Source organism: Oryzias latipes, chromosome 18 (assembly GCF_002234675.1).
Source record: "Oryzias latipes chromosome 18, ASM223467v1".
In the NCBI taxonomy this organism is placed as follows: domain Eukaryota; kingdom Metazoa; phylum Chordata; class Actinopteri; order Beloniformes; family Adrianichthyidae; genus Oryzias; species Oryzias latipes.
In genome coordinates this window covers 30,850,640-30,918,796 of record NC_019876.2, presented here as the reverse complement: position 1 = coordinate 30,918,796, position 68,157 = coordinate 30,850,640, and the positions used below count along the sequence as shown (strand labels likewise).

General features: G+C 41.8%; 1 protein-coding gene and 1 long non-coding RNA gene across 2 annotated transcripts in view; both read right to left on the bottom strand.

Moving 5' to 3' along the window:
• Positions 1–26,112: 26,112 nt before the first annotated feature.
• On the bottom strand, positions 26,113–37,726 carry LOC101162978 (arachidonate 15-lipoxygenase B-like). Its single transcript, XM_023948966.1, has 14 exons — positions 36,711–37,726; positions 36,387–36,588; positions 36,211–36,283; positions 34,036–34,158; positions 33,835–33,935; positions 33,506–33,660; positions 33,209–33,349; positions 32,613–32,816; positions 32,442–32,528; positions 32,198–32,367; positions 31,966–32,087; positions 31,390–31,490; positions 30,588–30,758; positions 26,113–26,668 (listed from the first exon to the last, which is right to left on the bottom strand). The coding sequence occupies exons 1-14, from the start codon at positions 36,936–36,938 to the stop codon at positions 26,489–26,491; spliced, it is 2,058 nt and encodes a 685-aa protein (XP_023804734.1). The 5' UTR covers positions 36,939–37,726; the 3' UTR covers positions 26,113–26,488.
• An 18,730-nt stretch (positions 37,727–56,456) lies between these two features.
• Positions 56,457–68,157, bottom strand: part of LOC111949318 — a 16,916-nt gene continuing 5,215 nt past the window's right edge. Inside the window, exon 3 of the long non-coding RNA XR_002875330.1 lies at positions 56,457–56,700. This is a non-coding gene — a long non-coding RNA (uncharacterized LOC111949318). The remainder of the gene's footprint in view (positions 56,701–68,157) is intronic.

Sequence of the window (68,157 nt, the reverse complement as noted above, 5' to 3'; positions counted from 1 at the left end):
GGAGCTGCTCCATCACCTTCACCAGCAGTCCAGCCCCAAACCCAAGCCACAGAGCCCAGCAGGAGCACAAACGTGCCCCCAAAAGACAAGAGGAAAAGCACAGAGGGACTGGTCACCCCTGCTCGAATCTCACAGAGATGGGAGACACAGGTGTTCATCCCCTGCATCATCATCATCTCCTCCTCCTCATCATCATTCTCCGATGACTCCTCCACCAACACGAAGGAAGATCATCCCTGCAGCAAAACCATTTCTCATCCCAGAGCTGCAGCCAGCAGATGCTCAGCGTGCATCCCAGGAGCACAGAAGCTCCTCACCCCACCCCAGCGGACATGCAGCATTCTCTGCAGCAGCTGTGCAGGTATGCACTCCAACACAACATCTCATCACTCCACGCAAATTCAGAGACTGGCATCTCCACATACACAGGAGACGGTCATTGTGGGAGATTCAATGTGGCAGACTCCATCCTTCAAGCTGACCAACACCAGTGGACAGCTTCCCTAGCGACATGGCAGAGCTGAGTTCCTGTAAAGAACGCCCCCTGCCATACTCAGCCAAAGACCATCCTTTTGTCCTTTGGCATCCATCAGAGGACACATAAGGACAAAGACATCCCAGTGATTGAGATGTTTCAAACATTTGAAGTGGCAGAAAATTATTCCCAGAAGCCATATTTTTTCCCATGATTGTTATCACGTCGCCTGCCACCAAAGAAAAAGCGGTCCTGGATCATCTGAATGAACACATCGGGGAGCTGTGTAACCACATTTGCCTTTCAGATGATCCAGTGGAGACAGACCAGGACAATGTGAACTGGACAGCAGATACGCCATGAGATGCTGAAATATTGGAGTCCTAGGTTTCTCCTCTTGGTCCGACAGAGGGAGTGATGAGTAATTCAATCAGGTCCCTCGCCCTCCGTTTGTTTCATCCAAGCAGAGGGTGGTAAAGGAGCACCTAGTCTAAGGTTTGATTTTAAAATGTCATTTCTTTTGGGTTTATTATGGTTTTCTGACTTTGATTTCAATTCATCCCCATTCAGGTAGCTCTAATCCCAATCATGCGATATATTTTTCTAACCCTAATTTGTGATTTCTGATCCCAACCAGGTGAATAATTGCCTCTAACCCTAACCGTGTGTATTTTTTGCCCACCCCCAACCTATTTGTGATTTTATGACCCCAACCAAGCTGCTTAATTGCTCTGACCCTAACCGTCGTGTATTACTTACCTGCAGCGGCCACCAGACCGATCTCTTCATGAGCGGGATGATCCTGAAACAAAATAACTATTCAAGGGGATGAGGGTGGAACCATGGTGGGGGACAGAGAAGGCCAGTGCCTCAGGGCCCCGTGCTTACAGCGTTGGGGTTCTTATTTTTCATATTCCTAACCAGCCGAGCCTTCTGCTTCCTCGCTAGGTTCTTCCTCTTCTCCTCAGATTTTCCAACTCCATTCAGGATGACATGCCTGTAAAAACGCACCACTTAATTTGAAAAAAATGATTGTGTAAGATGTTTTATTGTTCCTTATAAGGTCTGATGGTCAGCAGTAACTTTTTATTGAGGAGAACTTCATCAATCACTGCAATTCTTTATAAGTTTAAGTCTGTTTTCCAGATTATTAGTCACTAAATGCATACAAATGTATATTGTACATAGAAGATATTTTCAATTAAGATGCTTTAAGGATAATTTGCTTCATTTGTTATATTGTTTCATGTTTTACAGTTCAAATAAGCTAAATAAAAATATTGTTCTATGTGAATTTTAAAATATCGAGTGTCATTGAATGCAACCCTCCGAGTTGCATATTCCTATTCTCCACCGTGCCAGTGGAGGGGCGCATCCTGCCCGGAGACAAGGACTGATTGGTCACTGATGACCCCAGGTGCATTTTGGTGTGGATCCGCCCTGCAGACGGTCTTTTGACTCTGATCTCCAGCGGAGCGGACCTTCTCGGAGCGCAGCTGCATTGGCAGGTTTTCATTGTTTTATCATTTATTCAAAGCCGTTGCCTGATGAAGACTTTTCTTGTTCGAAACGTTGCAACTTCGGCTTGTACATATATATATTTTTTTACTTGAACGCTCCTGAAATAACCGAATTCGTCGGTGAAACACGACTCGACCTCCATTTTGTTTTTGCATGAGCATAACAGCTAAGTCTGAAAGGTGATGACATATGCCACCGAGCCGCCATGAAAACGACTGGATTCTGGTCCAATCCAGGAAGCAGCAGGAGAGCCGTGTTTTTCGAGCGAGACAGGAGCACATTTGTACGTCATCCAGAAGGGAGCCCACGACGCTCCTATGCTGAGGCCGTCAGAGAGGACCCGCTAGCTTAGGGGCCCAGCTTGCCAGCTGTTTCGGAGCGCAGCACGTAAGACACCGCAGCACTACCGCCAGCATCTGATCACTGGCCGTTTTACCCTGACGGGGAGGAGAGGCTCGTGCTCACAGACCTCAACGCTACGCCCACACCTGCAAACCAATCATGGCGCCACTGGATCACAACACGGGGAGACACAGCTGGAGCGCCCCCCACACAGAGTGCAGTCAGATGACCCGGACTTCACTCCAGAAGGTGCGTGTCATCAATAGAGTGATACAAAGCGGTGCATCACTCCATGAATGTGTCAAAGAAAGGTTACCCTCCAACCTTAAACAGAATAAGCCAATATTTGAACTACAATCAGTCAAACCTGCTTCCCCCAGCTCACAGACGCAGACTCTAATACAGGGGAATGCTGAAAACTGGGCTTTACTACCATCCTGATTTCTGCAGAGAACATTATCAGAACAATATTGAACGATGGAGCTGAACAGACTCTCTCAGCTTTCCACAGGAGATTGGAGAGGACCTTTTGAGATCGCCACCTGCTGGGCCAGAAGACACCTGGGCACGCGTCTGAAAGCAGGAAACCCTGGACCGGCTGCCACAGAATGCTCACACCAGGTTAAGAGAACCGGTCCCCCCCTCTCCTCCTGCCCTCTGTTTCAGAGACTCACAGATGAACCAGAGGAGGATTTAAGCTTGGAGCTGTCTCCATCACCTTCACCAGCAGTCCAGCCCCAAACCACAAGACCACAGAGCCCAGCAGGAGCACACGTAAACGTGCCCCCAAGAAGAGCAAGAGGAAAAGCACAGAGTGGGACTGGTCACCCCTGCTCGAATTCACACAGATGGGAGACACAGGGTGTTCATCCCCTGCAGCATCATCACTCCTCCTCCTCATCATCATTCTCCGATGACTCCTCCACCAACACGAAGGAAGATCATCCCTGCAGCAAAACCATTTTCTCATCCCAGAGCTGCAGCCAGCAGATGCTCAGCGTGCATCCCAGGAGCAAGAACATAGAAGCTCCTCACCCCACCCCAGCGGACCATGCAGCACTCTCTGCAGCAGCTGTGCAGGTATGCACCCCAACACGACATGCTCATCACTCCACGCAAATTCAGAGACTGGCATCTCCACATACATCAGGAGACGGTCATTGTGGGAGATTCGAATGTTGGCAGACTCCACCATTCAAAGCTGACACATTCAAGTGGACAGCTTCCTCTAGCGACATGGCAGGATGCTGAGTTCCTGCTAAAGAACGCCACCTGCCATACTCAGCCAAAGACCATCCTTTTGTCCTTTGGCATCCATCAGAGGACACATAAGGACAAAGACATCCCAGTCTGCTGTACGATTGAGATGTTTCAAACATTTGAAGTGGCAGAACAATTATTCCCAGAAGCCAATATTGTTGTTCCCATGATTGGTTATTCACATCGCCTGCCACCACAAGAAAAAGCGGTCCTGGATCATCTGAATGAACACATCGGGGAGCTGTGTAACCACATTTGCCTTTCAGATGATCCAGTGGAGACAGACCAGGACAATGTGAACTGGACAGCAGATACGGCCATGAGGATGCTGAAATATTGGAGTCCTAGGTTTCTCCCTCTTGGTCCGACAGAGGGAGTGAATGAGTAATTCAATCAGGTCCCTCGCCCCCCTTGTCTTCATCCAACAGAGGGTGGTAAAGAGCAACCTAGTCTTAAGGTTTGATTTTAAAATGTCATTTCTTTTGGGTTTTATTATGGTTTTCTGACTTTCATTTCAATCATCCCCATTCAGGTAGCTCTAATCCCAACCATGGAGTATATTTTCTAACCCTAATTTGTGATTTCTGATCCCCAGCCAGGTGAATTAATTGCTCTAACCCTAACCGTGTGTAATTTTTGCCCCCCCCAACCCTAATTTGTGATTTATGACCCCCAACCAAGTGACTTAATTGCTCTAACCCTAACCGTGTGTAATCTACTTACCTGCAGCGGCCACCAGACCGATCTTTTCATGAGCGGGATGATCCTGAAACACAAGGAAAACATTTTATTCAAAGGGGATGAGGGTGGAACCATGGTGGGGACAGAAATGGCCAGTGCCTCAGGGCCCCGTGCTTACAGCGTGGGGTTCTTATTTTTCATATTCCTAACCCCTAACCCTAACCCTAACCCTAACCCTAACCCTAACCCTAACCCAAACCCTAACCCTAACCCTAACCCTAACCCTAACCCTAACCCTAACCCTAACCCTAACCCTTGATGACATTTTTGGAATCTGGACCAATTCTAAAGAAGAATTTTTGACATTTATAAAAGTACTTGATACACATGATTCATCCATTCGCTTGAAATATACCTTTCATGAACATTCTATTGATTTTTTAGACACAACTATTTACAAAGGAAACTCTTTTGAACAATCCGGTAAACTGGAAGTTAAAGTTTTTTTCAAAGACACAGACACACATTCTTTATTATTCAAATCAAGCTTTCATCCACAACATACATACAGGGGGTTGGTAAAGTCACAACTACTCCGATTTAAGCGTATTTGTACCCAGGACATAGATTTTAGGGTTGCTGTGAAAGTATTATTCTCTGCCTTGAGACACAGGGGATATTCCAGATCATTTCTACGACATTGTTTCAAAACTCTCAAGGATTCTGGACAAAAACATAATGATGAAAAAGAAAAAATCCCATTGATTACAAATTTTTCAACAGGAAGTAAAACATTAAATCATAAAATAAAAAATAACTTCAAACACTTTATTACGGACCAGGGATTACTGAAAAAACATCAAGTGATCTCTGCGTATAGACGGAACAAAAGTCTAAGAGATTATTTGGTGAAGGCAAATTTACAACCCTTACAACAAAACCAAAAACATACAAACCTTAAGGACCAATTTATTAAATTACAATACATTCAAAATAAGGTAAACAAAAAAATTTTCAAAATTCCCCAAACTTTTACTTTGAAATCGAGAAATTGTGTCTATGTCATATTTTGTGCCAAATGCAAAATTCAATATATTGGAGAAACTAAAAACTCAATTGCCACAAGAACTGCACAACACAAATACAACATTATAAACAAAAAGAACACGGACACTAATTTGGTCAAACACTTTATTTTACATGGATGGCATAATGTAAAGATTGCAGGTATACAAAACAATTCCATTTGGACTGACAAAGAAAGAAAGTCAAAAGAGAGACAATGGATATATTTATTGAACACAAACGAACCAAATGGTTTAAACATGAAAAGACATTATCCATTATCATAAAGTCCCATTTTGCAGTTTCAATGATTAGTCCCCTTAATTTTGTCGAGCCCCTAATTAGTAATTTAATCACTTACCTTATAAATTACTTACCTTGAATAAATAACTTACCTTGATTGGATCTTCTTAACCTGGCCCTTTAAATTAATCCTAACCAGAGTAATTAGCCCTAACCCTAACCAAATTGAGTACATAGCCCTAACCCTAACCATATTGAGTATATGACCCTAATCCCTTAATTTAGTCGAGCCCCTCATTAGAAAATTACTTACCTTGTAAATCACTTACCTTGAATAAATTACTTACCTTGATTGGATCTTCTTAACCTGGCCCTTTAAATTAATCCTAACCAGAGTAATTAGCCCTAACCCTAACCAAATTGAGTACATAGCCCTAATCCTAACCAGATTATTGAAATATTAAAGCAAAATTATAATAAAGCCCTAACCCTAACCAAATCCTTTACGAATCAATAAATTATATAAATAATTAGTTTAAAAACATCATAATTTAAAGATGGGATTATTAAAAACATGCAATACAACATTAAGATCCTAAAAAGATGTATATATAAATATATAGGGATAAAAATTGGGTTAAGTAACAGTAAAATTGATTAAAATTTAAAATCATTACTATTTTCTTTAACAAAATCAATATAATATTTAAGTTTACAATTTAAAGGCATCAAAATTTCATTTGGTAATTGATTGGGATATTAAGTTTAAAAAGTAACTTTAAAATAAAAGGCAAAAATTAAATGAAACTGTGAAAAATAGAAGCTGGGAAAATACAAGGGGTGGAGCCCAGAGGCTATATATACAGAGAGGCTGAGCAGGGCTCATTTCTGCTCTGCTCTTCGAAGGGACAACATCTCTCTTAGTGCCAGCAAACCCAGCCAACTTGATCAGCGTGCTATATAGGCCTGAGGAAGACCTGAATACAGGTCGAAACGTCGCCGCTTAAGCACGCTATTTTCTTTTATTGAACGCCTTTCTTTTTTTCTTCTTCTTTTTCTTCTTTTTATGACATTTTTTTCTTATTTTCTTTCACAAAAAATAAAAAACACCCAAAAAAAACTTGAAAATACAAAACTAAAAAACATAAATTTCATTTACATTTGATTAAAATTAGAATAACAAAGGTGAAAATAAACTAAATATGGACGGTGAGTGGATTCTTGTCCGCCCACGGAGGGGAAGGAAACAGACCTTCCAGCAGGACCCCAGGAGACAACACAGTTATGCCCGCATTGGGATGGACCGTGCACCGCCCAACTTCCTTGGAAGGGGGGCTAAAACCTCACGACCTAACCAGCCTGCGCCTCCCTTTGCTGGGTATCGCTACCACGAACAACAGTCTCGCTCCTATGCATCAGTGGTCCGAAATGGCCCGAGGAGAAACCAAAATGCAGTACATTTTGGTAGACCTGGACAACAGGACATTCGGAGACCAGAACAAACCGACCCACGTTTCAGACAGTTGGTCCGCAAGATGCATATGGTGATAAAAACTGTTCACCACTTGCAAAATGTTGCTCCTAAGCCTGGAAAGAACGAGCCAAAGATGATCTCCCGTATGGTTGATGTTCTGTCCTCTATGATCAAACCTGCAGCTCCAACAGACGACACCATGGATTTAATCAGAGGCAATGCTAAGAACTGGGGTTATAATACCTTAGTGATCTTGGAGGATCACTACAAGACAAGTCTTAAGCACCAGATGCAGGATTTGAAAACAGACCTGGTTACAAACTGGAGGCCGGCCTTTGAAGTGGCCACAAGATGGGCCTACAGAAACCTGCCACGTATGTCATCTAGTGTAGTGGATCATGTAGAGGCACTCATTACTTCTACTATGGAGGACAGTGAACAAGAAGTAAGAGCAGTGCCCGAGCAAAGAACATTTGCTGCACAGGTGGAACCACCAAGACATGAAAGAAATAAAAACAGGACTGCAGTTACTGGAAAGAAAACCTGCACTCGAGCAGTTGCTACCATGACAGAACAAGTCATACAAGAGGAGGACTTGGAAATTCAATCCCTCCCAGAGGAAATTCCATCACCTGAGAGAGTTCGTTGGAATAGACGCCACGTGCAAGAAGACAGCAACGCAGTCATCATGGAAGTCTCCAACCTTCAGGATGTCTCTGAAAACAGCAGCAGTCCACTTGAAAAGAGACCTCCTCGAGTAAGAAGACGCAGGGAAACACCAAACATTTCTGAGGAAGAGTCAATCACTTCTGACTTCGAAGAAGTAGAAAACATACAACAGACTCTACTAAGTAGGAGCACATCTCCAAATGTGCAAAGAGTGTCGGCCATAGTCCATGCTTCTTTTGATGTCTCTCATGATGATTCCCAAGCGGGGAATTCGGAGGATCTTTTTTCCACACCCAGGCCGCACTGCTATAAAGTTAAAAGACATCCGAACTCTGATCGTAAAATGATTGACTGGGACTTGAGCATACGGAAAAAGTGGCTGATACTGGGAGATTCCAACCTATCTAGGATTCAGGAACACCAGGTCCGGGACCTACAGGTTGAGAGTTACCCCGGAGCCAATTTTCGTCATGCTCAAGCACTGATGGAAAAATCAACCAGCCATGTGATTGTGGAGAAAGTGGTCCTGTCTTTTGGTATTAACCATAGGGGACAAAAGGCCAAACAGACCACAATCAAGCAAGCACAGGCTGCATTGAGAACTGCTAAAAAACAGTTCCCATATGCAGAAGTGTGGATACCAGTCTTGAACTTTTCCGAGGACCTACGTCATGCAGAACGAAAAACTCTGCATTTGCTCAATCAACACATCAGAAGGAACTTCCCATACATTCCCCCTCTTCCGGAATCAGACTTTGAAACAGAACCAGACGATGTGCATTGGACTCGAACAACAGCTCGAGCAATGCTTAAACATTGGGCAAGTTATTTAAACTTGACATCCCCATAAGTCTTTTTGAAGAGGGGACAAAATGTTCTACACCACTTTTCCTTCAGAATGTTCTAGTTTTAGCTGAGAATTTCACTCTAACCCAGGCTCAGTGGAACCTTCTGAATAGAGGACTAACCTTTGTTCCCACTATCACAAAAAGTATATTTAACACAACCCAACTTCAATATGATATTCAAAACTATCATAGAAAACTAAAATTAGCTGCATATTTTGTGGATAAAAATGATACTAACCAACAACAACAAAAATTTATGCCCACTTCTATTTGGACCCCTGACAATGACAAATTGCCTCCAGAAATCAAAACTTTAATTAAGAAGGATGAAAAGGACTTCTACAAACACTTTAAAATGCAAGATGAAAAACCAAACTTATCATTACAGGAACAAAGGGCACTTAAACAATTAACCCAAAATAAACATATAATTATCAAACCTGCTGATAAAGGTAGTACTGTAGTAATATTAGATAGAGACCAATATATAATGGAGGCAAAAAGACAGTTAAATGACAGAAAATATTATGAACAACTGAGAAAACCTATCTATCTACACACAGTGCCCAAGGTACATAAAATTCTGGCCCAACTACATGAAAAGAAACTTATAAATGATAAACAACTAAAATATTTGAAGGGAGATGTAGAACCACGACTGAGAAGATTCTACATTCTACCCAAGATTCACAAGGATCCCAAAAATTGGACGGTACCTTTCAAAGTGCCTGCGGGACGACCAATCGTAGCAGATTGTGGGAGTGAAACTTACCAAACAGCAGAATATTTAGATCATTTTTTGAATCCCCTGTCTATCAAACATCCCTCCTACATCAAAGATACATATCATTTCATAAGCATCATTAAAACCTTGACTATCCCTAAAAACTCGTTCTTTTTTTCTATTGATATTGAGAGTCTCTATACAAACATTGACATTCAAGCAGGCATGAGATCAATCAAAAACATCTTTATTAAATATCCAGATGAGAATCGACCTGATTGGGAACTACTTCAATTATTGGAAATCAATTTGAAAAGAAACGATTTTGAATTTAATGGGGAATATTTTTTACAAATTAAAGGGACAGCAATGGGGAAACGATTTGCTCCGTCTTATGCAAACATTTTTATGGCTGATTGGGAGGAAAAAGCACTACAGAAATGTAGAGTAAAACCTTTGGTATATCTGAGATACCTTGATGACATTTTTGGAATCTGGACCAATTCTAAAGAAGAATTTTTGACATTTATAAAAGTACTTGATACACATGATTCATCCATTCGCTTGAAATATACCTTTCATGAACATTCTATTGATTTTTTAGACACAACTATTTACAAAGGAAACTCTTTTGAACAATCCGGTAAACTGGAAGTTAAAGTTTTTTTCAAAGACACAGACACACATTCTTTATTATTCAAATCAAGCTTTCATCCACAACATACATACAGGGGGTTGGTAAAGTCACAACTACTCCGATTTAAGCGTATTTGTACCCAGGACATAGATTTTAGGGTTGCTGTGAAAGTATTATTCTCTGCCTTGAGACACAGGGGATATTCCAGATCATTTCTACGACATTGTTTCAAAACTCTCAAGGATTCTGGACAAAAACATAATGATGAAAAAGAAAAAATCCCATTGATTACAAATTTTTCAACAGGAAGTAAAACATTAAATCATAAAATAAAAAATAACTTCAAACACTTTATTACGGACCAGGGATTACTGAAAAAACATCAAGTAATCTCTGCGTATAGACGGAACAAAAGTCTAAGAGATTATTTGGTGAAGGCAAATTTACAACCCTTACAACAAAACCAAAAACATACAAACCTTAAGGACCAATTTATTAAATTACAATACATTCAAAATAAGGTAAACAAAAAAATTTTCAAAATTCCCCAAACTTTTACTTTGAAATCGAGAAATTGTGTCTATGTCATATTTTGTGCCAAATGCAAAATTCAATATATTGGAGAAACTAAAAACTCAATTGCCACAAGAACTGCACAACACAAATACAACATTATAAACAAAAAGAACACGGACACTAATTTGGTCAAACACTTTATTTCACATGGATGGCATAATGTAAAGATTGCAGGTATACAAAACAATTCCATTTGGACTGACAAAGAAAGAAAGTCAAAAGAGAGACAATGGATATATTTATTGAACACAAACGAACCAAATGGTTTAAACATGAAAAGACATTATCCATTATCATAAAGTCCCATTTTGCAGTTTCAATGATTAGTCCCCTTAATTTTGTCGAGCCCCTAATTAGTAATTTAATCACTTACCTTATAAATTACTTACCTTGAATGAATAACTTACCTTGATTGGATCTTCTTAACCTGGCCCTTTAAATTAATCCTAACCAGAGTAATTAGCCCTAACCCTAACCAAATTGAGTACATAGCCCTAACCCTAACCATATTGAGTATATGACCCTAATCCCTTAATTTAGTCGAGCCCCTCATTAGAAAATTACTTACCTTGTAAATCACTTACCTTGAATAAATTACTTACCTTGATTGGATCTTCTTAACCTGGCCCTTTAAATTAATCCTAACCAGAGTAATTAGCCCTAACCCTAACCAAATTGAGTACATAGCCCTAATCCTAACCAGATTATTGAAATATTAAAGCAAAATTATAATAAAGCCCTAACCCTAACCAAATCCTTTACGAATCAATAAATTATATAAATAATTAGTTTAAAAACATCATAATTTAAAGATGGGATTATTAAAAACATGCAATACAACATTAAGATCCTAAAAAGATGTATATATAAATATATAGGGATAAAAATTGGGTTAAGTAACAGTAAAATTGATTAAAATTTAAAATCATTACTATTTTCTTTAACAAAATCAATATAATATTTAAGTTTACAATTTAAAGGCATCAAAATTTCATTTGGTAATTGATTGGGATATTAAGTTTAAAAAGTAACTTTAAAATAAAAGGCAAAAATTAAATGAAACTGTGAAAAATAGAAGCTGGGAAAATACAAGGGGTGGAGCCCAGAGGCTATATATACAGAGAGGCTGAGCAGGGCTCATTTCTGCTCTGCTCTTCGAAGGGACAACATCTCTCTTAGTGCCAGCAAACCCAGCCAACTTGATCAGCGTGCTATATAGGCCTGAGGAAGACCTGAATACAGGTCGAAACGTCGCCGCTTAAGCACGCTATTTTCTTTTATTGAACGCCTTTCTTTTTTTCTTCTTCTTTTTCTTCTTTTTATGACATTTTTGTCTTATTTTCTTTCACAAAAAATAAAAAACACCCAAAAAAACTTAAAAATACAAAACTAAAAAACATAAATTTCATTTACATTTGATTAAAATTAGAATAACAAAGGTGAAAATAAACTAAATATGGACGGTGAGTGGATTCTTGTCCGCCCACGGAGGGGAAGGAAACAGACCTTCCAGCAGGACCCCAGGAGACAACACAGTTATGCCCGCATTGGGATGGACCGTGCACCGCCCAACTTCCTTGGAAGGGGGGCTAAAACCTCACGACCTAACCCTAACCTAACCCTAACCCTAACCCTAACTCCTAACCCCTAACCCCTAACCCTAACCCTAACCCTAACCCCTAACCCTTAACCCTAACCCTAACCCTAACCCTAACCCTAACCTTTTTGTAACTTTTTTGCAGTTTCACTTGGAACTGTTTTTAACATTTTTTAAGTATTTTAAGTGGGTTACTTTCATGGTGGGGGCTCTGCCAGTAGAGCCTTATTTTTGTAAAACCATCAATCTTCTAAAAAATCAATGTCTGGACAAATACCTCTTCCATAACTCTCTTCCTGTCTGCTGAGGAAACCTCTCTAAACAGAGACGCATCCCCACTTTCAAGGACTTTATCCCATTTACAAATCAATGCTCCTGTGACAGACTGCCTAAAGACATTGGCAGTCACACTGAATCTTCACCAGCACCTGGTTTCAAATCCAAGCACAATAACGGAGTTATCAGGAGACGGTTGGCTTTTTGCTGGCAGCACCTATCACGCATGCACCTCAGGGCAAAGCCATCATCTGGACCTACACCAAGCCCCATCTGGCACCTTGAAAAACTACCAACAGCGGCAAAAAGGTAAGAGCCTCTCCACCGTGGCCCACCTTGACAGGCTTACATCTCGGAGCGGTACTGACTCTGAGCTTATTTTTAACCCAGCTCATTTCACACAGGCCCTTTCAGTGGATTTCACCCTGGTTGACTTAATTTCTAATACCAATTTTTTGTTCCCCCAGTCGCGTCCCTCGGGGTCTCCGGATGTGTGATGAGGTTCCCCTCAAAGCATAACCATGCTTGTGGAGGAGGAAACTAGCATGATGAACGGGCATGCAGAGGTCAAACCTGACCTACACAAAACCCATTCTGATTCCTCCTCTACCATTGGGGGGACCTCTCTGCGACTTACCGGGACCCCTGGCTTCCTCCTTCCCCCTTCTAGCATCCCTAAATGGGGAGCAAAAAACCCCCAACCACCCCCCCCTCTCTCTCTAGCATCCCTAAACCGGGATCTAGTTTCCCCTTTCCTTTCCCTGATCCTCCCCCTTACCATCCCGATTCAGGGAGTTAAGGACCCCATCACCCACCCAGCCATAGCCACTTTACACTAGGAACCCAAGAAGGCTAATTGCCCACTTTAAAATTTATACATTCATTCATATTCCCCCTCCTCTTTTGTATGTCTTTACTTATTTATTATTTGTTTATTTACTTCCTTTTTTGTCCCACATTCCCCCCCCTAGTCATACTTACTCCCCTGAGATGCCTACCCTACCAGATAGGCTCTCACCAGTAACCCCAGTCAGGGAATATCCAATCACTTTCCTCCCTTATTCCTAGCCCCTGTTAGCCTCCCTAGCCCGGGAACTAACAACGTAAGTTCTATCCGACCCCCCCCCTCTCCCTCCTAGCATCCCTAGACCGGGATCTAGCCCCCCCCCCCCTTTTCTTTCCCTTATCCTCCCCCTTACCAACCCTACTCAGGGAGTTAAGGACCCCCAACCCCATCCACTGTTGGCTTCCTTACTCTAGGAACCCCAGAAATGTAATTGCCCCATTTATTTTTTATTATTATTTTTTCTTTCTTTTATTACTTTTTACCCTTTTTTTTTCAACCCCCCTTTCTTTCTATTTTTTCAAAGGAATTTAATTGGATTGTAGATTAGGTTCTATGGTTTTTTAGGGACAGCAATATTTTACTAACCTTTTTAATACTTGTGTTTTCTAACTTGCCTGATTTTATGTGTATTGACTTTTTAGCACTTATTTGTAGCACTTAATTTTAGCACTTATCTTTTAACGTTTCTAACCTATTAACCTCTGTGCATGGTTTTTACCATGTTTTTTAGCACTTTTCTAAATTGCTGCTCCTAAATTCCCTATGACAATGAAAGTTTATTAGAATCCTAAGCAATATAATTTTATTCATTTTCTATTTCCCAATTATTCATTAAATCTTTTAACTCATTTTTTTTTTTTTTTTTTTTTTTTTAATTCCCTTCTTTTCTCCTCTGCTGTTTTATACCACCCAACACCAAGGGATTATGTAAGGACTGGTAGTGTAGTGGTGTTGGAAGTTACACTCCATGCAGAAAACCAGGGTTCGAATCTCGGCTGGGCTTGTTTAAAAGTCAAATTTTCGCTTTATCACATTCTTTAGTGATTTTGTTTAATTTTTTCAGTACAGCAGGCCAGTGCTAAGAAAAATACAATTGTATTTCTTCAAACCTCAACCCTAACCCAACCCTAACACCTAACCCCTAACCCTAACCCTAACCCTAACCCCTTAACAACCCCTCTGCATCACCAGACAGTCCAATATTTCTTGTCCAGCAGAGGGAGACTAAGGATGTTCATAATCCATCCTCATATAGCCCTGCCCTAAAGGTCTCTGGCCCTAATCTTAACCACTCCACTTTAGGGCCCTAACCCTAATTAGATGATGTAGACCTGGGTTCAGTGGCACATTACACGGGGGAGAGAGCTGGACCCAGTAGAGGCAGACATGGCCTGTGCATATGAGGACTCTAGGCATGCAGCGTGGAGTTCTCGCCCTCACCCTAACACCTAACCCTAACCCTAACCCTAACCCTAACCCCTAACCCTAACCCTAACCCAGAAGAAGACACCTTTTCTCAGACATGATGTTGGACTTTACATGCCTTTCCAGTCAACCTATCCTAACCCTAACCTCAGTGAAGAGCCTAAAAAAACCAATTCTGAGAGGATTTTCGGAGGAGGAATGACTGAAGAGGAAAATAAATAATATTTGTTCAGCTGGATGGCTTCCTTATCTGTTTAGACCTCATCATGGTGAGGAGGGGTGTGCTCCCACTCCTAAAAACTATAAGTGAGTCTATAAGTCAAATATCCATAAAGTTACGGACAATTTCGGAATAGCATGGATCCACCAGCCGTATAGGAGGAATACAAAGGCAAACTCCGCCCACCTGCTCTATTTAACAGGACCTGCTTCTCTCAACTCACTCACTCACCTTGCAGCCCTGTCATACGGAGGCACAATAACACAGAAGGCAATCAGACCAGGATTTATGGACAAAGGATTTTTATTCCATCCAAGCGCTCATGTACAAGGGATATACAAACAAAGATTGCTCAGTTCAGCACCTGAAGAAGGACCAGAAAGTCCGAAATATCGCGCATTATTCTGGGCAACAAGTGATTCCAGGAGGAGCCTGAAGGTCATCCTGCAAAGAAAAGACAAGGCTACTTACCTGAGGAAATAGAGGAAATGTTCCTGAAAAGAAAAAGGAAGAGGAAAAAAAATTGAAAATACAAGTTATCCAGGACGATGAGAGCCTAATTTTTGATCATGTAAGTCCATATATTCTAATTTTTGAGTGTGGGGCGGATGACTCTGGTTTTCTGGACGGAGGGAAGGCCCGAGCACTTGAGGTTCACCGCCTTTGGCGGTGAATTTCTAATCTTTAACCCCTAACCCTCAGTTAATGTTTATAAGTTCATTTAACCCTAAATATAGATAAAATAACTAATTTATTAGGAGAAGGTTGGATTCACAAGGTTTTTTCTACTCAATATAGCAGCATGCATGCAGGGGAGGGGCTTAGAACACGCAGGGTCCATGGCTTAATACGCGCAGGGCCCATGGCTTAGGACACGCGGGGCCCATGAGGCCGACGCGTGCTCCCTTGTAAGACAGTGAATAAAACAGCCACCTTTGTCTCTCTTGTCACTTTTGCGCCTTTTCAGCCAAGTGGTAGCTACGTTGGTGTGCATAGAGCCTGATGAAGGCAGAATTTTGCCGAAACGCGTAGCGAGCACACTCTATTGCAATTTTGTATTGTTTATTATTTTACGTTTTTTGTGAATAAAAACACTTCTTTAAGTGATTGTCCCGCTTTTTTCTTTTTACAATTTTTTCAAGTTTTTCTATTTTTTTGAAAACATTCTTTGGTGGAAAACCGTAACACCTGCCATGCACTTCTACGACGGAGAAGAAGATGGAGGTGCTTGGACCACAGTGCGCTACGGTAGGAGACGCTACAACACTCCCCATGCGCTCAATTTCAATTATCGGGGCCGACCGGACCAGAGGATGGACCGCGCCTTTCCCGTCTCCGGCTGGAGGAGGGCGCCAAGGTTCCCGAATTTTGGCTGGAGTAGGGCTTCACCTTCTAATCCTAACCCTAACCCCTAACCCTAACCCTATCTTAACCCTAACCCTAACCCTAACCCCTAACCCTATGACTCAGGGTTGTTGTGAACAGTGTGAGAGACATTATTATTATTTTTACTGTTCTTATGGCCATGGTTATTGTTGTTATTATTACTCTAATCTTAACCCTACCCCTGAATCTGTTTCTAACCCTAACCGTTACCCTAATTTGAATCCTAACCCTAACCCTTAATTAATGTCTATAAGTTCATTTAACCCTAAATATAGATAAAATAACTAATTTATTAGGAGAAGGTTGGATTCACAAGGTTTTTTCTACTCAATATAGCAGCATGCATGCAGGGGAGGGGCTTAGAACACGCAGGGTCCATGGCTTAATACGCGCAGGGCCCATGGCTTAGGACACGCGGGGCCCATGAGGCCGACGCGTGCTCCCTTGTAAGACAGTGAATAAAACAGCCACCTTTGTCTCTCTTGTCACTTTTGCGCCTTTTCAGCCAAGTGGTAGCTACGTTGGTGTGCATAGAGCCTGATGAAGGCAGAATTTTGCCGAAACGCGTAGCGAGCACACTCTATTGCAATTTTGTATTGTTTATTATTTTACGTTTTTTGTGAATAAAAACACTTCTTTAAGTGATTGTCCCGCTTTTTTCTTTTTACAATTTTTTCAAGTTTTTCTATTTTTTTGAAAACATTCTTTGGTGGAAAACCGTAACACCTGCCATGCACTTCTACGACGGAGAAGAAGATGGAGGTGCTTGGACCACAGTGCGCTACGGTAGGAGACGCTACAACACTCCCCATGCGCTCAATTTCAATTATCGGGGCCGACCGGACCAGAGGATGGACCGCGCCTTTCCCGTCTCCGGCTGGAGGAGGGCGCCAAGGTTCCCGAATTTTGGCTGGAGTAGGGCTTCACCTTCTAATCCTAACCCTAACCCCTAACCCTAACCCATTAACTTTTCTAAAGCTCTTCCAGAACAGGATAAGGTCACCCTCCAGACCATAAACGACTACGTCACGAGTCTGGACCACCACATCCCTCCACTCCCAGACAATCAGTTCTCCACTGATGGGGACAACATCCACTGGAGCCCTGACACAGCCAGAGCTATGCTCCAGCACTGGTTGCAGTGGGTAAACTAAATGTTCCCTTAAGCCTGCTTAGACAGGAAGGGAACAAGGGTGTCATTAACCTGTGTAAGAATTTTGTTCTGATGCACAACTCTCTCTGCTCAGCAGAGGCTTAACCTTCATCCCAACTAGAGGTCAAAGCAGATACTCCAAATTTCAGTGTAGAAATGATATCCAAGAATACCACAGACGATTAAAATTAAAACTATATTACAAAGATAAAGAAATTTCAAAATCAAAACCTTTTACTCCAAAATCAGAGTGGTCACCTGCTTTGGGGCAACTCCCAATTCAGGTGCACACGCTCATTCAAAACGACATTGAATTCTTTGAACATAATTTCAAAAAAACATATATCAAACCAAATCTAACCTGGGATGAAGAGAAAGCTTTGAAAGAGTTGTGCAGCAATGTTGACATTGTCATTAAACCTGCTGATAAGGGAAGTGCTGTTGTTATTATGGACAAAAAGGATTATTTAAAGGAGGGCTACAGACAGTTAAAGGATAAAATTTACTATTCTAAGTTGAAAAAACTCATCTACATGGAAACCATCCCTTTAATTGAAAAAATTATCAAAACATGTATGAAAAGAAATTCATTAATGCTAAACAAAGAAATTATTTAATAGGCCCCCCTCAGCCAAGAGCTAGGCTCTTTTACACGCTCCCAAAAATTCATAAAGAACCACAGTAGTGGAGCGTACCTTTTCAGATCCCTCCAGGCAGACCTATAGTTTCTGACTGTGACAGCGAAACCTACTGCACAGCAGAATTTATAGATCACTACCTCAACCCTTTGTCAATAAAAAATGAGGGGATACAGTCCATCAGAATAATTTTTCTGAAATATCCTGATCACAGAAGGCCTGACAAGGAGCTGCTGCAACTGTTAGAAAATCTCAAAAGAAATGATTTCACATTCAATGATGATTTCTACTTACAGATCAAAGGGACTGCAATGGGAAAGAAATTTGCTCCAGCATATGCGAACATTTTCATGGCAGAATGGGAAACTTCAGCCCTGCAGAAATGTTCACTTAAACCACTTTGCTATTTCAGGTATCTGGATGACATTTGGGGAGTATGGACTCATTCTGAGCGAGAGTTTGAGATGTTTCTGATGACACTCAACAGCCACAATCCATCTATAAAGTTAAAATCCACCTGCCACAAAACTTCTGTGGATTTTTTGGACACAACATTTAAAGGAAATAATTTCCACATCACTCACCAATTGGACATCAAAGTTTTTTTCAAACCCACAGACACACATGCTCTCCTACACAAAACCAATTTTCATCCAAGACACACCTTTGCTGGACTAACCAAATCACAGCTTTTAAGATTTCACAGAATCAGCAGTCAACCAGCTGACTTCAGGCAATCTACAAAAACTTGTTCGCATCCCTGGCCACTAGAGGGTATTCTCGGTCCTTTTTAAGGAAATGCTACAAATCTTTTTGTGAAACCAGACCCATTAATCTTTCACCCATCATGCCAGTCATTGTCACTTATTCTCCCTTTTCCCTGAAGCTGTTGAGGGTCATCAGAACAAACTTTCGGAATCTCACTCAGGAGACCACAGTTCCGAAAGACCACAGAATCATTTCAGCTTTCAGAAGAAACCAGAATCTCTGTGATCATTTAGTGAAGGCGAAAATTTCCTCCTCTAAGCAAACCCGTTCCAGGAGTCACTCTCAGTTTTTTATGCAAAAAAAGTGGCTCCAAAGCTTCAATAACTGCAATGTCTACCCCTCACCATCAAGGGGCTCTCCACACTCTAATAACTGTGTTTATTTGATCACTTGTCTCAAATGTGGGTTACAGTATGTGGGGGAAACAGGAAACTCCATATTGACCAGGTTCACCCAACACAGATATAACATAATCAAACACAAAAACACCCACACACATTTAGTCTCACACTTTATATCCCATGGTTGGGAATCTGTTAGTGCGTCAGTTATTGAGATTAACCCTAGATGGACAACAGCTCAGAGACGCAGAACTGAACGGATTTGGATTAAAAAACTGGAAACCACATATCCAAAAGGGCTCAATCAAAGGGGTCCTTAACCCTTGTGCTATCTTAGATGACCCCACCCTTACATTGACGTGTTCTCCCTACCATGTCAAAGGTGGATAAAGGTGGAAAGATTTCATGGAATCCATGGACACCATTGAAGATCACAAATCATTGAAGAAAAAAGGTTCAGAGCACTGTCTAGTGGGTCTAGATGACCCAACTCCCAATGTTAAAGTGCCTAGGATAGCACGAGGGTTACTAACCCCATCACTCAAATTCACACTTCCATTTTTCGAAAACATCTCCCACCCCCCCTTTTTGTTGTCTAACCCTAACCTTAGAGGCCCCTTCTTAACCCCAGCCCAGGGACTCAATTCTAACCCTAACCCTGACCCCTAACCCTAACCCTAAAAACACCCTCTGATGAAAATCAAGTTTTTAAGTCTTTAACATGTACATGTAGTGTTTTTTTGATAAAACACGACAAGTATAAAAAAGTCATTTCAGTTTTTCAAAGTATTTAGATATTTAAATCGTTCTGATAATCGTCAATAAAACTGCTGGGGAAAAAAACAGTTTACATAAAAAAATCCTTGTTGTAACGTCTACATGGCTCCACAGAGCCCTGAGTGGTGCCTGCATGCCTGCCCTAACCAAAAGTATCCTCTTGTCTATAGTCCTTTCCGGCTCGCTTCAACATCTTGTCTCAATGGCCATGGCTGGGTTTCTGCACTGGGTTTCAGTGGTGTTGAACTGAGACAGTTTTCATTGTCTAAGCTGCGTCTGAGTTTAAACTGTTTGGCTGGAACGGTCATTTTTGCTGCAGCCCTGATGTTAGGTTAGCTCCCAGTGGCTAGCAGAGCTGGGTGGAGGGCCAACAGAGAGATACTCACAATGCCCCGCCCATCAAGAGAAGTCCTCAAGGGAAACATTATAAAATACATATTAAATCTTGGTTATAACATCAAATATATTTTTTAATTATTTTGAAAAACGTCATAATTATGATTTAAACACCACTGGGAATACATTTACAAAAATAATAATAATAATCAATGGAGGACTTTAAAGGTTTAAAAACATTTTTAAAGTGATTAAATGCTCACACATCTGTAAGTGTACAAATCTATCTATTGCAGATCAATAAAATGGATTACTTTGGTTCTCCAAGAACCAAAAGACGACGTATAAAAGCCAAAGTTGCAAAGCACTTGCATACAGTGCAAGCATACAGATAATTTATCTTCAAATGATGATGAAATTGACTGTCGCATTCCTCATGACACTTTGGATGCTTGTGCCAATCAAGAATTGGATTCTGAATGGATTTGCACTGATGCCACTGAAGAATGTGACATGGATGTCAGTATTGAAGGAACCAAAACTATGAAAATACAACTGGCTGATTGGGCTGCAAATCACAATATTTCACATAGTGCACTGTCAGAGCTCTTGCAGATTTTAACCCAAAATGGTCTGGATTTACCTAAGGATCCAAGGACTCTTTTGTCAACCGTAACCACTTATGAGATCAAAGAAATTGGAGATGGCCATTACTGTCATCTTGGATTGTCAAATGCAATAATTTCACAGTTGTCATGTAACTCTCATCTTGAAACAAGTACAATTACCCTTTGCATTAATATAGATGGATTGCCACTTTTTAGAAGTTCCAAAATGGAGTTGTGGCCTATTTTGGCCAATATCAAGGAAATTCCAAGGGCTGGAGTTATTATTATTGGACTATATTCAGGACCAGCAAAGCCTAAGTCTGTTGAAAAATACCTAAAAGACTTCATTCAGGACTTGAAACAACTCATTCAAAGTGGTTTGGATTACAATGGAAAACATTATCACATTGCACTTCCAGATGCCTTCATCCGTGATGCACCTGCCCGGGCCTTCTTGAAATGTACCAAGGGTCACTCTGGATACAGTTCTTGTGAACGCTGTACAGAGCATGGGATTCGCATTTATAATAAGGTTCTGTTTCCAGATTTGAAAGCACCACTAAGAACAGGTTCCCAGTTTAGTCTCATGAGAGATGAAGACCACCATCATAGTGTTTCACCACTACAAGAACTCAGCATTGGTATGGTGTCAAGCTTTGTGCTGGACTACATGCATCTGGTGTGTCTAGGGAACGTTAAAAAACTTGTGAGCTTGTGGATCAAGGGGCCTTTAAGGTGCCGGGTCTCTGCAACCACAGTCTGCATCATCTCTAACCACTTGAAATAAATCAGAGGACATCTGCCACAGAACTTTTCGCGTAAGCCCCGATCACTTATGGAATACAGCCAGTGGAAGGCCACAGAATTCCGTCAATTTTTATTGTACACGGGGCCTTCGGTTCTGCGAGGACGCTTGCCTTAATGATTATACAAAAACGTCATGCTACTGTCAATAGCTATGAGGATCCTTCTCAATCCAAGTTTGTGTTCTGAATACAACTATGCAGACAAGCTATTGAAATGTTATGTTAATAACTTTATTAAAATATATGGATCTGAGCACCTTGTGTATAATACACACGCTTTGATACATCTGGCTGATGATGCAAAAAGTTTGGTGCCCTGGAAAATGTTTCATGTTTCCCTTTTGAAAATTATCTGGGTAAATTAAAAAGACTTCAACAAGTTGTACGGCGTCTAGGTGAAAAATCAATACCTACTGAAAGTCCAAAGGAAATGAAGAATAAGCCTCAAAAGCTGCATGTCCAACCCTTCCACACTTGCCTCCTTCTATTCAATACAAAACATATATTCATGAAGGAACAATTATTTCCTGCTCTCAAGGCAACAACTGTTTTGATGTTGGGGGCAAAGTTGCTGTTGTGAGGAATGTTATCCAAGCTTTTTCAGGAGATGTGTATGCTGTGTGCCAATTTTATGAGAAACAAAAATGCTTTTTCAATTACCCTATAAATTCATCTTGTGTGGGGATAAAAACAGTGACACAACTATCTGATGCACTCCATGGTGTGGCTTTATCAGACTTAACAAAAAAACTTGTACTTCTTCCTTTTCATGATGGTTGTGTGGCTTTTGAACAATTACATGAACAGTCCCCATGACTCTTGCAGCATGTCCGTCTTCAGCATTGTGGAGTTTAAGATGAAGAAACAAGTCAAGGACAGCGCCTTATGGATATAATCCCATATTGTTGGTTCACGGACGAGAACAACACAGATTGTTTTTAGCCTTCCGGCTTGAATATTAATGTTACTAAAGCAGTAAAGCAACAAGTCCACCCAGACACATCATGGAAGACATGCTGTGTGCGTGTACTTAGACATGCAGGTAAGAAAATATTACTTAGATTTACAGAGAGAAAGAAGCGCTGTTCAAAATCAGAAGGCGTTTTTCTTTCTTCTTAATTTTGAAGATGCGTATTCAAGTGCAAGACGCAAACTCATTCGAGCAGAGGCTGCATCTGATCTTCAAACGGACTGTGATGTTCCAAAGAAACGGCAAAAAAGGTAATGTAAAATTTGTCCGATTCCACATACTGTAATTTGCTTCGCAGCTGATAGTGTTTGCATAAATTATCAACAATAATGACAAAAAAGCAGACCTGCCAGGTACTCAAATCGACATCTAAGTACACTCAAAAAACTCGCCCCCGTTAAACTACGAAGTGGTGTGTGCGCGGTTTCCGCTTCACCTCCTGTTCACACCAGACGCGTATTATTCCTAATGGTCAACATACACTGCTGCTCAGCTGTGAATTTTTTCTTTCTTTTTGGCCGTCATGCCTCTCTTATTGATTGTTCTGTTGTGTTGTGTTTGTGCATTTATTTTTCATCCCTACAGTCTGTTCAGATACTGCAGCAGCCTCCATTCCACACCACTTCACACATCAACCTTTCTTATTTTTGACGACATATTGGTAATTAGGGTCTTACTACTGATTACTTTCACAGAAACGTAACGGCAGTGAGGCTGTGCACCAAACTGCACTTTACCCAGATGTGGCACGCGTTTGCTAAGATATGCTGTTTATTTCTTTTTCCCTATCATGCCAGCACAGTTCTCGCTTTTTCTGTTGGCCTAGTGGCAGAATTCCCCCCTTAAGTCCTTGCGCTCTTCAGACCAGTGTGTGTTACTGGTTCAGAGAACCCCGAGAAATTTCCCAAAAGTCTCAAAAAACAAGTGTGCATCAATGCTTACTAGATTGGCAAATATAGACCTCCAATGCATTGCGTTTGAACAATTTTTGCGAAAAATTGTATCTAAAAGTATTTTTTTGATAAACCATCAAGATTTTCATCTTAAGAAGACAGTGGATTCAGAAATATTCATTGCAAAACCTTCATATCAATTATAATTTCACTTTGGGATATCGGTGACGTCATATTCGCAGTTAAAAAAAAGTATTGGGCATGGTGTCTGAATTGCTTTTACAATCCAGGGCACTAGGTAGTCCTGCACTATATAGTTTTTTAGTAGAGATTAGGATGGGAATTCAGACATAAACATTCTCTTTTTTTCAAGGGGCCTTGAAGCCACTTTTCATAACACCATGTTTTGTATGACTTTTGTTTACTAAAGATGTGATGTAGATACATTTTTCTTTGTTTTTTTTTTCTTTAGGCCATTCAGAAAGTCCCAGTTTCTTTCTAGCAATGATGATACGGATGTAAGTGACAAGGACGAATTGCCACCTTCTCCTCCACCTGGTTTGGATAGACAAAAACAGCAAGTCTATAAACCCCAACTCACCGCAAGATATAGGGGCTCAGGTGAGATCTTGAATGACCAAAGCCCCAGGATGACTCCCAGTGTCCGAAGCCCCAGTTTGAGCTTGAGCATTCAAGGCCCCAATGCTACTCCAAGTGTAAGCTACACTTCATCCTTCACTAGCAGCAATGAACATGGTGCTATGTTTGTAAAGTTGTTAACTTTGCTAGAAGTTAAGGACACTCAAAGACAACATGGGAAAATGCTGAACGCATTGTTACAGCAAAAAACCTCTGTGCCCATCTAACAACCCCCCGAAGGAGCAGTTTTTCCAATGATAACAAATCAAGACGTCGAGGCCATGAATGACAAACTTGCCGATGTGGATTTCATGTCCACAGTCGTAAGTTCATTCTCAAACAAAAATGCTTCTGTTTATATGTGTAATTAAGCTGTTACATTTTAACTACATCTTTCTATCTTGTGATATATTCTCTCTTTACAAAGGTTGCTATGGTTGTAGAAATTGGGGGGTCTTCTCTGGACGATGCAACAAGACGAATGATGGGGTTCCTCATGTCGAATGAATTGGCTCTTCAATACAACTTATTTGGACGTCATGGCAAGAACAAGTTCCACCAGCTGCATCTTTTTGATGTATTTATGGTAATCAGAGTTGAATTTATTAATCTATATTCATCACTGACAAATTATTTAGTAAATTTAATCCCAGGTTAAAATGAAAACTTTGGTTTTTGTGATTTACTTTTAGAAAAACGAAAAAAAACGAAAAACAAGCGGACGGACCTTGTTCTCAGGGACCATCTGGAATGCAATGAATATTTTGTTTTAGAGCTGTTGCATTGTTTTTTTTCACATAATTGGCACACATTTAGGTTGTTTTAATTTGTTCTGTGCAAAGTGAAGTACAGTACAGACCAAAAGTTTGGACACACCTTCTCATTCAAATGAATGGGAAGGTGTGTCTAAACCTTTGGTCTGTACTGTAGATATGTTATAAAGTGATTTTAGAATGTTAGTATGTTATCTGTTAAAACATATTTCCAGTTATTGTTTATCCTGTTGACCTTGCCATGGTATTTTATGTAATTTTTATAATGGAGGAGCAGAATATTTTGTTTTCTTTAATTAAATTAAAGCATATTAAAAAGCATTTTGTTGAAGTTTTTCGGAAAATCCTGTTGTGAAATAGTGGGATTTTACAGAATCTTCTATTTGGGTTTTAGGAAAGCCAGATGGCAAATAGCCCTGTAGAAACACAGGTGGGACCTTCATGGGAACACTGTACAAACCCACTTATGGTCCACATGGTTGCTTACTTAGGTCCCACATTAACCCAATATGCAATACTAATTGATTAGTCTAGTGGGACAAAAAAGGGGTCATGGCTAAATTACCTGACTGGGGCCCATTTTTGCCCTGTTTCCATCCTTCTTCCAGCCCACACAAGAAGAACAACGAGTTATGGTACGGTTCTAATGCTACTTACCCACTCGTGGCCTACAGGAAACCCACTGACCACCCACTTCAAGCCTATGCGGGCATATACAGTTGGGGCCACCATGGAAACTGCGGACAAACCCACATATAGCCCACATTATAGCTCATTTAGGTCCCACATAAAACCCATATGAGATACACCTAACCCCCCATTGGGTCTATGCTTACCAATAAATTACTGTTTTACTTAATTGCTGAAGGATAGACCCTTGTGCTATCTTAGATGACCCCCACCCCTTCCATTGACGTGTTCTCCCTACCATGACAAAGGTGGATAAAGGTGGAAAGATTTCATGTAATCCATGGACACCAGTGAAAATCACAAATCATTGAAGAAAAAAGGTTCAGCATACTGTCTAGTGGGTCTAGATGACCCAACTCCCAATGGTACACTGCCTGGGATAGCACGAGGGTTACAGAGCAATCAAAGAGTCAGGTCAAGGTTAAAAATACAAGTCAGATTTCTGGCTTCATTGTTGATGCATTCGTTATTTTTTTATTTCACACATTTATGAAGTCTGATCATTTCAATATATTACAGCTAATCATTAATATTTATGAGAAAAAGGATAAAGTGTAGATTTGTGGGCGTCAGTCACTCATGATGCATTGTCATCAATCTGAATGTTTTGGTTGTCCATCAAAGCAAGCATTTCGACATTGTATTCTTTTGAAAGTCATGAATTTTATTTCCTTCAAGAGTTACAGAAAAGAAGGGGGGGAAACTCATAATGGAACAGGCCAGCCTTGGTCTTTGATATATAAATGTCAAAAGGTTTGAAAGAAAATAAAAGATTGAACCTGATTTTCAAAGAGATGAAAGTTTTGCCCTCTCCAGTATCAATTCCCATATTAAATGCTTATACTGTTTTCCACATGCTTTGGATCCAGGTAGGGATATGTGAAGGGCAGCTTTCTGTTTGCTGTCTGGATGATGTTACTGATCTCTGCAAGATTCTGCTTGAATAATACAATCTTCTGGCGGGGTGCGTCCTCAGTGAAATCCTTCAAGTCGAAGTCAGGAAGGTATCTCTGTGGACAAGAAAAACAATTGTTTCAGTCAATCAAATGCTAGTGATAGTCAAATATTTTTGTCAAGTTTAATTTCCTATTAATTTACACCTAACCCTCTGATTTATTTTTCTATTTTGAGTTTAACCCTTGTGCTATCCTATGGAAGATGACCCCCCCATCCACCATGACAAAGGTGGATAAAGGTGGAAAGATTTCATGTAATCCATGGACACCAGTGAAGATCACAATTCATTGAATAAAAAAGGTTCAGAGCACTGTCTAGTGGGTCTAGATGACCCCACTCCCAATTTTAAAGTCTCTAGGATAGCACAAGGATTAATGACAACAGTAAAACGCTGAAACTCGTTCTCTTAAACGAGAAACCCGTAAGTTGGAAAGAGAATGGCGCCGCTCCGGTTCAGAGCAGTCTCTGGATATCTGGAAACATAGCCTATTAAATTATAAAAAAGCTCTGCGTGGAGCTAGAAGCCAGTACTATTCAACCTTAATATCAGAGAATGGAAACAATCCAAGATTTCTTTTTAGCACTATAGCTAAATTAACTCGCAGTCAGAGCTCAGTAGAACCACATGTTCCTGTTTCTCTCAGCTCTGATGATTTTCTTACATTTTTCGATAGTAAAATCTCAAATATTAGACATAAGTTAAATCAAGTTATTCCTACTATCAGCCCAGAACAGGCTGAAGCGGTAGAAATGGAGGCATCCATAGAAACCTCTGTAACATTAGACTGCTTCACTGCTGTGGATCAAGCGGAAATAACATCAATTATTACGTCCTCCAAATCCTCAACGTGTCTGTTAGACCCAATTCCCACTAGACTTTTTAAAGAAACTTTTCCCCTAATTAATGATCCCATATTAACAATGATAAATGCCTCTCTGGAAACGGGTTACGTGCCACAGTCTTTTAAATATGCAGTTGTTAAACCTCTTCTGAAAAAGCCCAGTTTGGATCCTAGCATCTTGGCCAACTATAGACCGATATCAAACCTGCCCTTTATTTCTAAAATCCTAGAAAGAGTTGTAGTTAAGCAGCTTTACTGCCACCTACAGGACAACAGCCACTTTGAAGACTTTCAGTCGGGGTTTAGACCTCACCACAGTACGGAAACTGCACTAGTTAGAGTCTCTAATGACTTGTTATTGGCCTCAGAAAAGGGACTACTTTCTATTCTGGTCCTGTTGGACCTCAGTGCTGCCTTTGACACTATCGACCACGGTATTTTACTCCATAGATTAGAGCAGGACATAGGGATCAGAGGATCTGCTCTCCAGTGGTTTAAATCCTATCTGTCTGATAGGTATCAGTTCGTTAATGTAAATGGCCATTCCTCTCAGTGCACTCGAGTCAACTATGGAGTCCCACAGGGCTCAGTCTTGGGACCGATCCTGTTTACGCTTTATATGTTACCCCTAGGAAACATAATCAGGAAACACAGCATTAATTTTCATTGTTATGCCGACGATACGCAGTTGTATTTATCCATGAAGCCTGACCAGAATGACCAGATAGAGAAACTGAACGCCTGCATCAGTGACATCAAGACCTGGATGACAATTAATTACCTCCTCTTGAACCCAGAAAAAACTGAGGTCATTATACTTGGTCCTAAAAACCTCAGAGATGCTCTGTCTGCTCAGATAGTCTCCCTGGATGGTATAAGTATAGCCCCCAATTCCACAGTTAGAAACCTTGGGGTTTTACTTGACCAGGATTTATCATTTAAGGCTCATATATCTCAGGCGTGTAGAACTGCCTTTTTTCACCTGCGGAATATTGCTAAGATCAGAAATATACTTTCTAAGAGTGATGCTGAAAAACTCATCCATGCATTTGTTACGTCGAGGCTGGATTACTGTAACTCCTTGTTAGCAGCGTGTCCTAAGAGTTCCTTAAGAAGTCTCCAGCTTGTTCAGAACGCAGCTGCTAGATTGTTAGCTGGAACCAGCAGAAGAGATCACATCACTCCTGTGTTAGTTTCGCTCCATTGGCTCCCAGTTGATTCTAGAATTAAGTTCAAGATCCTCCTGTTAACCTATAAGGCCTTACATGGAATGGCCCCGTCCTATATTAAGGACCTCATAGTCCCTTACCAACCAATCAGAACACTTCGCTCGCAAAATGCAGGACTGCTTGTGGTTCCTAGAATTGGTAAAAGTACGGTTGGAGGTAGAGCGTTTAGCCACCAAGCCCCTGTCTTATGGAATAAACTCCCAGCTCATATAAGAGAGGCCGACTCAGTTTCTACATTCAAAGTTAGACTGAAAACATTCCTCTTTGGACAGGCTTATTGTCAGACTAGTTAGTATTCAGAGATTATTTAACTTAATGTTAGTTTGTTTAAATTAAACTTAATAATAACTATTTCTTTTAAAAGGCTGCTAGAAGTTGAAGCTGGGGTAACTATGGTACACTGGGGTTCTGTCCTCTTTCCTTTTTTACTTCTACCCTTCCTCTCCTCTATTCTTGATCATAATTTATCATTTAGTTCTCCATGCCTCTGTTTGGTGCAGTGCGATTCATGTATTGTCCCTCTTTTCCTCTCCCCTCCTGGGGAGTGGGAGTGCTTCCAGACTCCAGTTGGCTCATCCGTGCTCCAGTTCCTGACCGTTTACCTCGCCTTTGCTCCTGCTCCTACACCTGGCTGTGGATCCTGCCTCTGGCTCATCTCTGGCTCGTCTCTGCTCTGTACCTGACCGAGTACCTCGTCTCTGCTCCTGCTCCTACACCTGGCTGTGGTTCCTGTCTCCGGCTCGACTCGCGCCTTTGACTGTCCCGATAACCACGGCTGGATGAAGCTCGTCTGCTGGACTTTTATATATGTAGTTGTAGATTTAGATAAGTTAATTCTTCTCTAAGATTTCTGGTAAATCGCCTGTCCGTCCTGGGGGAGGATCCCTCCTTCATGTGGGCACCCCTGAGGTTTCTTCGTTTTTTCCGGAATCCGGTTTTTTTGGGAGTTTTTCCTTACCGCGAAGGGGGGTCTAAGGGCAGGGATGCCAGTATAGCTTAGTCAGTTTGTTAGTTCATTTTAGTACTTTTCTATTGAACTCTTTGTATTCGTGATCCTTTTGATTTCATGTTTTACTTCGAAGCCCATCGAGACGACTGTTGTTGTGATTTTGGGCTATACAAATAAAATTGAATTGAATTGAAAATTGAATTGAATTGAATTGAATTGAATTAAAAATGCAGATGTACATTTTTAATTAACAAAGCACGCACTCAAACTTAATTTGTGACTACATCTTTGTTCATAAATTATCTTAGGATGATTTGTTTCTTCGTCAAGCCTGACGAGCAGATAAGCAGCAGGTATAGAAATATAAATACATATCTTCTGGCTATTTATGTCTGTTGTGCATTGATGCTTGTTTGGTCAGAGGTGGTTAGAATGTGAAAACTAAAATCTCCTATTCCTCCACTCTTTTGTGTTGACTGAATTTTTGAAAGATGCAAAAATAGATGTATACAAATAGATGTCTACACAACTACACAACTTTAACATTAGAATTATTCTGCAAACAAAAATATTGCTCTTTGAATGACTCAGATGAGGGGAAAAAAAGATATTTCACCCTTAACGAGAGAGAGAGCAAACCTTCAAAGGGTTGACCCCAAACCAAAACCTCCTCTTGATCAAATGGATGCCTCTCTTAATTTATAAAATCACAACATTTCAATCTTAAAGCAATGTCACTTCCTTATGGGATTTAATGTCTAATCGGTTTTCTCTTTTGGTCCCACAACATGCGGCTTGAAATCTCAGGGTTGTGTCAGGAAGGGCATCCGGCATTTAAATCTCGGCCCAACCCTCTGTGTGAATCATCGAAACCTGATTCGGTGTGGCGACCCCTGAAGGGATATGCCAAGAGGTAAACAACATAGTGTCAAAGGCAGTTTGGATCACTCACCTCATCAGGTGTTGGTGCGCTGAGCACCAAAACGGTTTCCATGCTTTGGACTGCTGTTTTATAATCAGGTAAGGCATTCAAGAATTGAGCCTCTGTGATCTTCCCCTTTTCTATGGGAGGGGCCACCTGCATTGTGGCGGGGCAATTTGGCATCCATCCATAAAAGTCATACTAGAGAAAAGAAATATAGTATAATGTTAAAAAAACGTTTTTAGCAGATAATTGTTGTTTATTGATGAAGAGGAAAAATAGATTTTGAAATTTTACAACTTACTGAAAACTGATAAGAACACTGGTTTTGTCACTGTTGTGTTTTGTTTAGGAAACAATAATTTGTGTTCCTGTGTTATCGTCAGACAAAAAGCACAGAAAGATCTGGACTTTTTAAATTGGCCTTGGCTTCATTTTATACCTTATTTATTGGAAAATAGTTTTTAAAAGCAGATAAGTCCATGTGTATTTTGCATTCATCCGGAAAAATAACCTTAATCACGCTCAACTCAGAAGCCGGGAGCGTCTTTATCTTGACCCAATGAGTTTGTTCACATTAAACTAATTTCAGGGATTTTGGTGTAACAGAAAGACAAAGCCTAAGTCTGAAGTGTAAATCCTGGTTTTGATGCTTGTACAGGAGAAATATCGAACAGAAAGTTTGGCCACCTCTCTCCATGTTAGGGATTTAAAGGATCTCAACAGCTCGTGTCTGTTTTAGAAATTTCAATTTTCCTGCGGATGTTTACAAGTGTGAAGACGTAAAACTTTCACATAAAAAAATGACAAGCTTAAAGTGACAAAGACTCACCTGACCAAAGTTCACAGCTGCATGCTGTGCAGAGCAAGTGAACATCACCATAGTGACAAACTTGACCAGGTCAACCAGCGAGATGATTTCTTTTGGGATTCCTGAGGATTTCAGAAGAATAACTTTATCAGTTAGGTAATCAGAGAAGAGGCCTTAATTGTTTGTGTATTAGCCAAATCACATTTAGAGAACTTAGAAAACTCTTTTTTGGCTTAGTTAGGGCAAAAGGCAATTTAAAATTATCTGTCATTCACACACTCGTAGTTGGGGTGCTCCCATGCAAGGCACAACCATGCTATGTATTTGCCCAAGGACACTATGGCATGTATTTTGAGAAGCCAGGAACCAAACCCACATCCCCTTGGATGAGGAACAACTCCTCTACAGCCTCCCATTTCTATTTCTTCCATATTTTTAAATTGTCATTTTAAAGAATTGCCATACACTCTTCTGTTTTTTTCTGTTTGTAGTGTTAGTTCTTATCAAATGTTCCCTGCTTTTTTGTCATTTGTATTTACTCGGTGTAAGAAAATTCAAGTGTAATGTTTTTTGTGTCCTATTGAAAATATTTCCCACCAGATTTTTCCTGGTCAAAACATCCATGTTGAAAGGTTTCTTTAATCCAGTTCTGCAGTTCTTTGTCGTTCTTCACCAAGTCATCATTTTTATAATAGAGCCCAAGAATGTCATTCACAAACCTTTAAGAAAAATAAAACACTCAGTAAAAGTTATCATAACTGCTGCTTGTGAAAAACAGGAAAACATCCTAAAATATCAGACATTTTAGACAAAAAGTAAAAATAATCACTGGTGCATGCAGTCCCACAGTTTGCGTCCGTCATCTCTGTAGTAGAAGTTTGGCACATCCTCCAGATCTCTCTCCTTGATGTCATCAGGAAAGCAGAGAGAAGCGTAGGTCACTGATTGGAGAGCTCTCTGAACGATGGTGTTGATACCGTCTTTACCTGCTGCTGAATTCTGCACAACAATAAAAGTAAAGTCAGAGATTTCCATCAGCCTGAACTTTTTGTCCTGTGTTTTTCTGTACAGACCTTCGTCAGAACTCCATTATCTGATACAAGAAGAGTTCGAGCCGCATTGTTGATCTGCAGAGTGTCAAATGTGTGGCGGACGAGAAGCTGAAAGAGACAAATGTTTTCTTGTCCTTTGTTCATATCTTACTCACAGTTATTGGTGCACAGTGATGCATCAGCTTTAGGTACCTTGTAAATGGGGTGAACACCGGGGAGGTTCCTGTTCAGGGAAACAATAAAAACTTCAGCCAGCAGGTGAGTGCGCAGCAGGTGATAGTCGATCTCATGCAGGTTGAACTCTGCACTTCTCACAAACGCCTTTGCCAGCAGCCAGTCAAATTCAAAGTCAGTGGGGAGAAAGATGGGATTGTCTTCTCCTGGTTTCTGCTTGAGCTGCAGGAAAAGTTGAATATATAGATGTGCCTTTAAAACAATAAAGTGTCTACATTTTAATGACCAACATTTGGTCATAAAAACAGTTTTTCAACGAGACTATCCAGCTTTCTTAGTTGTGCTATTCACAGGGAAGATAATTGGAAACTTTTTGAACCAAAGCTTTTTTTTTTCACTCTTATTCAGTTAATTTTTGTATTTCTTGTTGAGGATTAAAATTACATTTTAGGTAAAACAAAACAAGTCCTAATCCAGACAAATACTTACAAACATGTCTTCTTTTTTATTTGTCTTGTGTCATTTAAGCATGTTGATTGTTGTTGATTAGTTTATTGGGCCGGTGTTCACAATGCAACCTTGTTAAATAAAACCGCCACAGAGCTTTGGTTTACCTGGATGGCAATGGGCTTCATCTCGTTAGCATCCCTGTGGAGCAGAACCAGGGGAGCAGCCAAGTACTGCTTTTTCTCATTGATGGTGTTTGTTCTCACCCCGTCCAGGATCTTGTAGTCACACAGGAATATGTTTCCCTTCTGTTTGGAAACGGTGAATGAATGGAGAGGACACAGGTGAAAGCTCAACAGGTGTATGGAACAATTCTGCTCTGCTCTGTTTGGGACAGTTTATATGGAGATTTACAATCAGTCTTTCAGTGGCAGCTTTTATCCAAAGCAACTTAAAGAACAAACCTGCATCTCAGAGCTCAGCTTTAATGAGACCATTTCATCAGTGACAGGAAAGTTTCCAGGCAGAGCTTTGATGCGTTTGATCACCATGGGGTTGACCCCGTTCAGAAACTGACGGCCAAAGAAGTCGTCCTCCTTCCAGTGGTTCATGATGTACTCTGGAAAACGAGGCACCTTTACTTTGGTGTGGAGAAACTGTTGGACTACAAGTACTCCTTTACACAATCTGAACTTTATATTATCTTTTGACCCAGAGCAATACAAACTAAACCTTCAATTGTGTACACTAATTTAATCAAAAATAGTTTCAACAGGCAGATACATGACATTACCAGATGTTGGAGTCATGTGATGCTTGTGGAGATCTTTAATTTGACTCATATCCGTGAAGTTGTCGATGTTTCTACTTTTGGTTAATTCCAGCCAGCCCACCCTACATGGCCAACAAGAAATTCCTCAGTCACTTTTTGAGCTAGAAAACATGTCCACATGCTGGGGGATCAAGAAGCAGCTAGATGAAATGAGGACCTTACGTGAGAAGCACTTTGAGTTCACGCTTGAGAATTCTTGTTATGAGGTACCCCTGGCCAAGGTGTAGAGATGCTGCTGAGTCTGCATCTATGCAATCTGGCCATTTGCTTTTGTAAGTGCTCCAGCTGAAGACAAACAGAAAAAAAACCTATGTCAGTGGTTTATACACAAAGTTATAATTATGTGTGTACAAAGAAAAGTCAGACTGTAGGTCTATAATTTAAACTAATACATTTTCATTTGTTAAAAAATTTGTCCACACTTTCTTCAAAAGGAGCGCTGCTAACAGCTGCTCTGACGTTAGACTTGATCTGTCTTTGTCAAAGTAGAACTAAGGCACCTTTAATCTTCTGGTGACTGTTGTGAATATGACAATGATGCTCATACCCTTCCTTTTAGGTTTCATGCTCTGTATTTATTTGTGTTTAAATTAATAAATAAAAATGATCAAATGTAAATGATCATATTTAAATCTCAGCTAAGGCTGTCTTTTAGAGTCATGTGAGTGCTCTTTAAGCTCTTTAGGCTATTCTCTTAAATGAATTAAATGATCGCATTTCTCTCTTTTTTCATTTTTCTAACTTGTCCTGTAGCAGTTGAGCAAACAGAGCAGGGCTGAAGGCCTCTTGAGTTAAACAGTTTTTACATCTGCAACAGGGGTTATGAATCTTTTCACAAACAGGGTGTATATTTGTGTAAACCCCATTTGTGTTTGAGGCTAAACTAATACGATAAATATCTATATAGAATGGCGTATACTTCATAGCGCTTTTCTACCTTCCTCGAATGCCCACTTTACATTCACAGTCCATTCACCCACTGATGGCGTATCCGCTGTAGGTCAGTCGGCCCATCTCTACTGCCACGTAATTAATTATATTTGTTTACATTTCTTGTTGGATGGGACGGGAAAAAAAGAGGAGAGAGGGATGTTAGAGATTGGGGGGTTAAAGGCCCGTACACACCGGGACGAATATTCGCCAGGCGTTATTCGCCAGCGTTTTTCGCCAGGTTTTTTGTGTTCACACCCAGGCGATTTTCGCTGACGATGAGCCGAGCGAACATGCAATTTCATTCCCTGACATTAGATGGCGCTTAATGTAAACAGAAATACTCCTGTACACAAGGTGGCGCTGCGCAACTTTACGCTTCTTAAAGTCGCTTTTCCCTCAGAAGAAGAGAGCAAGTATTTACGCGCTTGTCAGAATAATACAAAGAAAACATGAATATTTCAAGCACCAGTAGCTCCAACTGGTGCATGGTTCGGGGATATTTTAGAATGTCCGTCATTATTTCTTCGCGGCAGTGTAGATGCAACTTGGCGTCTATCTTCTTCGCTGGTATGTGTGTTCAGCAAGGCAGTTTTGTGTTTGAGCGCCCCCAAGTTGTGTTTTACTTTAACTTCAGAAGCTCCAGACACGTTTGCAAAAGCGCCATTCTCATTGGTCGAATAAAAAAAAACGAACCCGAGGCGTTTTTTTTTTACGCTTTTTCGCGTGGCGTTTTTTCGCGTTGGTGTGCACACGCTCATTGGTGCCCTTTGTTTAGTCACGAGGCGTTAAACGTCGGCGAAAATCGCCGGCGAAATTCGTCCCGGTGTGAACAGGCCTTAAAGGTAAAAAACAAGGGGGAGGCGAAAAAAAGGGTTCAAGGCAGTTGGAGGATGATTAAAGAAGAAGGGGGCGGAAGGTAGAATAACAAAGCAACAAGTTGTTAGAGGTTTATCATCTAGTAAGTGTAGATGTTAGTCAATAGGGGTGGAGCCTGTCCACACAAATGTTACAAAGATACCTGTTGGTTTCAAAGATCTTCACACAAAAACATGTCAACACGTAAACAATAACCCTAACCCAACTACAGCTCACAGATGCTTAAGCATACAAACACGTGTTTCACAACAACACGACAACAAAACGTGTTTCACAAAGTATTTCATTCTGTCACCCACACTAATTGTGCAAAGGTGAGCCGACACCTTTGCACAGGTTTGTGTTAGAAGGTGGATGATATATATATATATATATATTATTATTATTATTATTATTATTATTATTACTGACTGTTGGTCAAGCAAATTCTGCTTAGAAAAAGTCCATTAATCCTCTCCCATTTGCTTCATAAAACCAAAAGAACAAAGATAGTAGTTTTTTATTTCAGAACCTGTCATAAGCACTTACCAATATATCTTTCGTCGTTCCTCAATTTCCTCACTGCACACTTTAAGAAGTTCAGAATTTGTGCTCAACAGAGCTGACACAAAGAGACCAAAAATTTGATCATAATCAAAAGAGAAACTTTTTAAAATATTGCTCTCTCTCCAACTAAATGAGATGATTTAAGAGGATGCACAAACCTGTTTCCTCTTTGAACAAGTACACGTTGTTGCCAGAGATCCATTGATAGCCACAGAACATGTAGACAAGCCCAGAGGGAGACTTCATCTCCACCTTTTCAGGGTGCCAAGTGTATGGAATGAGGCCGTTAGAATAGCCATCAATCTTTATCATCAACACCTCTCCAATGTCCTCAGGACAGTTCACAGTGATTTTAAACACCTGAAAAAATAGCAGAGCAGACAAAGAGCTGAGCTGCAACATCTCTAGATATGCAGATATTCTACAATGATTTTCATAAGACATGTGAAACAGCTTGGACTGAAAAAGAGTTTCACACTAACATTTTTGTTGAAAGGATAAAAAGGTGTAGAGGTTTTCGCTTTCTCACTTTCCGCCTGTTTGCCCACCAGAGTCACGTACAGTGATCTGTACATAGAGAAAGACCAACTGTCTTTCATGTGGATCGTCACTTCATACGGAAAAGCCATTTTCTGAATTACAGGTGGATGTGTCCTGAAAAAACAAAAAACATCAATGACTGACAAGCCTGCACTTTTCAGAAGAATCATTTCATACCTGGGTCTAAGACGAAGATGCTCCTGTGAGAAACTACTCACCAGATGCAGAACATCAACTTGGCTTTGCTCTTTTATCCACAACCTTGCAGGGTGTGTCTGTCACTGTGAACTGTCGCCTACGATGACGAAACTACGGACAGGTTTGAACGAGTCACTTGAAATCCTTTAGAATCTCTAAATTCCAGTAAATATTGTGGGACGGTGTGCATTCTCTGGAAAGGTAAGCCTTTTTTTTCTCTTCACATTAGGTTAAGCACACATATGTACAGTTTGGTGTTATTCAAGGATGTTATTACAAAGGGTCATTTATTTCTAATGCTTGTTGAAAACAGAAGGAAACATCTGAAAATATCTGAAAAAGACAAGTTTTAACCCCCACCTCGAATTTTAAGTTAGTCAATATGATTATTGCATATCTTCAGTTGTTAAAGTTTTCAGGTTGACTGTCCTACTAAGACATTTCCTCGAAACAAACTTAAAATCCTTAAACACATCTGTCTACATATTGACAACAAAATAAGTGGTAACATTTAGAAGGGTTGGATTGATAAAAATCAATTAATTGATTTAAATCTATCCAAGCTAATTAATCGATCCATAAAAGTAGAGATCAATCATTTATGCCTTTCCTAATGTGGTAACCTAACGCACAACAGCAGTAAACCCAAATTCTGCTTGCTAATTCATCTTAGTATGTACATCACATATATCAGACAGTTCACATACATCACAGTATCAGATTAATGAGACTGTCCTCAAAACATATAGATTATTATTGTATTTCTATACAAATACAGTGGTGGGCAAAATTGTTGGTATCCCTGAGTTAAAGAAAAAAAGTCCACAATGTTCACTGAAATGACTTGAAACGTTCAAAAGTAACAATAAATTAAAATTTATTGAAAATTAAATAATCAAAATCAGCCATTACTTTTGAATTGTTGATTAACAGAATTATTAAAAAAACAAAAACAAATTAATGAGGTGGGGCTGGACAAAAATGATGGTACCTCCATAAAAGACTGAGAACTAATTGCCCAAGGGGTCATGATGAACTCAGGTATGTCCTTTAATTGACATCACAGCTGTTTTCAAACCCATAATCAGTCAGTCTGCCTATTTAAAGGGAAACAAATAGTCATGTTGCTGTTTGGTGAAAAGGTGTGAACCACACGGAAAATGGACAACAGAAAGCCAAGGAGAGAATTGTCCCACGACATTAGGCACAAAATTATAGACAAAAATCGTAAAGGTAAAGGCTATAAAACCATCTCTAAGCATCGTGAAGTTCCTGTGACCACAGTGGCACGTATTATTCAGAAGTTTAAGACCCACGGGACAGCAGCCAACCTCCCTGGACGTGGTTGGAAGAGGAAAATCGATGACAAATTGAGGAGACGGATAGTTGGAACTGTATCCAAAGAGCAAAGAACAACCTCCAAAGACAATAAAGGTGAACTCCTAGATCAAGGTACATCAGTGTCAGATCGCACCATCCATCGTTGTTTGATCCAGAGTGGACTTCATGGGAGACGACCAAGGAGGACACCACTGTTGAAAAGAAATCAGAAAAAAGCCAGACTGGAATTTACAGAAATGCATTTTGACAAGCCACAAAGCTTCTGGGAAAATGTCCTTTGGACAGATGAGACCAAACTGCAGCTTTTTGGTAAGAAACATCAACTCCCTGTTGGTAGACTCAAAAATGAAGCATCCAACCACTGTCCTACTGTGAAACATGGAGGAGGCTCAGTTCTGTTTTGGGGCTGCTTTGCTGCATCGGCCACAGGGTGTCTTGAAGTTGTGCAAGGTCAAATGAAAGGCATTCTGGGTAGAAAATGTGCTGCCTAGTGTCAAAAAGCCTGGTCTCAGTGGCAGGTCATGGGTCTTCCAACAGGACAACCATCCAAAACACACAGACAAAAAACCCCAAGAATGGCTCAGAGAAAAGCGTTGGATTATTCTGAAGTGGCCTTCTATGAGCCCAGATCTGAATCCCATTGAACATCTGTGGAAGGAGCAGAGACATGCCATTTGGAGAAGAAACCCGTCAAACCTGAGACAACTGGAGCAGTTTGCTCATAAGGAGTGGGCCAAAATACCTGTGGACAGGTGCAGAAGGCTCATTGACAAATACAGAAACTGTTTCATTGCAGTGATTGCCTCAAAAGGTTGTGCAACAAAATATTAAGTTATGGTTACCATCATTTTTGTCCAGCCTTATTTCATTAGTTTGTTTTTTAATCATTCTGTTAATCAACAACTCAGAAGTAATGGCTGATTTTGATGATTTAATTTTCAATAAATTTTAATTTATTGTTAATTTTGAATGTTTCAAGTCATTTCAGTGAACATTGTGGACTTTCTTTCTTTAACTGAGGAATACCAACAATGTTGTCTACCACTGTATGTGTCCTTGTGTAAACTGCAAAAATTCTAAATTGAATTGAATCTGAGTGGATCGAAAGAATTGAAAAAAACGTGACACATTTCTGGAAATTATTGGTGATACCCAGCCCTAACAAGCTTCTGTTTAAACTTCTCTTATTGTCATTTGAAGTTATTTTAAAATTTATTTGTAAATTAAATCAGTGAATTCAAAATGGGCCTAATTCCAAGAAATAGATTTTTACAGGAAATTAATGTAGTTGTCTAATTTAGAGAAAGGCAACACCAAATGACTCATACCTTAACCAGATATAGCCCCAGTTCATAGGTTAGGAGTGCTATAATATGAATCACTTCACTGTGTCATTTCATTTGCAAAGTAGTTTCTAGACTTGGGCCCTTCTTGCATATATGGAAATAACATCTGGAAAGAATGAGAATACCAATTTTTTTTTTTTTTTTTTTTTTTTTTACTTGTCCTGTCCAACAAGTAAAACAGTAAAACAGAATACCAAATATCATCATCTGCATGAATCTTTGTTTTTCAGATTGTCACATTTTTAACACTTAGGATGTGTTTATACCCAAACCATTGTTCTGATTCATGATTAGTGCCAGGCAGATGTCTTTTAAATCCTGACAGGGAACTGGTCATCAGAGAAGTACATCTATAGCATATAATCGTCATTGTAAGACTCATCGTCACCTCTAACATCACTAAATGCTAACTTACTGAGGAACTTGCCGCCTTCACAGCAAGTTGCCTACAGTAGAATCCATGCAAGAGAAGCCAAGTCCAGGAGTTGGGCCTCTCTTGCACACGTTGCATTTTAAATCCTGTGAATAGTCAATACATTAAAGTGGACTAGGGAGCTTTTTTCACATGATCAGGTAGGTTAGCTCTTGAGGATCATTACACAAATGATATCTCAATTTTGAAAAATGATGGAATTGGGGCCCTTTAGAATTCACTGATTCAATTTATCTGTTCTGGCAAAACACAAGTTTATATTTTCTATAGCTCTTCGCCCTGCACATCCTCTGCCTGCATGGGTGCTCCTGGGATTTGGTGGCCCTTCAGGACTCGTGTAATTTCTGAACTGCTCTGTCAGAGTCCTGCTTAAAAAGGATGACAGGACCACATTATTTTAAACTGGTGAGTTGTTTTACAGTGTTTCTCTCTCTGTGGTAAATAAGTGGATTCCTGTCATGTTTCTGGTAATGACTTCTTAGAATATATTTATTACAATTAATCTGATTTAGTTTTTCTTTTTTTTTTTTACTTGTCCTGTCCAACAGCTGGGCAGACAGATGAGAGCTGAAGGCCTCTTGTGTTGGACATATTTTACTTTGACAAGAGGGGTTATTAATCTTCAGACAAACCAAAGGTATGTCTGAATAAACCCCTGTTGGAATCGAGGCCAAACTTTATTCATTCTAATCGTTTTTGAAAATCGTGTTGGACCGGACGGAAAAGGAAAGGAGGGGAGAAGAGAGAGGGGGATAGGAGGGTGATCAAAGGAGGGGGGGGGGGAAACCATGAAGCGACATAAAGCAACAAGCTACTGGGTGTTTATCAGTACGGTAAGGTTCAGATGTAATACAAATCTCAAAGGGGCGGGGCCTGTCCACACACACACTCAAATGTTATAAACACACCTGTTAGCTGCAAAAATGTCCACATGTCAACATGTACACAATACAGACAGTGTTCACACACGCACACCCATGTCCTAAAACCAACTAGTGTGAAACATTTCAATGAGTCACGCAAACTATTAGTGCAAAGGTGGGCCAACACCTGTGCTCAGGTGAGTGTTTATGTTCCTCTATAATGGATGATGTAATGTGAAAAGAAGGAGGGGGGAATGACCAGCCATCCCCACACCAAGACCCCAGCCGCAGCAGCCGCGGCAGCCAGACGCCCCCAATGCTACACGGCAGCAGGTAGAGACATCCGCCCCCCGGGGCGATCACATCCGCCACCCAGGCCAGGGCCAGCAGGACCGCCGCAAGGCCCCCAGAGCCAGAGAGCAGGAAGGTATGGGGGGAAAGAGAGTGCCGCCCCAGCCCAACCAGTAGACTAGCCCCCCGTAACGCCAGGAGGGCCCAACGCCGGACCCCACCCGAGAGGGCTGCCCACAGTCCCAGACGAGCACCTCATCACCACCCAGGAGTTCTGGGCATCCCCCTGCCCCAACCCCAGGTAGGAGCCAGGACTCCCCAAGGGAGACCTGTTCCGTGCTCCAGACAGCCACCCACCAGGCCCACGGTTGGTCCAGAAAGGAGCAAGACAGGGGCCAGCTGCCCCCGCCCCGGAAAGGGGGCACCCTGGGGAGAAGGGGGCCCACGAGGGTTGTTGTAAACATGGCCCGACCAGGCTCGGCCACAGTTGGAAATTTGGCCAGGCCCAGCACCCGCCCAGCACATTGTATCCTCAAGGTACAACGTAAGGGCACGCTGCAAATGTCAGTGCAGGTTGGTTGAGAATCGTCCCTAACTGTTGCTCAAGCAGTAGACCTGATTTAGTTGCAGCTGGTCCCAGTGGTGGGATGCTCAGAAGAGCTTTCCACCCCCTCTGCTCCTGAAAGGTGGCCTGACCTCACCATAAACAAATCCCAATCAGCTCAGTCATCATGGTTTGTCTGAAACAGATTTGACAGCGTATCACAAGTAGGAAGGTCATCGCTGCTCTGCAGGTGGACCATCACTGAATTCCACAGATCCTGTATTTTATAACTAGCCTATACAAGAGAACGGCCAACCTAGCAAGACCCGCCATCATCAGTAATATCTGGCAAACCCCAGGAATGACCACAACTGAGGAATATTATTTGGAGTTTGCCAGTTTGCCATCACTTGTTGGGATCAGTGGCGACGTTTGTGGTCAGAGATCACATAGCCCAGCTGGTGGTGCACCTGAGTTGCAACGGTAGCCTTCACTGAGAGAGTCTCCATCACTCCCCTCAGTAAGATAACTAAATTGGTTCAATTCAATTTTATTTGTATAGCCCAAAATCACAACAACAGTCGTCTCGATGGGCTTCAAAGTAAAACATGAACTCAAAAGGAACACGAATACAAAGAGTTCAATAGGAAAATACTAAAATGAACTGACAAACTGACTAAACTATAATGGCATCCCTGCCTTTAGACCCCCCTTTGCGGTAAGGAAAAACTCCTAAAAAAACGGATTCCGGAAAAAACGAAGAAACCTCAGGGGTGCCCGTATGAAGGAAGGATTCTGCCCCAGGACGGACAGGCGATTTACCAGAACTCTTAAGAATTAACTTATCTAACACTACAACTACATATAGTCCAGGAGACGAGCTTCATCCAGGCGTGGTTGGGGGGGACAGTCAGGGGCGTGAGTCGAGCCGGAGACAGGAACCACAGCCAGGTGTAGGAGCAGAGACGAGGTACACGGTCAGGTACAGAGCAGAGACGAGCCAAAGATGAGCCAGAGGCAGGATCCACAGCCAGGTGTAGGAGCGGGAGCAAAGGCGAGGTACACGGTCAGGAACAGGAGCACGGATGAGCCAACTGGAGTCTGGAAGCACTCCCACTCCCCAGGAGTGGAGAGGGAAAAAGGGACAATACATGAATCACACTGCACCAAACAGAGGCATGGAGAACTAAATGATGAATAATGATCAAAAATAGAGAAGAGAAGAAGGGTAGAAGTAGATGAGAAAAGAGGACAGAACACCATAGTTACCCCAGCTTCAACTTCTAGCAGCCTTTTAAAAGAAATAAGTTTAATTTAAACACATTAACATTAAGTTAAATAATCTCTGAATACCAACTACTCTGATAATAGGCCTGTCCAAAGAGGAATGTTTTCAGTCTAACTTTAAATGTAGAAACTGAGTCGGCCTCTCTTACATGAGCTGGGAGCTTTTTCCATAAAACAGGGGCTTGGTGACTAAACGCTCTACCTCCAACTGTACTTTTATTAATTCTAGGAACCACAAGCAGTCCTGCATTTTGCGAGTGAACTGTTCTTATTGGATGGTAAGGGACTATGAGGTCTTTGATATAGGATGGGGCCAGTCCATGTAAGGCCTTATAGGTTAACAGGAGGATCTTGAACTTGATTCTAGAATCAACTGGGATCCAGTGAAGTGAAACTAACACAGGAGTGATGTGATCTCTTCTGTTAGTTCCTGCTAACAATCTAGCTGCTGTGTTCTAAACAAGCTGGAGACTTCTTAAAGAACTTGTCATGACGTCGATGACTAGGCAGACCCAGTTGCTGAAACCCGGAAGACTCAGACTCAGGGAGTAAGTTGATAATTTAATAATATGAATAGAGTCCAAGAGCTGAAGTTCAGTCGCTGATTGCAGGTGAGAATGAGACATAGATTCCGGATGACGTCTTGGGAATTCACCGAGCTGCCAAGGAGCGAGGGAGGACACTGCAGCGAGCGATCCAGAAAACAGCGAGGAGAACTGCATGGCCTGAGCAGCGATAGGCGTGGAGGAACCAGCGGCACCCGTGGAGGAGTGGACCTGAAGGCGTATGACAAGAGGAGGTAAGTACGAAGCTTTGACTAGGAAAGACGTGATTTAGCTTGAGGCCAGGCATAAGCACCGGAGGGTGTAACGGACTGGCGTAGAATGCTGGAGTGGATCTCCTAATGAAGGTCTGCAGGTGACGAGGTGATGAAGGGCAGCTGGTTCCAATCAGCAGAGCAGGGAGGAGGGGGGAGGTAGGCTGACAGAGGCACCGTGACAGAACTCTTAGGACGCGCTGCTAACAAAGAGTTACAGTAATCCAGTCTAGACGTAACAAATGCATGGATGAGTTTTTCAGCATCACTCATAGAAAGCATATTTCTGATCTTAACAATATTCCGCAGGTGAAAAAAGGCGAGCCTTAAATGATGAGTCCTGGTCAAATAAAACCCCAAGGTTTCTAACTGTGGAATTGGGGGCTATACTTACACCATCCAGGGAGACTATCTGAGCAGATAGAGCATCTCTGAGGTATTTAGGACCTAGTATAATGACCTCAGTTTTTTCTCGGTTCAAGAGGAGGTAATTAATTGTCATCCAGGTCTTGATGTCTCTGATGCAGGCATTCAGTTTCTCTATATTGTCATTCTGGTCAGGTTTCATGGATAAATACAACTGCGTATCGTCGCCATATCAATGAAAATTAATGCTGTGTTTCCTGATTATGTTTCCTAGGGGTGGCATATAAAGCATGAACAGGATGGGTCCTAAAACTGAGCCCTGTGGGACTCCATAATTAACTGGAGTGCACTGAGAGGAATGTCCATTTACATTAAAGAACTGATATCTATCGGACAGATAGGATTTAAACCACTGGAGAGCAGATCCTCTGATCCCTATGTCCTGCTCTAATCTATGGAGTAAAATACTGTGGTCGATAGTGTAAAAGGCTGCACTGAGGTCCAACAGGACCAGAATAGAAAGTAGTCCCTTTTCTGAGGTCAATAACAAGTCATTAGAGACTCTAACTAGAGCAGTTTCCGCACTGTGGTGGGGTCTAAACCCCTACTGAAAGTCTTCAAAGTGGCTGTTGTCCTGTAGGTGGCAGTAAAGCTGCTTAACTACAACTCTTTCTAGGATTTTAGAAATAAAGGGCAGGTTTGATATCGGTCTATAGTTGGCCAAGATGCTAGGATCCAAACTGGGCTTTTTCAGAAGAGGTTTAACAACTGCATATTTAAAAGACTGTGGCACGTAACCCGTTTCCAGAGAGGTATTTATCATTGTTAATATGGAATAATTAATTAGGGGAAAAGTTTCTTTAAAAGGTCTAGTGGGAATTGGGTCTAACAGACAAGTTGAGGATTTGGAGGACGTAATAATTGATGCTATTTCCACTGGTTGGTTAAGCCCTTTTTTTTTGTCGTGTTGTTTTTCTTTGCTACGGGAACAGCTGTATTCTGTATTAAGAATTTTTTTTTCAAAAAAAAAAGTTTAAAAAAATAAAAAGATTGCTTGAGCCAAAGTACTAATCACTGCAGTTGGATGAAGCAGCACGCCCATAGAACCCACCATGACCACGGGGACATACGCTGTCCCTTTCTGCACCAGTACCAAAGCTAGTGAAACCAGAGTCCAGCAGGGAGCTCAGACTGATGACTGATGTCGTCCAGACCTGATCCCTGGTCAGGACATCTATCAAATGCAGAGCACAAATGTCTTTTTTTTTTTTTTTTTTTTTAAACTTGTTCTGCCCAACAGCTGAGCAAACAGATTAGAGCTGAAGGCTTTTTGTGTTGGACAGGTTTTACTATCACAAAAAGAGGTTATATAGCTTCAAGAAACTAGAGTGTAGATTTGTATAAACCCCTTTTTGTCGTATTATTTTTTATTTATTTGTTACATTTAGTGTGTGTGGGGAGGGAGAGGGGAATAATGTGAGGGGAGGGTGGAAGAGAGTAAAAGGAAGAAAGGTGAAAAGGTGGGGGATACAAGCACTGATTTGAATAAGTTATTATTTTAAGCTGTAACAATTATACCAGATCTGCTGGAAAGACGAATGTTACATAAAAGGTGAAAATCTGACACTAAGATGAGCGAAAAAAATCTGTCCATCAATACACTGTGGGTAAGGAGGAGGGATGAAGCAGACAGGGAGCAGTGTGGCAGTGTGCACGTGCACGTGGGGTTGGAGATACATGCATGCTGCCGACGTGAACCGTGTGTTCATAAAGGGAGCCAGATCCTACCCAGCCAGACCAGCCAGACCAGGAGAGGGGAGGAGAGCCCCCCAGGCCAGAAGCCCCCCCAGCATCCGGACCCAGGCAGCCCGGGAGGGGAAGAGGAGGGGACCGCCCACCCCACCAGCCAGGCACAGAGAGGGCCCCCCTACAGGGGCCCCCCCAATGTCCAGAGGCACAAGCGAACCCAGTGTCCGGCCCCCAGGCCACAAGACAGGAGCGCTTAGCCGTACCAGGCAGCAGCCATGGGGGCAACCGGGCGCCGGACACCGAGACAAAGGCCAGGGACGAAGCCAGGGCCCCCGGAACCCATGAGCCGGCCACCACCCGACCGGCGCCCCGTCTCCGCAAGCCAGCCCAGGCACGTGACCTTAGCAACCCAGGGATCGCCACACACCCACAGCCACCCCCATAACCCTAAAACCCTACGCACTACAACCCCCCCCGCCATAATATCTGAGCCCCCCTCCCCAACCCTCTCAGTGCCCTCCCCTCTCTGTGATGGGGGAGGGAAAGCCCCATAATAATAATAATGATAAAATTATAATAATAATAACAATAATAATAATAATAATAAAAAAAAAAAAATAATAATAATAATAATATAAAAATAATAATAATGAAATAAACCCACCCAAGTGAACCCATTAACCCCTGCTGTGACTGCGGCGTCGACCCCGGGGGGGCCAGGCCACGCGCCAACTACCGGCCACGGGCGAAACACCGGCCATGGGCAGACGACCCCAGGCCCCAGAGCCCCAAGCCCCCCCCCCAGCCCCCGCCACGGCGACCAGCCACCCAGCACGGCACCCGGCCACCGTCAGCCGCACCGCCTACCCTGCGCCCAGAAGGCACCCGCCCAGGAACCCCTGCCAAGTTGCCGGCAGAGTGTGCGCCCCCACCACCACCCCACCCAGGCAACCAGAGCCCCGAGCCGGGAGAACGGCAGGCCCGGCAGAGCCCACCCCCCCAAACCCACCCCGGCCCACCCAACCAGCCAGGACCCGGCTCAACCTATCACCATCCCACCCCTAATAGGTGATGTGACTAACCAGCTGGAGCCAGGGAGAGTCTGAAGCCGACAGGTTTTTTGTGGAGGACATTGTCTCTAAACTAATATGCTCTGACATGAGGTTTCTGTAGTGGTTGATGCTAAGATTATTTTTAGATTTCCAGTTTAGGAGTATAGTTTTCTTTGCGATACATACAGCGGTGAGAACCATATAAGCCTTGTTAGATTCCATGTTGATGTTATTCAGGTCACCTAATGAGCAGAATTTGGGGCAGGCAGGAATCTTATGATTAAACCAGATTGATAAATCCTCACAAACCTTACGCCAGAATGATTGGACAGGTGGACAGACCCACAGGGCATGCAAATAGTCGTCTATGTTGTTACCTATGGACTGTGTGCATATAGCAGACTGATTGAGACCCATTTTAAATAACCTCTGTCCGGTGTAGTGAGTTCTGTGGAGAATCTTGTATTGAATAAGTTGCAGATTGGGGCTTTTGGTCATATTAAAGGCATTCAAACAGATCTGTAGCCAAAATTGATCACTAAAATTCAATGATAGCTCAGACTCCCATTTTGTCATGGGTAAGTAAATTCAGCACAAATTTCACATACCTAGATGTGTTACGGCTAACGACACTTCCCCCTCCCCCCACACCCCAGCAAAGCATTTAGAAAAGCTTAAGAAGGAATATGTTGCCTAACAGAGTTTCCCGTAAGCTATTGAACTTGCAACAGAAGAACCGTTCCTACTCAATCACTACAAATGTGTTAAGAGTAAATGTCAGTGGATTACCCATTTTTCAGCAGAAACTCAGAAGCTCCAATTGCTCAAACCTTTCCACAAATCTGTCATAAGGGGCAAGCTGAAACCTGCAGGTAGTTTCTTTGCCTCTTGTGTAAGTGAGGTGCACTGTTTTCTGACAATTTTATTTCAAATTGACAGAGAAACATTGTAAAGGAGAGATTAACCTGAGAATCAAGTTTTCTTTTTATCCCCATTTTTTCTTTTCAATTCAGTCCTTTCACGGTGGCGCACATAGTTGCAGTAGCCTGGTACTTGACTGGTTGGTGCTAAGTTTTAATGCTGATGTTCATTTTGTGCACATTCGTCCTGCTGGATTACAACAAGAGCTGACAGGATCTCCCTAAAATCAGATTATGGGTGCGCTGTGGAGCGTTGAACATGTGAGACGCGTTTGCTGCAGCTCCTCAAGAATGGGACTTTATTCATATGTTACACCTTTTTTTTTAAATCATTTGCACGGCGTCATAAGTTAAAGGTGACTTCTGAGCCAGGTCTCGTTTTTTCCGCTCCGAAAGTCCGGCTGAATCATGGCATCTCGAGGGAAATCCGAGATGGGGAAATCAGGCCGCAACAAACCTCCAGCCTCACCTGAGCTGCCCACCGACCCCACCTCAGATGCTAGCGATCGTATGCTAGCACGCATGGAGGTAATGATGGAAAATATGCGGGCGGGAATAGTCAAAGAGTTTGAGCAGATTGTATCTGGTGCAGTTAAAAAAGAAATTACATCTGCCTTGGGACCGTCGGAAGCCAAAATCACGGCACAAAACGAGACTATTAAGAGCCTTGAGAAACCTGCTAATGATCTCGACAGCCAGCTAACTAGCCTACAGGCTACAGTAGCATCGCTAACAGACAGAGTCGGCAGTCTGTCACAGAAATTCGAAGATTTGGAAGGACGCTCCAGGCGGAATAACATACGGGTGGTAGGCGTGCCTGAAGGATCTGAAGGTTCACATGCTACTGACTTTGTCGCCACATTGCTTCAAGATTTGCTAAGTTTGGATATGTATATGAAGACTGTCATTCATCCAGGTTGGTTCCATTGTAGTAGGTTTAGGGGCTGTCATCTGGACTTGGTTAGAAGACGTTTCACCTCCTATCCAAGAGGCTTTGTGAATTCTGAAAAAGCTGGTCGAAGAGCTGGTATATATGCGCTCATGGGGGAGGAGTCAGACCTGAAACTGGATGGTATTGTCAACTTAGCCTACATGGTTTTGGGTCGTTAAGAGTCCTTTGAGGACAAAGTAGGGACTCTTAACGACCCGAACGACCCCTCTCCTTTACCAAGGAAAAAGGGTGATGATTTTCCCAGATTTCACGGCCACTGTGTCTAAGAAGAGGGCAGCGTTTGCTAAAGTGAAGAAGGAACTGCGCTCGTGTCCAGGTTTGAAGTTTGGACTTTCTATCCTGCTGTGCTGCGCATCACTCTCTCCAGTGGGCAACATCACAGATTTGAGGACCCAGTGCTTGCCATGGAATTTCTGGAGAAACATCTGAAAAAAGTGGTGGCTCCAGACTCGGTTTGATTTAATTCTGATTTTGATGTGATTCTGTTTGCCTAAACACTTACGGTGCTTGTTGGTACCCTTGTTTGCAACAAAAGATGATGCTTTCAATATATATCAATGTCAATACATAACTTTGGTAAATATATATATATATATGTGTGTATATAAAAATAAATAATAATAATGATTATAATAATAATGATTGACAGGAATGCATGTCATAGTATTTTTGTTTTACTTTTTCATTTCACTAATACAAATTTGTTTTTTACCACCTTTTCCCTTATGGTTTTTATTTTTGAAGATTATAATTAACAGTTAGTTTTGTTACGCTAGATCTTACTTTTTTATATAACTATGCTCACATAAGAAATAGGGGGGGTGAGAAAGGAAAAGGTTATTGCTGATGAGTCAATGATCCTTTGCACTAGTTAAGTGCTGACTTTTTTGTATATTCTGTAAATATAAAAAAGGTGTGTTTTATTCTTCAATAGTCACATTCCAAGTGGAGGGTTGGTTTTAACACCTCTACCACAGTCTAGTTCAGAAGTTGGAATATGTGGGGAGGGGGGATCTCGCGCATTCCGTTTGGGGGAATGCTTCAGCGACTTTTTGGGGGTTTTGTTTTTTACTAGCAGGTTTCATTTTGTTTTTGTTTTTTTCACTTCATGGCTGTATGTTTACTTCTCTCTGACTGCACCCCTCTTTCTTTTTTTCTTTTACCTTGTTTACAAGATGTCCAGACATGTTTGCCTTGCCAACCCTGGGTGTTAAACTAAATTGTCGATTACTATGCTGTCAACAATAGGAAAGGACCTCAGGTTCATCAGCTTTAATTGCAAAGGGCTTAATAATCCTGTGAAGCGCAGTAAAGTACTTCATCATCTACAACAATCTAAGGGCAGGGATGCCAGTATAGCTTAGTCAGTTTGTTAGTTCATTTTAGTATTTTTCTATTGAACTCTTTGTATTCGTGATCCTTTTGATTTCATGTTTTACTTCGAAGCCCATCGAGACGACTGTTGTTGTGATTTTGGGCTATACAAATAAAATTGAATTGAATTGAACAATGGGGTCTCAAGTTGCATTTCTACAAGAGACCCATTTAAGGAACCTCGATCATTTGAAGCTGAAAAAAAGCTGGGTGGGCCAAGTCTACCACTCATCCTTTTCGGGTAAAGCTAGAGGAACCGCCATTCTTGTACACAAATCTGTTCCCTTTGTCTCTGAACAGGTCATTTCGGATACAAATGGCAGGTATATCATTGTCACTGGTATACTTCAGGGTTTAAAAGTTGCACTGGTGAATGTTTACGCACCCAACAGCAACGGCGATGGCTTTTTTAAACGTTTATTTTCTATTTTGCCAGATCTATCTTCCCACCATCTAATTCTAGGGGGTGACCTCAGTTGCTGGCTTGATCCTGAGTTATATCGATCCTCTGCAAAACCATCTGCACTTTCATGGTCTGCCAAAACAATTACATCTTTCATGCAGGAATTTGCGGCTACTGATTTCTGGCGTTTTTTTTAATCCTTCAAAACGTGAGTATTCCTTTTTTTCGCCAGTGCATCGTATGTATACCCGTATTGATTTATTTTTAGTGGACAATAGATTGCTCCCGTCAATATCTAGATGTAGGTATGATGCTATTGTCTTGTCTGATCATGCCCCCATTTTAATGGACATAAAATTTAGCACCCTAAATTCAGAACGTCCACCATGGCAGCTCAATGTTCGTCTATTGGCCAATGAAAATGTTGTCAGTTATGTCTCTGGGCAGATTGACTTCTTCTTAAGTACCAACCAAACTCCGGGGGTCTCTGCCTCTTTCCTCTGGGAATCCCTCAAGGCTTTTATGAGAGGGGAGATAATCTCTTATATTCACTATGAACAAAAATTGAGGCGTGACAAAATGAATAACTTGAGACAGCAAATATTACAGCTGGATGCTATGCATGCAGTCTCGCCTTCTCCAAATATTTATAAAGAGCGTCTCTCTCTTCAAGATGAATTTGACATCCTTATGACATATCATACTACTGAGCTAATGCTTCAGTCCAGTACCCAGTTTTTTGAACATGGAGATAAAGCAGGCAAACTTTTGGCACACCAAATTAGACAGGTCTCAGCCTCGCGGCAAATTTAAAAAATTCAGACCCCTTGGGGTGTTACTACAGAGCCCTCTCAGGTTAACCAAACCTTTAAAGAATTTTATGAAACATACACGTCTGAAGCTACACCAACAGATGGGGACCTTGACTATTTTTTTTTTCAACATTGAAAATTACTACCGTCGATCAGGAAGATGCCAATACTTTGGGCAGGAACATTTCATTGTCAAAAATTAGTACTGCAATTATGTCTCTCCAAGCAGGTAAATGTCAAGGCCCTGATGGCTATCCTTCAGAGTTTTATAAAAAGTTCATAGATAAGTTAGCTCCGTTGTTATTAGACATGTATAATGAGGCATACTCTGAAGGGATGCTACCTCAGAGACTTAATCAAGCCATTATTTCTCTGAATTTGAAGAAGGAAAAAGACCCCCTCTCTTGCTCCTCCTACCGACCCATAAGTCTGCTAAATGTGGACTTCAAAATCTTATCAAAAATTCTTTCCTTCCGACTGGAAACAATCTTACCTAAAATCATCAACCCTGATCAGACTGGGTTTATCCGCAATAGACATTCTTTCTCCAACTTGAGGAGACTCTTTAATATAACGTATAATAACTCAAACAGCAATACACAGGAAGCCATAATATCGTTAGACGCCGAAAAGGCTTTTGATAGAGTAGAGTGGGCTTATCTGTTTCATACAGTTAGGAGATTTGGTTTGGGAGATAACTTCTTATGCTGGATCAAACTTTTATACGCTAATCCATTGGCTGCCGTTAGAACCAATAACACTCAGTCCACTTACTTTTCACTTCACCGTTCAACCAGACAGGGCTGTCCTCTAAGTCCACTTTTGTTTGCTCTAGCGATAGAACTCTTGGCTATTGCTATTCGCAATAACTTGAACATTAGAGTGCATCGATATGGGGTGGAGGCAAAGGTCTCATTGTATGCAGATGACCTACTTCTCTATGTCTCTGACATCAACCGGTCAATACCTGTGATATTGAGTCTGCTATCTGATTTTAGGAAGCTATCAGGATATAAACTTAATTTGAGCAAAAGTGAAATTTTCCCCCTGAACTCGCGTATTAATGCATCTTCCCTGCAAAATTTCCCTTTTAAAGTGGCAAATGACAGCTTTTTACATCTTGGAGTTCAAGTGACAAAAAAAACCACAAGACTTATTTAGAGCAAACTTTATCCCTCTTTTGTCAAAAATGAATGAAGATTTTTAACGCTGGTCTTTGCTTAAGTTGTCTTTAGTAGCTCGCATTAATTGTGTCAAGATGAACATATTGCCTCGCTTTCTGTATCTGTTTCAGTGCTTACCTATTTTTTTGACTAGCTCCTTTTTCTCCCAAGTTGATTCTCTTGTGTCTGAATTTCTTTGGAATAAAAAAAAAATCATGACTGTCAAAGCACTATTTACAGAGGCCCAAAGTGCTTGAAGGAGTGGCCCTGCCTAATTTTAGGTATTACTATTACCTAATAGTAATACCAACATATGAATTTTTAAATATTGGTTACAATCCGGAGCTTCTCCCACCTTAGACTGGTTAACCATGGAGTTGAACTCGGTAAAGCCAGTGTCTCTCAATGCGCTGTTATATTCTCCTATACACTTCCCAGTAAGAGAATATTCTAAGAATTATATAGTTAAAACATCTCTGAAGATTCTGACTATTGACGATGTTTTTGCCTATTTCCAACAATTATCAGAAAAATGTTCCCTCCCAAAGCAACATTTTTTCAGATATTTACAAGCTCGCAGTTGTGTTAATAGTCCTTTTCCTTCATTTCCTAAATTATCTGAAACCTCGACCATAGATTCTTTGCTCTTGCCTTCTTCTTCTTTGAAAGGGTCCATTTCTCTTATTTACAATCAGATATCAGCTATCTGGTCGAAAACTCTGGACACTATAAAGGCTCTTTGGGAAGATGATCTAGGACAGGGGTCGGGAACCTATGGCTCGCGAGCCATATATGGCTCTTTTGATGGTCACATGTGGCTCGCAGACAAATCTTTAATTATACTTTTTTTTTTTTCATTAGACCAGTCCTTCTCGGGCGCGATGCGATGCCAGAGGCGCGCAGTAGTAGCAGTGCTTAGAGAGAGAAATCTGCGCCAGCGCTATCAGTTACTATTATCTATTATTTCACAGAGTTTGTACCAGCCGGAAACCTGTGAATTGACGTGCCTAAAACTGCGCGCTCCCGTCTCTGAGAAAGAGCGCGCAGATGCGGAGACGGGATGTGTGAGGGAGAAAGCAGAGGGTGGGGGTGGGGGGACAGCAGGTGAATCGCGCAGGGATTATAAAAACGTAAAACCCGCTGCCCGTCACCCACTGCGGCGTGTGAGTATGTGTTTGGCTCCCCGTCTGCATGTGATCAGTCTTTGTCACATCTACAGAACATTCAGACCTACGATCACGTTTAAAGTCTCAACGCCTGCACGAAGCAGAAACTCACCACTAATCAACCAGACTAGACCATCAGCAAAACTACCACGAGAAATACTCATCATTTATTAGCAACAGAATAACAACATTAACATTAACATTAAAAAGAATCCACAGACTTATTGTACTTTAAAAATGTTGAAATTAAATCAAATGCACACATTCATTTGTATATTTAGTTTTAAACAAATTGTCGCGGACTGAGTTGGATGGCTGTCGGGCCGCGTTAAAAGTTCTGGAGTTCATTGAACGCGTCAAGCAGAGATCTGATTGGCTCTCAGTTCTGTCGCTCAGCCTGTTGTTAGGTAGTTTGGACCAATGGGGTTCAGCTATGGGCCGACTAAGGGAAATGGGAGGGCTGCAGCGGTAGCAGGGGAATATAAAGTTGGGAGAAGCGCTCTCGTCTCGGCGGGAGAGATTCAGGAGTTGCTGAATTAATTGTACGGCGTTTGTTGCAGTCTGCAGTAATCGGAATAAAGAACTTTAAAAGAGGTTAAGTCTCCGTGCCTCAGTGTGGGAAAGAGACACCACATTATTGTATGGCTCTTTCAAAATTACATTTCAAAATATGTGGCATTTATGGCTCTCTTGGCCAAAAAGGTTCCCGACCCCTGATCTAGGAGAAACTATCTCTGACAGCGTATGGTCTCAGATTCTGATGAGAGTACACAAATCTTCAATATCCGCGAGACACGGTCTTATGCAGTGCAAACTGGTCCATCGTGTTTATTTTACAAAATTCTGTTTATCTAAAATATTCCCTAATGTTTTTCCAGCATGCGATAGATGCCACCAATGTCCAGGAAACCTTATTCATACGTTCTGGCATTGCCCCAAGCTCCCGGGTTATTGGACTGAAGTTTTTTCAGTGATATCACGCGTTATTGACAGGAACGTGAGCCCAAACCCTCTGAGTGCCTTATTTGGAATTTTTACAGGGCCACCTTCTCTATCAAAATCTCAAAAGGATTCCCTCGCCTTTATGACTCTGCCTGAAAGGAGAGTAATTCCGTTAAAGTGGAAATCACCACACTCCCCATCATCTTCACAGTGGCTCAAGGATGTTCTGTACTTCCTCAAGTTGGAAGAGATAAGAATGACACTGAATGGGTTCTCTGATAAATTTGAAAAAAGGTGGCGTCCATTATTCCAAACAACACAGCAAATACAATTCTATTCTTTTCCAGACAAAGTCACTTCTTCTGGGGGCTCCCTTTTGTCTGATTCTATCTCATGGATTGGTTTACTTCTTGCTTATTTTCATTTACTCTTCTGAGAAATCTGGGCATGTGTTAAGTTACAATTGTTGGAATCTATTATATGTTTGCAGAAGATTCTCGCTGCTGTTTAGACCCTTTCTTCATGACCCCATAGGGAGGAAAAAAGCTTATTGTGGGAAAAGATCTTCACTCAAACCAATTGTATTTTTTTCTCTTTTTCAAGTCCAAAAAATACAGACAAGACAACAGATCAAGTGCTATATGTTGTCACCCCCACACCACTGTCTTTGCCTTTGTGGGCCAACTATGGCGGGTGTGCCCCTGGTTACCGACCCCGAGTCAAGCAGAAACTGCTGACTGGCCCCAGCCTAATGAGGTCTAGTCCAGTCTGATTCCAGAAAGGCACAGTGCAGGACCTTCAGGCTCCCAGAACTCTGGAAGAGGACCCGAGCTTGGAGATAAACCCACACGAGGAGGGCAGGACGACATGTTTTAGATATATATACTTCATTAGGTACACTTTTCTGCTACAGGATTGGACTACCTTTTCCCTTCAGAACTGGTGGGAATCATGTCCTGGTAGCAATGAGCTCAAAGCCAGCTAGCTCAGCAGTGAAAACATGAAAAGTCTGAATTAAAACTCTAAACTGAGAAGAGAAAGAAACAAAAATAAAAAACAGCAATTTAGTTTTTCAATTGAAGTTTGAATGTTACCATTTTGATTTCAAATTTTAAATCTTTTTCTTCTTTTCTTTTGACATCTGGTTGATCCTGATAAGTTTTCATCCACAACACTCATGAAAGACTGGATAAATAATTATTTCTATTAAACCCTGTTTGCTTCTGGCAAGAGTATTTTCAAATTTAATTAAAAATGTTGACATTGAGACATAGAGGATATTCTACACTATTTCTAAGAAAAACTCCAAGATTCAGGGCAGCAACAAAATGATCTGAAGGAAACGATTCCATTCATTACTCATTTTCCCACCGTAGGTAAAGAGTTTTTCCTCTTTTCTTTTATACTGTCCTAAATATAAACCTTTTTGAATTTTCCCTTGGGGAAGACCCAGCACACTGGAGGGGCTATGTCTCTTGGCTGGCCTGGAAACGCCTAGGGGACCCCCAGAGGACCCATGACCCAGATGGATGGATGGATAGTTGGACAGATGGATGGATGGGTGGATGGATGGATGGGCGGATGGATGGGTGGATGGATGGATTTACGCTGTGCATAGTTAGATGGTAAAATACAGAACAGATAAACTTCAGACCAATTTTACTCGTGATCCAACATTATTTGTTTTCTTTTATTTTATACGTATAAATATTCTGGTATTTACAACAGTTTAAAGACTAGTAAACAAGAATGACAGGCTGAGTCTTTTCAAAATAAAAGCTAGGGAAAGGACTTTCCTCAGGTAGTGATGGCAGTTTTATTCTGGTTGGGTTAAAGACTCAGTGGGCGGGGCCACATCCTCCGAGGTGCAGTGATGGGCAGCTGTTCGAAACAGCCGCATCAAATCCTGAAACCTCCCGAAGAGGAACCAGACAGGGTTGCCCACTCTCTCCTTCTCTTTTTGCTATATTTATTGAGCCTCTAACTGCAGCAATAAGACAGAATGGGAGCATTAAAGGAATTAAAACCAAACACAGCCATCATAAAATTAGTCTCTATGCAGATGACATATTACTGTTTTTAAGTAATTTACATTCTGTAAATGAAACGGCAACAATCATTAATGAATTCTCCTCTATATCAGACTATTCCATTAATTGGAATAAGTCTGTTTTATTACCACTGAACAATAATGCGGAGCAAAGACTCACAATACCAGTTAAATCAGGAAATATCAAATATCTAGGTATCAATTTTTCCCCCAAACTATCAGAACTGGTGCAGCTAAACTACACCCCATTACTGAAAAACAAACAGGACGATCTAAAACACTGGACCAACCTGCCTCTGTCCCTTATGGGCAAGGTAGCCACGGTAAAAATGAAAATCTTACCCAAAGTTAATTATCTCTTCTCAATGATTCCCACACAACCGCCATTAAAATGGTTCAAAACATTAGACTCATCCATGTCAAGCTTTTTATGGAACAATAAACCTGCAAGAATTAGTCTAAAAACTTAAAAATCTGCAAAAAGCTGTGGAGGATTAGAATTACCTAACTTCCACAATTACTTTCTTGCAAATAGATTACAATACATCTTAAAATGGTTAAAAAATAATCCAGAAACCAACTCATGGTTAGACTTGGAACAGGCGTTATGTGGAAAGATCAACCTATCAGATCTTCCATTTATTAGCCAAACAGTTAAAAAACAGGATTGTTTCAAAAGTATTAATATAAATGCCACTTTAACAGCCTGGTGGGAATTTCTCAAAATATCAAAATCATCAATTCAACCGTGTAAAATAACATCCATCTGGAACAACCCAGACATCCTCATAAACAAAAAAATTATCCCCTTCCCAGCTTGGCAAGCAGGGGGCATAAAACAACTAGAGCACATAATTATTGATAGAAGATTCATAACTCCCCAGGAACTTCAAGACAAACATGGAATAAATAACTTCTTGGAATATCGTTGTAGTAGTTTTAGGGGATGTCATCTGGACTTGGTTTTAAAGTTGGAAGACGTTTCACCTCTTATCCAAGAGGCTTTGTCAATTCTGAAATAGCTGGTCTCCCAAGGGAGACCCGCTCCAGGCTCCAGACAGCCATCCGCCCGGCCCACGGTTGGTCCAGGGAGGAGCAAGGCAGGGGCCCGCCGCCCCCGCCCAGGAGGGGGGAACCCCGGGGAAAAAAGAGGGCCCACAAGGGGTGTTATAAATATGGCCCGACCAGGCTCGGCCATGTTGGAAGTTTGGCGGGGCCCAGCGCTCAGGGACACGAACACCCCCGGCTCAGGTGTAATATGAACCCCCCCACCGTGCGGAGAGAGCACCGCCGAGCCCAGGGAGCCAGCACCCAAGGGACACGGCCGCCATCGCCAAGGGGCCCCCACCCCCCACCAGGGAAGGGGTAGGGGACAGATGGACCCAGGTCCCACCTTCCTTGCAAAATATGTGTGTGTGTTTATGTTGGAATGTATATATTGAAGGGGGAGGGGTGTGTGTACTAAGGGGGGTGCAGTTAAAATTGGCGAGTAGGGCACTAAGGGGACATCTCCTGATTACTCACAGTGATGTCCCCTCACCCTCCCCACCAAGGGGCCCTAAATGTCTAAGGTGCGGTTAAAATTGGCGAGTAGGGTGCCAGGAGGACATGTGCTGCTTGCTGGCAGTGATGTCCAAGGCCCCCCCCTACCAAGGACCCTACATGTCTAAGGTGCAAATAAAACCGAAAGAGGGGGGACCCACTCCATACGGCAACCATAGGAGGGGGGCCACTGCCAAGTAGCCCCCCCCCCAAGGCGCATCGCAGGCTAGACCCCCCACCCCCTCACCCTAATATGAGGTTATATGAGGAAGGGGGTAAGTTGGGGACAGCTGGTGGACTGTCCCCCGGTGGTCAAACAGCTGTCCCCCAGCCCCCCCCCCAGCAAAGGGGCCAGGGCCACCCAGCCCAGGGGCCCCACCCCCGGAGGCGCCGACACCCCAGGCCCAGCACCACCCACCCCACACAGAGAGAGAGGAGCCAGAAAGCGTCGCCCCCCCCGGAGCAAGCCCAGGCCCCCACCCCCAAACGCCGGCCCTAGAAGAGCCCTGGTCAGGCCTCGACGGGACCGAGGCAGCCAACCGGCCGGGGAAACCGCCGATGGCCTCAGCGGAGACCCCGACCCGTCAACCTGCCCCGTACTAATAGTACCCCCCCTCCCCCAGAATGCCCCCCCACAGGACAGGGCCGACAAGACCCCCCCCCCACCCCACCCCAGACCCCGCAGCCGAAGCGGATGACACCCAGAGCGACCGGGGACCCCAAGAGGGTTGTCCCGTCCCGCCCCAGAGCCAGGGAAGGGCCGATCCCAGCCCCAGGTGTAGATGGATAGCCCATCCGGTGCCGCTGGGCCCCCCCCGAGCAGGGCCCCCCGCCAACCCCCCCAGCACAGGCAAAGGGACCACCCCCCCCAAGCCAAGCCAGACCACCACCCCACCCCCCCACCACACACCCCCACACCCAAGCCCAGAGGACAACGCAGCACCCCAGCCCGCCCCACCCAGGCGCCGGACCCGACACCCCGACCAACAGAGCCCCCACCACCCCCCGCCAGGCACCGGAGGCCCCGACCCCCACCCCAGCCCACGGCAGAAGGGCAAGGAGCAACGACGACCAGGCCCCCCCACCCCCTAAGTCATGGAGTTAGCTATGGGAGACCAGAGAGACCGAATTCTTTCAAAGTTACTTGAACCTTGGGCTGACATTTTTTCCAAGCTGATATGATCAAGCAGCAGATTTCTGTGTTGACTTATATTTATATTTTTCTTGCTTTTCCAATTTATTAAAATAGTTTTTTTAGCAATGCAAAGAGTTATGAAAATGATAGAGCCTAATCCTCCTTCTACATCGATGGCACTCATGTCACCAAGCACACAAAGTGACGGTGAAGCTGTGATTGAAACCTTAAGCCAGACTGATAGATCGGCACATACCTGCTGCCAGAGAGCCTGGACAGGAGTGCAGAACCACAGTGCATGCATGTAATTGTCGGGTAGATTACCGTCACAGTGCTGACAAATGTCTGAGTTGCTGAGACCCATCTTGAACATCCTCTGTCCAGTGTAGTAAATTCTGTGTAGAGTTTTGAAATGGATTAGCTGCAGATTTGGACTTTTTGCCAGTTTAAAGGTGTTTAGACAAAGTTCTGACCAAAAGCTTTCATCTGTGCTGATGCTCAAATCCGCATCCCATTTTGTTGTCGGAAGTGAAATATTATTATCTAAATTACATAAAAGTTTGTATATTTTGGAGAGAGTTTTATTCTTTGAGAAATTGATCAGAGTGGTAACTACATCTGGTAGCTTTAAATCGTTGTCTCTGTATTTAAACTTTTTAGTAATAATTGATTTAAGTTGCTGATATTCCAAGAACATGTCTATGAAGACTCTCATTCATCCAGGTTGGTTCCATTGTAGTAGTTTTAGGGGATGTCATCTGGACTTGGTTTTAAAGTTGGAAGACGTTTCACCTCTTATCCAAGAGGCTTTGTCAATTCTGAAATAGCTGGTCTAAGAGCTGGTATATATGCGCTCATGGGGGAGGAGTCAGACCTGAAACTGGAGGTGTTGTCCACTTAGCCTACGTGGTTTCGGGTCGTTAATAGTCCTTTGTCCTCAGCTGGGGGTTGGGGAGTCAGTGACTCCCTCTCCAAATGGTCGTCTCTTTCAGCGGTTAACGACTCAGGTGGAACTGGTTTGGTTTGTTTAGGTTTCAAAACACTGCCGTAGATGGATGGAAGAATAAACCTGAGACCACCATTCTTATTAAGAGAAGGTTTATCCTTCTTGACAAAGATGGCTTCTTTCACTCCTCGCTCAAACCATCCTTTCTCTATGGCTAGAATTCGGACTTCACTGTCCTCGAAAGAGTGGTTTGTGGCCTTCAGGTGGAGATGTACTGCAGACTCAGGTCCACTTGGGTTGGCTCTGCGATGTTGGTAAAGCCGCTTGTGTAGCGGTTGTTTGGTTTCTCCTATATACTGTTCATTGCAGTTCTCTTTGCAGTGGATAGAGTACACAACATTACTCTGTTTTGTTGGAAAATATCTTTCGCTTTGAGATTTTTCCATGCGTGTTCTATTAGTCGGGAGAGATATAAAGACCAAGATTCAGCCGGATAAAGTCACAGAAGGTTTATTCCCTAACAAAAGTTCTAAGACAGAATTAAAACAGATCTGGGTCCTCATTTTACAAGGCCTTCAAAACGCAAGAAGTTACAGGCGTTTTACATGAAAGGCCACAAGAGAGAAGACAATAAAATTATGCTCTGCTCAGACTTTTAAAGACAATTCGGGTTTCCTCCTCCCGTGGAAAACATGACGTCGAATCTCCGCCCTGGAACACTCGCATTGGCTGATCGATGATCCGTCTCCTCCTTCAGCCAATCGTAGAGGGTCATTCTCCGTGACCAGTTCCTCTCCTCAGGGAATGACTTCAAAGGGACACCTAGTGTTGCAGTAAACTCCGTCCCTTCCTGTCCACAACAAATCAGATTGACAGCAGGATATCCATGGAGGTTCTGGGTCAAAGTTCAGTCTTTTGTTCTTCTTGAGAACTGGACATCCAGAGAAGTTCTCACAGCTATAATCTGTTCCTCATGTGGTTTAGATTAGAGTGCTGGCTCCATTTCTGCTGACTGCTGTTAACCAATGCCCCGAGAGGTCAACATCCCCCTTCACTGTAGGGGAAGGGGTCGCAGCTGCAGTCCATAGGTCACATCTCAGGAATGTGAGGTCAGGATGCACAGAGTTCAGTTAAAAGCACACACTTAAGCTATGGAATAAACTTCAAGTGATATATGTAAAACAGAAAACGTAATAAAATAAGACAGAAAAACCCTTCTAAAGTGAGGACCAAAAATATAATTTCCTTCAGTTTCCCTCTCTTGACCTCATGAAGTGAGGTCACACAAAAAATAAAAACACATCATCACATCATGCAATCAAACCCTTTCGGCGACCATCCCTAAGGATACTCATGCTTCATTGGATCTTTGGCACATTGGCGTATACAAAGAACAAGACATAAAATCGTAAATAAAGAAAATGCACAACTACAAATTCAAATTATTCTAAAAAGTAAAAGATACAGAGACAATAAAATAGCGCTTCCTGTAAGGAAAAGGAACACCTGGAATTAAGGGGGGGAATTGAGAAATGTTAAACATGACATCAAGCGTAATTCAGAAAATTTCTTCCATGTCCTCCATGGGGGTCCCATCGGAGAAGCTACGATTCCTATGGCCCACATAAATAAGAATAGCAATATTCTTAGTTAATATTCTTAGTTAGTTAGTTAGTTAGTTAGTTAGTTAGTATTGCAACAAAATCCAAAAAGTCATTCAGGGCCTTGACCACTCGTTTTCACCTCCTGCATGTCCCACAAGCTCTGGCAAGCTTGGACCTGGCCTCCTATGGACTTCTGAATGAGCCTGGTAATTATTCAATCTGACACATGTGATACAACAGAACGGCTGCAAAAGAGCTTGGGGTGTCTCCCCAAGATGAGTCTGCTGTGGATCTAAATATTGATTAGGGTTAGGGTCAGAAACTTAAAAAATAAAACAAGAACAAAAGACAATAATAAAATAAAACAATGACAAAACACGACAAGACAAGAATAAAAATGCACAGAAGAGATGTGATGGAAATGTCCACCACATTGTCCTCTCCATAGTCTGCTTCTCCTCGTGCTGTTTTCATGAAAAACATAGGTGGGAGTATGCAAATTCAAGATAAAGACAAGTTTATTAGGGGCTGTCGTCTAATGACCCATGTGGTGGATTCTAACTCCACCAGCATTACTTATCACCTCAGGACAGTGTGGTAAAACCCCTTCATCCTTGCTGTGGATGAGATAACCAGATGAACAGACACACAAAGCTCTAAAAAGGTAAAAAGGTCTATCAAAATTAGCATTTAAACCTTAAACGATGATAATTGAAACAAAGATAATTGAAACCATGATAATACTAAAACAATTTCCTACAATGAATCATTGATACCTCTTTCCACCCTCTCTTGGCCTGGGGGAAACCCCAGGACACTAGTTGAGTGAAACCATGCAGATTTAAACAAAGATAAGGCATAAATACATAAACTAGAGCAATTGAAAGTAAAAATATAGAAACAGTTTTGTGCACCGGCTAAGGTGAACAAGCTGTTTGTCCACATTCCTATGGAAGGCAAGATAACATAAAGAAATGAAACCACGTATTGTCGTTGCCTTACTGCCGTAAGGTTAGTCACACCCTCGTCATTTATCATCAACCTGAAGGGGTCCATGTGTTTCACAAAACAAAGAAGTGTCTACTACAACCACAAGAAAACCAACATGTCCAAACTATTTCCAGATGTTTATGCTGCAAATTAGACATTCTACGCTCTATATACATTGAAAAACCTGTGCTAAAAACAGTTCTGCCTAAAAATGAAACTTCCCTTCTGCTAAAGTGCAAATTCCTGTTACATTTCAAAACTCAAACATACAACTGCAACAGAAGATCTTTTATTACTCACAGGCAGGTTTCAACAGTCGGAGCTGCTAGCTGCTACCCTCTAGTAGCACAATATCCTGTCAGAGAGACCGCAAACAGTGACTGAAAATGCCAGGAAATTTTATTAACACCTATGTACTAAAATGCGAATAACTGTCTGCTATTTTCACGTAATGGAATGCAAAAATAAGGGTTTGCTAAATCAATGGCAGTGAACAACACACATTGTTGAGCTAAAGTTGACAGCATGCAATATGGATCAGGAACGGGTAGAACTAGAGTAATAGTGACATAATTAACAGTCCTTAAATCATATGCTATGCAATAAATTTTACCATCTGCTTTCAAGACCAGTCTAAAAGAAGTACTACGAAGAATGTGAATGCTACACCAGAGTTCCACAAACCAGTCAAAGTTTCCGTGCAGTCAAAGTTTTTATGTGCTTCTAAGGACAAAAATTTAGAAAAATCATTAGTGTCCTGTTCAGGTTAAATGCCAACACCGTGGCTGCAAAAGTCAGTTGATCAGCGATAAAAGCCTATTCAAGAAAAAATCCCTAAATCTGTCTGTGACCAATATAACGGGTGCGGAGCAAAATGTTCAAAAATACACTTTCTTAGACACATTCCAACAGCTATTTATTCAGTTCTTTGTCAAAAAACAAGATCAATTGAGCATTACAGTTTAACATTAACACCCTTAGTTCGACTTGTCCTGAAGGGCTTGCTGGTCCTAATAAGAATCTAGATAATTGCTGAAAATAACAATCTGACCAATCCAAACTTTTCCTTAAAGCTACAGAACCTACAATTGTTAAAATACAGTAACATCTTTATCTTTCAAACTTGAATGCAAACCAAAACTGAGTGCCTCTTAGTACTAACCACCACAGTTCATACTGTGGCAGCTGATCGCAAAAATTCTACAAAGTGTAAATGTTCTAACACACAAAATGTCCTTTATACTACAGCACTTTTATGACCTGCAGATCATCCTACCATCCTCCATGCCACAGATGGGAACTGCTTACAGAGGGAAAAGGGGGGGGGGGTGTTACATGGGGGTCATGTCATATAATTACTCCTTCCGCCTGCTCACAATTAATACACATCTCTTACACCGTCATAGAAGGCCTTTTTTTGTTCAATGCTGTTGCTGAGCACTGTCCATGTTCTATATACAAAAATTGTGCACCTTTCGTTTTGACTATCATGGGGATTAGGAATTCCAATTAGTGTAAAATGAATGGTACAACATTGGGTATTGGTTAAATCTCCTCAAATAGTTTTGGGTGGAGCTGCACTCTCCCATCAACCTCTGCTCTTTGTCACCTAGAAGATGACAGCACCAACCTCTTTCTGTGAAAAAATGAACTGCTTTAACCTTTCTATTCTCCTAATTCTTTATTCAGTTTTCCTTATTTAATCAAAAACACAATTCACACTCTAAACCACAACAGGTTTGTTAAAACACAGACAATCAAGACGCAGACAATAACTTCTAACAATTTTCTCAAAACCAAACCGAAAGACAAAACAAATTAGGTACCTTACACATAAAAAATAAACCATTTCACTGAAATGAATCTTTTCTAACTAGTGTTAACATTAATATTTCCCCTTCTCTTTTTATTTCTAATAACAATTTTCAAATATTCTTGATTCTGATTCAAACGAACAAAACTGCCAGTCATGAGCTTCACATTCAAACAGCAGTGGACAAGATTAAAAAACATTAAAACGAAATTAAACAAATTTAAAATGTCAATAAAACTTCTTCGAACAAAGCTGAACTTAAATCACGGTTATTAGGACATACAAACAAATTAGATACATGTATTCACAATAAGAAAACCGAAATAATTGCAAAATTATTTTACACAAAATGTTTTAGACCGATGCTACCTTACCATATTTTTGAAAAGATTTGGGGAACCTCCCGAGAAAATAGTTTTCGTTCGAACAGAGACGGCTGCTGCAGCCATGCATGCAGTCATCTCTTCGCCTTGGTGGCAGAGGCTGCCTTCCGTCGGAGGCGCAGCGCTACTTAAAACCCTTTTTCTGCGAACTGAAAACCCACTGAAATTTGTTTTTAAACGACGTCTTACAACCGAGGTCATGACCACGCTCGATAACGACGATCCCCGCCATGGTTTTACCGCAGATTAGATCCCAAACTCTAACTGTAAAAGTTTAGCGTGTTTCGCCATTACGATTTCCGGGGACGCCGGCTCGCCGGCCACGTGGTACTAACAAAGCCAATCATAGACATCGACACATTCGAAAGCAACTAAAACCTCCAGTCATTGGTCCATTCGACGTAAACAAGATGGCTGCGGCCATAGAAAACACAATAAACAAGGAAATGTGGAAATAAAGTTAAAATTCACAGATTTCAAACACCTTTTCATCCCATTCTTTCCAAAATCTCATACATTCCATTCCATTCATCCACATTCAAGTCATTTTCACCGCTGTTGTCAAGTCAAATCGTCACCGTCGTCTGTCGTCGTATTGTCTGTTCCACCCCAGTCGTATTTTGTCCGGACAAAATGCATCATATTTTCTCATATTTACCTTTCATGTTAATTTCGAATCCTTCTTTGGTCACTCTCCATCTAAAAAAATAATTTGTCGAGGCCACTGCCCCGGTAGTGTCTTCCAAATTTCCTAAGCGCGCAACAATTAGCTCCTATACTACACTGTTTTTACGCCTTGGGCGTCTCTAGGACAAACAGACGGAACCTCTATGTATTTTAAATACATTACCTCAAACACAACCGATAAACCTAGGATACCTTTTCTGTACTGTTGTTGCACACTAGGTGTCACAAACTAACAGTCAACCATCCCTTTAAAGTTTGGGTCGACTTTTATTTATTTATTTATTTATTTATTTATTTATTTATTTATTTATTTATTTATTTATTATTTTATTTTTTCTTTTGGGGGGGAAAGCTCTACTGCCCACTCACTCGAGATCTCGTTCAATTTGAGTTATTCAACTATTAGATAACTTAATCAATATGCAGAATTTTGCAGCAGGCTTCTGCTTACCTGTTTTGTATGCGGCCGCGTGAGAAGTCGACCAGGTGGACGGGAGGAAGCGTGCCCAGACTTTACACTGAAAGTCTCAAAAATACGAAAAATACGTCACCGGCTCGATCCGTGTTCCCCGACTTCACGTTCCGGGTCACCAAATTATCGACAGAGAAGTACATGTACAAATTGGCCACAATGGGTGAGATTGGAGAGCCCATGGCACAGCCGTGTCTCTGCCTGTAGAAGTTTCCCCTGAATTGGAAATATGTGGAGTTGAGGCACACTTCCAGCAGTTCGCAAATGTGGTCTGGTGTCAGATTTGTTCTGTCTTGTAGCTTAGGATCCTGTAGTAATCTCTTCCTCACTGAAATCACTGCCTCCGTGGTGGGAATGCAGGTGAAGAGGGAAGTTACGTCGTAAGACACCATCGTCTCGTCAGAATCCAGCTGAAGATGTTTGACTTTGTTTGCAAAATCTTGTGAATTCCTAACATGATGCTCTGTGTTGCCAACTAGAGGGGCCAAAATAGTAGCCAGGTGTTTAGCCATGTTGTAAGTTATTGAGTCAATGCTGCTGACAATGGGTCTCAGTGGTATTCCTTCCTTGTGGATTTTTGGGAGGCCATAAATGCATGGAGTGGTATTACCCGGGTACAGTCTGTAATAAAGAGGCTTGTCGATGACTTGATCTCTCTCCAGTCTTTGTAGGCAGTCTATAACCTTTTTTTTTTTCTTGTAGCCGCTGGTTGGGTCTCTTCTAAGTGCTTCATAAGTGGTGGTGTCGCTGAGTAGGTTGGTAACTTTGGCTTCATATTCCGCCGCATTCAGGATCACAGTGCATCTCCCTTTATCCGCTGGTAAAATGTTGATACTGTGGTCCTTCTCCAGGGCTGTCAAGGCCTTTCTTTCATCTGAGGAAAGGCCTTGAACCCTACTCACACAGATCAGTACCTGTTATTTGACTCAAACCACCCTTTACAGCACAAACTAGGCGTCATCAGGACATTACAACACAGAGCCCAGGAGGTCCCCACAAGCTCTGACGGAAAGAAGAAGGATGAGCAACATATCCACCAAGCCCTCCGAACCTGTGGATATCCCAAGTGGGCATTCACCAGATCCCAACATACAGGAAAACAAGACAAGAAGGAACAAGAGACAAAACGGAACAGTATTTCAATTCCATATATCTCAGGCCTGTCTGAAAAACTTAAAAGGATTTTCAAACAACATAACATCCCAGTTCATCTCAAACCAGTCAATACCCTCAGACAGAAACTGGTTCATCCAAAGGACAAAATTCCCAGCTACAAACTGAAGGAAATTATATTTTTGGTCCTCACTTTAGAAGGGTTTTTCTGTCTTATTTTATTACGTTTTCTGTTTTACATATATCACTTGAAGTTTATTCCATAGCTTAAGTGTGTGCTTTTAACTGAACTCTGTGCATCCTGACCTCACATTCCTGAGATGTGACCTATGGACTGCAGCTGCGACCCCTTCCCCTACAGAGAAGGGGGATGTTGACCTCTCGGGGCATTGGTTAACAGCAGTCAGCAGAAATGGAGCCAGCACTCTAATCTAAACCACATGAGGAACAGATTATAGCTGTGAGAACTTCTCTGGATGTCCAGTTCTCAAGAAGAACAAAAGACTGAACTTTGACCCAGAACCTCCATGGATATCCTGCTGTCAATCTGATTTGTTGTGGACAGGAAGGGACGGAGTTTACTGCAACACTAGGTGTCCCTTTGAAGTCATTCCCTGAGGAGAGGAACTGGTCAC

Excerpts from the sequence above, each read along its gene's own strand:
- LOC101162978 (XM_023948966.1), bottom strand. The coding sequence starts at position 36,938 with ATGATTCTTCTGAAAAGTGCAGGCTTGTCAGTCATTGATGTTTTTTGT. Across the intron at positions 32,088-32,197 it reads CTGTGGGACTGCATGCACCA|GTTTGTGAATGACATTCTTG; the intron begins GTGATTATTTTT and ends TTTTTCTTAAAG. Across the intron at positions 31,491-31,965 it reads TTTTGACCAGGAAAAATCTG|GAATCCCAAAAGAAATCATC; the intron begins GTGGGAAATATT and ends TGAAATCCTCAG.